Source organism: Sorex fumeus, unplaced genomic scaffold, assembly GCF_029834395.1.
Source record: "Sorex fumeus unplaced genomic scaffold, SorFum_2.1 ptg000098l, whole genome shotgun sequence".
In the NCBI taxonomy this organism is placed as follows: Eukaryota; Metazoa; Chordata; class Mammalia; order Eulipotyphla; family Soricidae; genus Sorex; species Sorex fumeus.
This window is the reverse complement of record NW_026606155.1, coordinates 46907179-46979267: the sequence shown is the minus strand read 5'-3', so window position 1 is coordinate 46979267 and position 72089 is coordinate 46907179.

Genomic DNA, 72089 nt, shown 5'->3' with positions numbered 1-72089 from the left:
CTGGCTATTGTAAAGAGTGCTGCAATGAACAAACAAGTGCAGATGTCACTTCAACTATACTTTTTTTGCCGCTCTGGGATATATTCCCAGGAGTGAAATTGCTGGGTCAAATGGGAGCTCAATTTCTAATTTTTTGAGAATTGTCCATACTGTTTTCCAAAAGGGCTGAACCACCAGCAGCGAAGGAAGAACCCTTTCTCGCCACATCTATGGCAGCACTGGTTGCTATTGTTCTTTTGAATGTGGGCCAGTCTCTGTGGTGTGAAATGATATCTCATTGTTTTTATCTGCATCTCCCTGATACTTAGTGATGTAGAGAATATCCTCTTGTGCCTTTTAGCCATTCGGATTTCTTCTTTGAGAAAGCTTCTGTTCATTTAATCGCCCCATTTTTGGATGGGGTTGGATGTTTTCTTCTTGTGGAGTTCAACCAGTACTTTGTATATCCTTAATACCAACCCATTGTCAGATGTGTATTCGGTGAATATCCTTTCCCATTCTGTAGACTGTTTTTGTATTTTGGTCACTGTTTCTTTGGAGGTCCAGAAACTTCTTAGTTTCTCCCAGGATGGGAGAAGCATGCTGAAAGTAGACTATAGACCAAACATGATTGCCACTCAATGCCTCTTTTGCAAACCACAACACCCAAAAGGAGAGAGAGAACAAAAGGGAATGCCTTGCCACAGAGGCAGGGTGAGATGGGGGGGGATGGAGGGTGGGAGGGATACTGGGACCCATGATGGTGGGAAATGGGCACTGGTGGAGGGATGGATATTTGATCATTGTATAATTGAAACCCAAGCACAAAAATTTGTAAATCTACAACTGTACCTCATGGTGTTTCACTAATAAAAATTAAAAAATAAAAAATAAATAAAAATAAAGACAATCCATACTATATTGTACTTTATTCCTTATGAGTGAGAATAAACTTCTACTGTAGTATATAAGACCTTAGTAATTCAATAAAATTCATCTTGTTTATGCTTCATTCTTTAGTTAAACACTTTGTTCCCTTGATCTCTGTTTCCCACCTCACTGAAGTTCAGGTTGCTATATGCAGTTGTGCGGTTTGCATGCAACACTAAAACCTGCCTGAGGAAACAAAAGAAGATGAAAATCCATCCAGAATTCCTCTTACCAAACAATGTTTCCACAAGGTATAGGATATACATTTTTTATCGAGTTGCACAATTAAATAAAATAGAAATAGTATATGAGACCTCCAAAATATCTTTATGCCTTTTGACAGGGTGCTGGAACAGAATGAGTAAGAAATATTTAATTAATTATTTCAAGATAGAAAACTTCTGAAGATAAAAAACTATAATTTGTTTGTATTTTTATATGCCCATTTGCCATTCTATACAATTATAAATCTTAATCTTTCACTCTTTTGTTCTCACTCTTTCTCTTTCCCTCTCTCTATATATGTATATACATATCACAAATAACACTTAGGGGCATATTTAAAAACTCTTATAAAACTTTTGTTTTATATAAAACCCAATTTGTTGGGTTCTCTGTAAAATGTTACTTCTTATGCAAGTTAGTGTTTGATGGACACTAACAGTTCTTTTGCAAAATTTCTTGTCAGACCTGTGCATATGTTATAATGAAAATAAAATATTTAAATATTTTACTGTATGGAGAGCTGTATTCTTTCATTAACTGGTAGGAATCTCATAAAGATATTTCACATATCCATAAACAGGTGAAAATTAGGCTTGAGCCATTTGATATTCTGAAATGTGGTATTTGGTTTGCAGATAACATCTTTCTAATTCAAGCCATGAAACCTCTGGCATAGAATCAAGGCCTAATATCTGAAATTTCTTATCTTTGACTACATCTTTATATATATTATTTGAGCAGCATGGGAAAGTATTTCATGACTAATAGCTCTAGCAAGCAGAATTCATAATTCTTCTCTTATTCCTTGGTATACAAGGCTCTTCCCTTTAGTGGCAAGTAGAAAAGGGAATTTTAACCATAAAATACTGAAAGTTAAACTCAATCTCTGAGGTTCCTGACAATTTAATGTTTCTCCCCATGTATTGTTACCACCTTCATGGTTCTAATGCAGTGACTTTAGAAGGACTGGGTTATACTGTTAAAGTAATATGCTGTTAATATAAAGGGACTTATTGAAGTCCTTTTACTTTCTATTTTTTAATCCCTGATTGTTTTGTAATGTGCCAAAAGCTGACATTAGCCTATAAATTCCAAGATATTTGTATATGCTTTATAATATAGTGTTAGAAAGGATTTATGGCATTAATATATACTATAAATGTGGCATTAAAGATATCATATACATTAAGACACTGATCACACTACAACACTAGATGCATATACCTCTGAAAAGTAAGCCAAATAGGTAGTGCATCAACATATTTTGTTTGAAACAAGTTATCTTCATATTCATCATCATCATCATCATCATTGTCACCATCATCACCATCATCATTACCATCATTTTGTACAGGGACTACTCCTTGAGATAACCAGTGTAGATCTGACAGTTGGATGATCAGACCAAGACTATGGTGTACAGGGGTGATCAGAGCTACCCAGGGCAATGCTCTGTGTAGGTAGTGTCACAGCTAGTGCAGTCAAGAAACACAGTCGGGCCTGGCATAAATTAGGCATGCATGCTATCACTGAATTATCTATCTTTGAAAGATAAAAGGAGAAACCTCTCAATTACCTACATCAAATTTATTATGTTACTGTGAAAAATATTAATTATATATTAACAACAATAATAAGCCTATACATCTATGTAGACATATTTTATAGATATAAAGAGGAATATTTTCACTTTTTGTAGTATATTATTGAAAGCTGAAAACTTAAACTTAAAGGTGAGGAATGTAGCTCAGTGGTACAGCACAGCTTCACATGTATGACACCCTTGATTTAAACTGAGCCCTGAGAAAGTAAAAAAAATTTTAAATACCTAGAATGACTTTTTTCATGTATATCCAAGTATAAGATAATGGATGTTTTCCAAAATTTACCTATCTAAAATATTGCTCCCTTCTTATTGGGATTGTCTATTTCTTTTTCTGTTTGGGGATTTCATCCAGCTGTGCCTAACATAGAGAGGCTGGGGGCGGGGGGGGGGGGTTGGTGGGAGGAAAACTGGGTTCATTGGTGGTGTCAAATGTACTGTCAAATGCTGGTGGACGGATGGGTGTTGGAACATTATATCACTGAAACCCAATCATGAACAATTTCATAACTGTGTATCTCATGGCTACTCAATTAAAAATAATTTTTAAAAATTAATATTGACATTGCAACTTTCATAGAAGCCATGCAGAAAATGATACTCTTCAGTTATGATTAGTATATATTTTAATAGGTGACTCATACCCAGAAATCTGCCCTGATCCTTTAAAAAACAACCCGTTATGAGCAAACTGAAACTATTAAGATATGATGCAGAAAAAAGGCAAATTAATAAAACCTCTCTGAGTAGCAAAAAATCTATAGCACTATTAAAAATATTGAACTTATCATTGCATTGCTATCCATTAAATGCAGTGCTCTTTTTAAGGATTTTATGTAAAACTTTCTCTCCTCTTCATAAATTGTACAAAGCTTGAGTTTATACTAAAATTTCCAAATTTATGGTAAATATTTTCTGACAGTTATTACATGAGTGAATTTCAAACATAGCTTCTGGAATGTGAGCAATTAAACTGTACAAAGAACATTGCCTAGTACGTCCTTACCAGACCTCAATAACAGATGGAATGTACAACTATGAACTTGCACCCAAAAAGACATATCAATGTCTATAATTAAATCAGGATATTCAGATTGCTATCTACTTTTGGGGTTTTGGTGGACATGTTAGTATCAAATGTTAAAATTTTCAATCAAGCTATTAAGAAGAGTAAACCAAAGTCTTAATATATATCTACCTTCTAGAAGACTTGGTTATATAAATTCAAATTCTTGGCAGGTCCAGAACCAAATACAAATTTAGTTAATCATAGATAGACTGAGTACTTTACTCTCATGCATGCATAGCATAAATTTGAAAAATGAATTATGTCATAGTAAATTCAGATAAATTTTGTGTCAATTAATTTTGGGTTTTGTTGAACAAATGTCTGATAAATATCTATAATGTTCTTAAAATATTGGAAGATTCAGAAGAATGACAAAAAATCTGGACTTTGAAGAAATCAGATATTTATTTATTTATTTGTACTTATTTCTGAATTACATGCAGACATATATTGGAATCAAACTGTTTGAATTTGTATTGATGCTCCCAGTAATCATGGTTTGTGTATATCAATTAAGGCATAGAATTTCAAAGATATTAGCACACTGAAATGCAGTGGGATCAATGCATTGTCTTCTTTCTAGTGAAAGGAATATACTATTTTACAAATGGGTTCAGATTCAGGTAATGTAGTCCATTGTTTGATCATTTTGTTTCAATTTGACAGGGCACTAGGTGTTGAATTAAATTTAAGAGATGATTTCTTGTGTATGTGAGCAGGAGGTTTCGGGATGGATGAAATTAGCATTTACACACTGATTAAACAGTAAAATAGATGCTCTCCCTCAATGTAAGAAGGTCTTATTTAATGAATTAAGGGCCTGAATAAAAAGTGAAGGGAGAAAAAAATTGCCACTGATTTCCTCCCTCTGTAATTGAGCTATGGTATGTCATTTCTCCTAGCTTTTTAATGGGAATTCACCATTTACTTTGATAACTCCCCAGGCTTTGGAATCAGACTTAATTATGACATCATTCCTTGGTATCCTGCTCATAATAAAGGAACTGTACAATCAATTACACCATAGATATGTATGTACCTCTAAAGGCATTTTAACTCTAAATTGTGTTGATAGATACCACTAGTTACATTTCCTGGACTATTTTGCAGCTTATATTAAATGCCTTTCCTAATGTATTTAGCTGGTTATTCTGGTAAAAACAAATTGGAGTACAACATGAACTTTTCCTAGAAGGTTTGTGAGAAAAGTTCTTTTAAAGTGAAGAACAGTAGCTTTAATAGGTCAATACTTTTGACTCTCTCCAAATTAAAGAATAATTTTGCTAATAAGATTTAAGAGTAAAAATTCCAGGGAACTAGTAATAATTATGTTAACTACAGCTTTGTTGCAACATAAACATTTCTTCAGTTTTACTGTACAATTTCGTCCCTCTCTTCCTTTCAGTTCCATTCTTCTCTATCATATATATATATTTACATATATATATAAAACACAATAGTTTTCAGCATAGAATAAAAATACATTTTTTATTTAAATGTGTCCAATGTCTTTCTATCACTTAGAATGCTTGCGTTAAAAAAGTTCATGTATGTATGTGGTTAAATAATTATCTTAACACCATCTGTTGAAAAGTTTTTCCTTTTCCCATATGATTCTTCTAGCACCTGTATCATAAATTGTAGCACTGTAGCATTGTTCTCCCATTGTTCATCGATTTGTTTGAGCGGGCACCAGTAACGTCTCCATTGTGAGACTTGTTACTGTTTTTGGCATATCAAATATGCCACAGAAAGTTTGCCAGTCTCTGCTGTATGGGCGGGATACTTAGTAGCTTGCCGGACTCTCTTAGAGAAATGGAGGAATCGAAGCCGAGTTGGCCACATGCAAGTCAAACTCCCTACACTTTGTGCTATTGCTCCAGCCTATATCATAAATTAATGGTCAAAAACTGTAAGGGTTTATTCATGGGTTCTCAATTATATTCTACTGGCCTAAGAGTCTGTTCTTATACCATATCCACACCCTTTATTATTTTTGTCACTTTATAATGTAGTTTAAAATGTAGGAATGTGATGTACCATATATTTTTAATCTGAATCATTTTAGCTTTTAGTGAATTTTAGGATACCATACAAGTTCTAAAAGCAATGATTCTATGTCCTTGAAGCATGTCATGGGAATTTTAATGGAGATTGTATTGTATCTTTATAGTACCATGGGAATGATAGACATTTTAATAATATTAATTTTTCCAATCAATAGAGGAAATTTATTTCAATTTCCTTATGCCTCCTTTTATTTCTTTAGTGATGATTCATAATTTTCAGTTAGTCTTTCACCACCCATGTTACTTTAATTCTGAGGTAGTTAATTTTGTTCATTTGGCTTTTCCTGCATCAAGTGGCCCTCAGGGCATACTACTAGTTCTGTGCTCAGGATCCCTCCTGGTGAAGCAAAGGTGGTGCTGGGCATCAAATTCAGGGTGGCAATATGCAAAGCAAATGTCCACTGTACTCTCTGACTTCAAAACTTAATTTTTTTTCACACAATTATAAAAAGTTAGGGATTTTAAATAGGATTTGAAATTTACTTTCTCATCAATGTAATTCTTTGCACATAGAAATGCAACAGGCTTTGTGCATTGATTTTGTACCCTGCCATTTTACTGTATAAGTTTGTTATTTCTTAAAGTTTTTTGGTTTTCTATAATAATACATACTATTGTAAACATAGTGATAGTTTGACTTATTCTTTAGAAACTTTAATCATTTTTAATATGCCTTTCTGTCTAACTGATGTGGTAAGGATTTTAAGTAATATGCTGAATATAAATGATGCTAGTAGACATCCAAACGTTATTGCTGATTATATAAGAACTCTAGTTTAAATATGGGTTTATAATATGTGCCCTTTACTGAGTTAATATCCCTATGTCCTCATATCTGAAAGGATTTTATAATGATTAGTTGTTGAATCTTTCTGTGCAACTATTGAATGTTTTCTTTGTATCATATAGTAATGTGAGCATGAAGATTTATATGAATTTTCTTTTTATATAGTGGGTCACAATTTATTTCCATATCTTGAACCCCTATATCACACTATACACAATTATTAACTGAAATTAATCCAAAGATAATTATAGGATGATCTTTTTTATTTGTGGGGCATAAAATTTGTGTAGTTTTAGACAAAAATACATCAATGCATCAGGAAAGCATAGGAGAATGCATAAGGAAAGTTGACCTCAAAAGAATCTTTGATGATTTGACTTTGTCAGCAAAGAAAAGCAAAATTAAACTATAAACTAAAAAATAGTAGAATAAAAAAAAGTAGTTAAAATGACACCCCATTAAATGCAAAAAATATTGTGTACCATCATATGATAAAGGATAATATCCATGACATATAAAGCACACACAAAATTCAACAAAAGTAAACAAACACAGTTTGAAGACAGGGACAGGAGCTAAACACACACTTTCTCAAAGATGACCAAAAGGTATGTGAAAAGCTTTTATCATTACTATGTTTAATGGAAATGCAAATTAAATTGAATTGAGATATCACCATGCAACAGTTAAATAGCCAATGTCAAAATAATAACAGTAATTTAGAGATACTAAATCTTTTAATCCACTGTTGGTAAAGTTGTCTATTAATTCAGCCTCTACATAAAATAGTATGGACACTTCTCCAAAAATTAAAAGAACTTTCTTATGATCCAGCAATGCCACTTCTTGGTGTTTATCCAACAACACAATAACATTAATTTATAAAGATGCATGTACATCCATAGGCAAGTTCTGAAAACAACCCAAGTGCCCAACAACAGGCAAGTGGTTAAAGAAAACAGGCTATATTTACTTAATTGAGCAGTACTTCAGCTATGAGAAAAGATAAAATTTGACAATTTAGTATGATTTGGATAGAACTGGAAAATACCATGCTAAGCGAAGAGAGTCAGGAGAAGAAAAATAACTATAGGATGATCTTTTTCATTTGTGGAGCATAAAAATCGCTAGGAAATAGGAAATGACTAATGAAAACAAACATGGAGATACTAATAGAACTTAGGAAAATATAGGGAAATCCAGTAAGAAGGGACCTAAGGACTCTGGTAGAGGGCTATTAGCTCTCTATGGTAGATGCCATGCACCAGTATTTTAAGTCTAGAATATTGTGATTGTACTAATACTACTGTAAAACATAATGCCTCTAAATAAATTCTTTTATGAAAAAATAAATAGAACTACCTATACATACACATACACACATAAACATACACACATTCAAATACACACACACACACACACACACACACTGGTTTGAAACCCATTATTTCCAGAAACTCTCTTCTTTAATTTTATATAATCACAACTTATATTTATAATTTATCACATCACTGCATCACTGTATCACTGTCATCCCATTGATTGTCAAATTGCTCAAGCAGGCTCCAATAATGTCTCTATTCCTCCCAGCCCTGAGACTTTAGCAGCCTCCTCTTACTCAACTTTTCCAAGTGAGTGGAAGCTCTTTCAGAGTCAGGAGAATGAGATCTCTTTTCATTACTGTATTTGACATGTTGAATACGCCACGGGGAGCTTAAAAGGCTATGCCCATGTGGGCAGGAAACCCTTGGTAGTTAGTAGGCTCTCCAAGAAGCATATATTTACATATTTTTCTTTATGATTTGTTGCCTACTATCTGAACCCCATCAGATATGGTGTAGTAATTGTGTAAAATAGTTAAGAATTGTCTTATAATGTGTCACATTTGCAGCGGCGTGGTCTAGAAAGAGGCCTGGAGCATCGCAGTGGTTGGGTAGTGGAGGTCGGCTGCTGTGACTGGGTCTCTTGGGGTGGGAAGGGCTCTCACCTGCCCCACAGCCTGGTGCAGAGATTATTATTACATAATTTTACATAATCACAATTTATATTTATACCGTAATATTCTTTACTTGGAGATGTTGTCCCTTCCGTATAGATCTTACAGTTATTAGTGACAAGGAAAATAAAACATTTAACGTACTGATGCTTAGAAATTATTCTATGTGCTTATCTGGTGTATGCTATTTTATTATGATTAAATTTATAAAATTAAATTTATAGATAAAGTTTATTAATTTCCTTTGTATGGTTTATAGTGCATAAACTCTCCCTCAACTAAGTATTCAAAACAATAGTGATTCATTATTCACTAGATACACTTAACATTCTCTTTTTTGAGTGATTATCATTAGTATCCTTGAACTTTAGCTTTTAACACTCACATTGTGGTTTGAAAAGAGTTTCTAGGGTTTGACCCAGAGTGTTGATTGACATATATCATAAAGCATATAGACACCTCTCTGTAAATCAAACAAATTTATGAAGTTGTTTCCAGTGTAAATATAAGTAACAAGTAATTGCTAAAGAGGATATGCAGATTATAAGGACTTTTTAACTGTATTTAGGATACCTGCCCTGTAGTTAAACAAATAGGAACACTTACCTTACTAAATAAAAATTTTGCTGGTGCTGGATTACTGAATATTATGTCTCTAAAATATCACGATTCTCTGAGAAAATAAAACATGTAAACAACACACTTCTTTGGCCTTTCTGTGAATTCACTATATGGGTTTATTAAATATTTTTTGCCACATTTTTCAACCTAAATAACAGTTATTTATTTAAGTTGCCGGGCAAGCTACCAAGAGTATCTCGCCTGCACAGCAAAGCCTGGCAAGCTACCTGTGACGTATTCAATATGCCAAACATAGTAACAAGTCTCACAAAGGAGATGTTACTGGGCTTGCTTGAGCAAATCAATGAATAACAGGAGGACAGTGACAGTGACAGTGACAACTAATAAGTTATTAAACAAAGGTATATTTTTGGATATTAGGGAATACAGTAGAGCAAATATTACTGTGAGAAATATACACATTTGCCCTCTCAGTGGTCAAACCCAAGGCCTTGCAAGTCAAATTCTCTACCACTGAGACAAATCTCCGGCCTATCAAACAATATTTTAAAATTTGTCACCTTTAAAAGCAGATTATTTTTATCACAGAAATTTATAGGAGTCACAAGTGTCAGTGATCTTTGAAAAGTGAATTGTGTATGCTTTCAACCTATTCTTGTTGTCAAGACATCACTAAATTTTCAGGAATTCTATGAACCAGAGGTAAAAGAGTTTGCAGCTTGAAATTTGTCATGAAAATATTATTTATACTACAGAAACTAATAAAGTAATCCAGAGAATTCTTTTCCTTCCCTAGTTTCTCCATTCTTTTATTCCTTCGTCTTTACATCCACTCATCTTTTATTTTTTAAACTGGGAAAAGGGTTTGTCTTGTTTTGCTTCTAGAAAACTGGTTAAACTAATTACCAACATGTTACTGGGCATAAATTATCTCCAGTAATAGTTTCTTTCTAAAATTAAAATAATTTTCTATTTACAATTAAAGATCACTGGGTGTCACCTAAGTGCTTGGTATTCCTAATAATTGTCTTGTATCTGTACTTCTATATCTATAATAATAATATTAAATAAAAGACAAAGGAGTAGAAAGATAGTATAGGAAAGAAAGCACAGAAATATAGCACAGATCACTGGATACAGCCCTGGAGGCCCCTAGGAGCTGCCTGCGTGGCCTCGTGGCCCTGGAGCACTGTAGGGCCTCATCAGTATACTCTATCCTTGGGCACTAAACCTTAGGGCTGGTCAGCCAAGAATTACCAGGAATAACCCTCAAATCCCTTGAGCTCTGCTTGGAGTTCCCTCCATTCCATCCCCAAGAAAAAGAAAGAACATGATGACTTGCTTTATAAAAAGTACTTGAATGAAAACAAAAGGTCAACACTCTTGAATGGGAAGACAGAAGAGACATTTGTAAGAAAAAGTTCCTGCTTTGAAGTCTGCATCCCTGTCACTCACTTAGAATAACATTCACTTACAAAAGTAACAGATGGCTCATAGTCTCCCTTTTTCTACTTTCAAGGACATCCATTGTTTGTACTTTCTATTATTACTGGTTTTCTAATTCAGTTTAGGTCTCTAGAAATGTATCTCGCTGAGAATATGATATAATCTAACCCCCCCACAGTTAACTCATAATCTTGTTGAGATAACAAGTGTGATCACAATTACAGTTGACCTTGGAATACCACAGGTTTGAATGAGTGGGTCCATCTACACATATTTTCTTTTCTACTAGCAGGCTCTGAATGCATAATTTAACCAACTATGAATGTTCACTGTTTAATATTCAGGACAGGAAATCCCTACGCTGGTGGGTCATCTATAAATAACATTTGCACTTTTCAACTGCTATGGGGAAAAGGTGTCCTTAACCCCCACTTTGTTCAAGGATAACTTGTATATGTGTGTGAATATATGCAAATACTTAGATGAATTTGTTATTATTCCATCAGGCTCTTAAGGCTAAGATTATTTAAAGGGGCTGTACATCACAGAAACAGTGTGACCCTGGATCAATAAAGATAGTAAAACATGTCTTACATAGAGAAGGCTGCCTTCCCAAACGTAACACACTAAGAACATCCTTTCAAAAGTCTTGGGGATGGAGTACAGAGGGTAAAGCTTTCGCCTTTAGATGGCTTACCTGAATTTGATCCCTGGTACCCTATATGGTTCCCCAAGCACCACAAGGGGTGACCTGAGTGCAGAGACAGGAATAAGCCCTGAGAACTGTAAGATGTGGCCCAAAAACAAAAGGGAAAACACACACTGAGAGAGAAAGGAGAGAGAGAGAGAGAGAGAGAGAGAGAGAGAGAGAGAGAGAGAGAGAGAGAGAGATTACTGTTGCTCTAATCCTGCTTCATGTGAACATAGGCTTTATAGGTAAATTAAAATCTCGGGCAGGTTGATGGAGGCTGCACATACAAAGGGGAGAAATGTAAGGGGAACAGTGGACTTGATTTGGTAAGTGAACCTGGAAATGTAAGTTGGTTTATCAAAGTAAGTATGACTTTGCTCAGGTATGATTTTACTCATACCTGCACTGCTGAAAAATTGGTCATCTGAATTGTAGTAGACTCCAAACTCCTAACTCTAACAAAGTTGTCTTTTATTTCTTGTATTTTTAATTTCCCCGCTTCTTTTGGTTTCTTTTACAAATGGAAAGTATTACTGACACCAAGGACACTAAGAAGTAGATAGTTCTCTATTTAAAACTAGTGAAAATATAAGAATTCTATATGGTATCATTTACCTTATCTTTAAATAAGATGTTAGCTATGGACTGTGAATACCTCTGGGTATGGCCCAGCACCCCTCACCCCCCGCCCCCAAAAAAGATGTTAACCAATTACTGTGGACTTCAGGAAAAGTATTTAATAATAAGAGTCTTGATTTTTTTCAAATAGAAAATTCCCTGCAAAAAAAAAAAAAGGCAGGGGGAGCATATTCTCGGTATAAAATCTGTCTTCCATATCCTTCAGCACAAATATTCAAAGTTCACTAAAATTTAAAATACAGTAAAATATAACATGATGTTTTATATATGTGATATTTTATAGTCTAGTAGATAGCATGAGAAAAGAGGCAAATTTGTTTCCAACTTTGACATTCAGCAACAGTGCGATTGAGGCAATTTGACTTGTTTTCTGTTTCTGTGTCTACAAAATGAGAATTATACTCTGGTAATTTTGTTATATGGATTGATTCCTCATTCATTCCAAACTATTTATTTAGATACTTCTATATTGAAGACACTTCTTGGTGTTAGAGACATTCTACCAAACAGAGAAGCAAACAATGCTAACAGTTGGCGATCTATGCATTTAATGCACTTACTATGTCTCCTGGAATATAGTAAGTATTCTCAAGAAAAAAAATTGATAGCATTATTTTTATAATTTGTAAAATAACTAGTTGCTCAGAATGCCCTTTCATTAGAGTCCTGTATTTATCATAATATTAGTTTTAGAACTGCTATTCTTGTAAAGCTAACCAATAATAATCCTTAATAAAACTGAGATATAATGAGTTTAATTCACTCAAAGTTCATCATTAATTGTTTCCTTATTTTTATTTTAGGTTAAATACAAAATAATGTGGACTGTTTAATTTTTTTAGGGAAAGAAAATATTGAAAGGCATGAGTGACTGGCACTTTTCCCATTAAAACATACTTGTACTGAATATTTAACTCAAGTGCCCTACTTTTATGATTTTGATTGAGGAGACACTTTTCATTAATGTTTCTATTAGCAGCATTATATACTTTATTACTTTTAGACAACTTCTATTTGCTCTCAGAATTAGACTGCAATTCATTAAATGAAGTAATTTCATGTGAACTTGATCTAAGTATATAGAGTATATTAAAAATTACTTCTAAAATACTTTATTTTTTAGATTGAAGTATGTCATATGAACTACCATTATTTTATTTTTAACCAATTGAAACAAGTATCAACATTTCTCTATTTTCATATTTAAGAAGTAATATTTATTTAACATGTACATGGTTCTTAATTTTTCTATGTTACATGTTAAAAATATAAATTTGTTGCAACACAATATAATGTTGCAACATAATAAATTTGTTGCAGTATATATAAAACTTTTAAAATATGGAACATTGACATAAGAATTATCATAGGTTCCTTTTTACTTGCTTCTTAGAGAAATGTTTCATCAGGAACTAATTGACAATATTTTTGTATAGTTATTAGACTAAATAGAATTATACTTGAGTTAGAAAATACAGATGAATCAGAGTGTATGGCTTAATACTTCTGTGATGTTCCTCATAATTATGATCAATCTTACTTTAGACTATATGAGTGTATTAATAATATTTTATATTAAAATTTTCAAGTATCTTATTAGAATAAATTGAAACTTTTTTTCCTCTTCATATAAAGGCTAGGTGAAGTTGAGCTGAACTGGCCAGCGACTGGCCTAAAGTTATTTCATAATTATTTGTTTGGTTGGTTTTGGGCCTCATTCAGAACTTGTTCTTGCCTCTGTGTTCAGAGATCACTCCTGACAGTCTCAGAGGACCATATAGAGTGAAGGGATTGAACCCAGGTCAGCCATGTGCAAGGCAATCACCCTACCTGCTCATTGTATTATGGCTTCCATCTTCTTGGCCTAAAATTATTAATACTAAAAAGAGCCACCATAGTTTCAGCATTTGTGGAGGTGTACTTTTATTTTGACTTTAAAACATAGAATTATCTGAGAACATTAAACTGAGCACAACACGAATAAAATTGAAATTAATCACATATCACATAAAGTATTAAATTTCAGTCTCATTTAACTACCATTATTTCTAACTACAGAAATGTTAATAGCTTATGAGCTATTAAATATCAATAGTGTATTAGAGAGTCTGTTTATTAGCACCTAAGCACTACTTGCTATTTTCACCTTAGGTGATTTTAAATTAACAACACCTGCATCGAATAATTTTAAGAGAAAATTAGTAACATAGGAATTAAATAGGAAAAATGAGTATAAAATGTATAGTACTTATTGATGTACTGATGTATTTAGTAGATGTAAAGCTAATTTTAATATTTTCAATTATGTGAAGCCTTTGTTTAATCACCTATCTCTATATGTATTTTAATTGGGGGACAGATTAGGAACATCAGTGAACAGAAAGAGAATTTAGGTTCTGGTTTTGGTCCAAAATATCAATTCTACTTTATAGTTTTCTAAGATATACATTTATCCTTACTCTTTCAACATCTTTACTAGATGGCCAAGTTTTCATGCTAGATTCAAGGATTTCCTTAGAGACTTGCTGGGTTTACTTAAGTAACTTAATGGTCTAAAATAATCTCTGAATATACTTCTTTAAAATTTTATTTCTGTTGCTCTCAGGCTTTTATGTCTCTGGCAATTTTTCCTCTGTGTCTGAGGCATTTATTCAAACTGTTTTTAGACATGATGATGGTAATGAACCACTGATCATCCAAGTATAGGAGGTTACATTTGAATTTATATTTTATTTTATAACTTTATAAACCATTTTCTCATTTTAAAAAGCATTAATAAAGTGAAAACTAACATTTATAGGAAGATCACTTATACCTGAGTGAAAGCACATTTTATCACATAATAAAAGTAAAAAAAAATACTAATACCCAAAGCAGATAGAGATATTACTAGAAAGACAACTTCAGACTAATTTTACTGATGAAGTTTGATGCAAAAATCCTCAACAAAAATAAACTGAATCCACTATATTATAAGGGCTATATACCATGATCAAAAGGTATTCAAACAAGAGTGATTCAACATATGTAAATTAATTTAGGTAAAATGTCATATATAAAGAAAAGAAAAAATCATATAGTTCTATCATTTTATTCAGGGGTAGCTTTTGACAAAATTTAACACCTGTTCATGATAAAAAAAAAAAGACTAATACATAGAGAAAAAAGGAAATTTCCTCAAGAAAACAACAAGCCTATTTAAAATATACACACAGATAGTATTATTCTCAATTGGGAAAAGCTAAGAACCTTTCACCTAAGAGTAGGCACAAGGTAATGATACCACTTTTTCAGCTTTCATTCAAATAGTCCTAGCAGCAGCAATTAGAGAAGAGAAATAAATAAATAAAAGGGAACCCACTGGCAAAAAAAAAATTAGCAGTCTATCACTATTTGCAGGCGACATGATAATATACGTAGAGGACCCCAAGCATTCCACTGATGATCTTCCTGAGTCCAGTTTCCAACTTGTCATGAGTTTGAAATCCCCACCATTTCTTACCAGATTCCAGGATGTCCTGGACATCAGAGGAAGCAATCAGAGAAACCGTGTATGCATTCAAACAATCAATCCTTTTATTTTAAAAAAAAAATGGCCTATATGCCCCTTTAATATCCTCAAATCGTCTTTAGGTAACTATTTGTATAAGAATCTTAAAAATATTGAAGATCTATTAAAACATTCCATCAAAAACAAGATCATAGTAAATGCAGCCTCTTCACATTGATAGTTTTGCCAAGTAGAAGGTAGGAAAGAACGAACACAACCAGGTTTGGGTTCTTACTGTGCAGGGTATGGTTAAATTATTGGGATTAACTTTTCAAACTTCTCACATTCCAGAGGAAAAAACTGACTCTTGACTAGCTTCTGGAAGATAATCTCTGGATCCTTGAAAAGCCCTGTCTAATAAAATGTATTTGCATATCTGGGCCATGAAATACTCTGGAGAATTCATATTAACTATGTGATTTATGATCAGGGACTTGGCTGTCCTATACCATATGTTAGCTTGATCTCTGGAGGAGTTAAAGATTGAGTAACTCATAGCAGTCAGGATGGTGTTTCATGCCCACAATACCCTTTCCATCTCTTTGAAAAATCTCTGGACATTACATCTCAGGTAAAATTTCTGTTGCTGGAAGTACTGCAAATTTATTGTGGGAGAATCAAGCACAATCACATTATTGAAACATGAAGTAGTTTCTCTTAGTCCAGCCTATTTACCATTTTCTTCTCTGATTTTCATTCTAAATTTCATCGTACTAAACTGTAACTATGATTTTCTGAGTGGTTTAGGAACTCCCAAGGAATCATTCAATCTGGGAGATGTTGGAGACTCTTGACGTAGTAGTACTCAAAGGATAATAATGATTTGGAAGCCATGAGTTCATTGTGCCTGGGGTAAAGAAGCTAACTCTATGGCAAAAAAACCTTGTGCTCCCTTACCTGTTATGTAATTGTTATTGTTTTATAATTAAAAAATTTAACCTAGGATAATTCTAAGTTCAACTTCATATCTGATATTTTGTGGTTCTAAATATGCAGTTCACACCTTGCATGTGTTCTGTCTAGGATTTCAAAGGCCTTTTTTTCTCAGCTAGATCTTTGAGAGAAAACATGTATTTGAGAATACTTTAGTACTAACAGGACTTCCAATATGATTTAATTTTATTGTTTGATTTTTTGATTTTTTATTAGTGAAACACCATAATGTACAGTTGCAGACTTTACAAATTTTTGTGCTCGAGTTTCAGTTATACAATGATCAAGTACCCATTCTTCCACCAGTGCCCATTCTCCACCAAAACTAATCCTAATATCCCTCCCACCCCCGATTCCCCCATCCCACCCTGCCTCTGAGGCAGGGCATTCGCTTTTGTTCTCTCTCTCCTTTGGGGTGCTGTGGTTTGCAAAAGAGGCATTGAGTGGCATCATGTTTGGTCTATAGTCTACTTTCAGCATGTATCTCCCATCCTGGGAGGATTCTCCCAACACCCTTTACTTGGTCTTCCCTTCACTATCTGAGCTGCCTTTTCCCCTATCATGTGCAGCTGGCCTTCAAGCCATGGCGTGAACATCCTGGTACTTACTCCGACTATTCTTGAATGTTGGTCTCCTATTCTGTTACTTTATGTACCCCAGATGAATTCAATCTTTCTATGTCTGTTCCTCTCATTCTGACTCATTTTCAACTAGCATGATACTTTCCATGTAGCATTACTTGTATGTAAATTTCATGACTTAATCTTTTCTAACAGCTGCATAACTCTACTTCAGGAAATAAAAGAGGACATGAGAAAATGGAAAGATATCCCCTCCTCATGGTTAGGAAGAATTGTCATTGTCAAAATGGCACTAATCCCCAAAGCATTGTACAAATTCAATGTAATCCCTAAAACGATACCCATGACATTTTTCAAAGAAATGGAGCAAACATTCCGGAAACCCATATGGAACAATAAGCCCCCACGAATAGCTAAAGCAATTCTTGGGAAAAAGAAAATGGGAGGAATCAACCTACCTAACATCAACCCTCCATGACATTGAAGCTAATGGTATCTTCAAAGATGTCACGCCACTGGCTAAGCAAGTGAAAAACAGAGATAGACAAATGGGACTATCTTAAACTAAGAAGTTTCTGCACCTCAAAAGAAACAGTGACCAAAATACAAAGACAGAATGGGAAAGGATATTCGCCGAATACACATCTGACAAGAGGTTGATATCAAGGATAAACAAAGTACTGGTTGAACTCCACAAGAGGAAAACATCCAACTGCATCAAAGAGTGGGGCGACAAAATGAACAGAAAATTTCTCAAAGAAGAAATCCGTATGGCAAAAAGGCACATGAGAAAATGCGCTACATCACTAATCATCAGGGAGATGCAGATAAAAACAACAAAGAGATATCGTCTCACAACCAGAGACTGGCCACATATAAAATAACAAAAGCAACCAGAGTTGGCAGGGATGTGGCAGGAAAGGGACCCTCCTTCATTTATGGTGGAAATGCTGACTGGTTCAGCCCTTTTGGAAAACAGTATGAATTATTCTCAGAAAATTAGAAATTGAGCTCCTATTTGACCCAGCAATACCATTCCTGGGAATATATCCTGGAGAGGCAAAATAGTACAGTTGAAATGACATCTGCACTTCTATGTTCATTGCTGCACTGTTCACAATAGCCAAAATCTGGAAAAAACCTGAGTGCGCGAGAACAAATGACTGGTTAAAGAAACTTTGGTACATCTACACAATGAAGTAATATGCAGCTGTTAGAAAAGATGAAGTCATGAAATTTAAACACAATTGGTACTACATGGAAAGTATCATGCTAAGCGAAATGAGTCAGAAAGAGAGGAACAGACATAGAAAGATTGCATTCATCTGTATTCACTAGTAAATTTTTCCAAATATTTAAAGAGTACCTATTGCCAGTTTCTCTCAAGCTTTTCCAGGAATTTGAAGAAACAGAAACTCTCCCAGTTTCTATGAAGCCCATATCTCTCTAATACCAAAAAAGAAACAAATGCACCACAAGAAAAGAAAACTACAGGCCGATATCCCTGATGAACATAGATGTGAAGATTCTCAACACATACTAGCAAATAAAATTCAACACCTCATCAAAAAGATCATACACCATGACCAAGTGGTATTCATCCCGGGGATGCAAGGATGGTTTAACATTCAGAAATCAATCAATATAATCCTTCATGTCAATAAAAGAAAAAGATAAAAACCGTATTATCATAACTATAGATTCATAGAAAGCATTTTACAAGATCCAGCTCCCGTTTATGATGAAAACCAGTGCCAAAATGGGTATAGAGGGGACTTTCCTCAACATAGTTAAAGCCATCTACCACACGCCTATGGCAAGCATCATCTTCAATGGGGAAAAATTAAGAGCCTTTCCCCTAAGATCAGGGACGAGCCAAGGATGCCCACTTTCTCCACTGTTGTTCAATATATTAATAGAAGTACTTGCAATAGTGGTTAGGCAAGAAAAAGATATTAAGGACGTTCAGGTAGGAAAGGAAGAAATCAAGCTGTCACTATTCACAGATGATATGTTACTATCCTTAGAGAACCCTAAGACCTTTATCAAAAAACTCCTATTAACAATAGACTTGTATAGTAAAGTTGCAGGCTATAAAATCAATACCCAAAAGTCCATGGTTGTTCTATACGCAAATAGAGATAAAAGAAAGTGACATAAAAAAAAAAAACAATCCTATTCACAATTGTGCCCCAGAAAATCAAATACCTAGGAATCAGCTAAACTAAGGAAGTAAAAACCATGTACAATGAAAATTATTGTTTGAATTATTTCCATTTGATCACACCCAGTACTGAGCTCTCTCCTCCTCTGCCCCAGTCCTTTAAAATTTTTTGATCTCCCTCCTCTCAGGTGTTATTTTCAGGTATTACTACTGAATTAAAAAAATAGCATAACTATATTTTATTGGCATTATTAAAAATGATAATTTAAAAAGTGTAATTATAATTCCCAAATATGAAGCTATAAAACTTGCAAAGAATTGGAAAATGTCTTCTAGTAATCTGTCAAAAATCTCAATATATATTTATTAGGTAGGCTCTATATTACTTGATCTCACAGGTAGCCACATACTTGTAGGGCAGATACTTGTTATAAAGTCATTATGGGTCATGCTGTTAAGTAATACCTTTTCAGTTATGGTGAATTTTTCATATTAGAAGAACCAGAAAGAATTTTAACTCTGAGGAAACAATATAATTAGTAGCATAGAAAATGTAAACAAACAATTATCTAAATCCTTAAACATAATGTTTTCTAAATTGTTCAGTTATATGAGAGATATTTAAGAATGAAAAGTTAATTCACAATATCTTAACATCAGAAGATAAAGTGAATTTTACTCACTGTTGTCAATGGTAGTAAGATTACAAATTAAAAAAATAAAATACAACCCCAAACTAGCATAACATGGAAATAACAATTTAACTATTTTCCCTTTGAATAATAAAAAGAGAGTATTTCTCAAAGTACTGGTTGAACTCCAAAAAAAAAAAAATCCAACCCCATCAAATAATGGGGCGATGAAATGAATAGAAACTTTCTCAAAGAAGAAATCCAAATGGCTAAAAGGCACATGAGAAAATGCTCCACATCATTAATCATCAGGGAGATGCAGATCAAAACCACAATGAGATATCATTTCACACCACAGAGACAGGCCCACATCCACAAGAACAAAAGCAACCGGTGCTGGCGCAAATGTGGCGAGAAAGGGACCCTCCTTCACTGCTGGTGGGAATGCTGATTGGTTCAGCCCTTGTGGAAAACAGTATGGACGATTCTCAAAAACTTAAAAATTGAGCTCCCATTTGACCCAGCAATACCACTTGTGGAAATATATCCCAGAGAGGCAAAAAGTATAGTCGAAGTGACATCTGCACTTGTTTGTTCATTGCAGCACTCTACAATAGCCAGAATCTGGAAAAACCCTGAGTGCCTGAGAACAGATGACTGGTTAAAGAAACTTTGTTCATTTTCACAATGGAATGCTATGCAGCTGTTAGAAAAGACAAAGTCATGAAATTTGCATACAAGTGGTACTACATGGAAAGTATCATGTTAACCAAAATAACTCAGAAAGAAAGGGATAGACATAGAAAGATTGCATTCATCTAGGGAACATAAAGTAACAAAGTAGGAGACTAACACCCAAGAATGGCCGAGATTAGTACCAGGAATTTTACTCCATGGCTTGGAGGCCAGCCACACATGCTAGGGGAAAAGGGAGCTCAGATAGAGAAGGAAGCACCAAATAAAGGATGTTGGGAGGATCCTCCCAGGATGGGAGAAGCATGCTGAAAGTAGACTATAGACCAAACATGATTGCCACTTAATACCTCTTTTGCAAACCACAACACCCAATAGGAGAGAAAGAACAAAAGGGAGTGCACTGCCACAGAGGCAGGGTGGAATGGGGGGGTGATGGGGGGTGGGAGTGATACTGGGATCCGTGGTGGTGGGAAATGGGCACTGGTGGAGGGATGGGCATTTGATCATTGAATAATTGAAACCCAAGCTCAAAAATGTGTAAGTCTACAACTGTACCTCATGGTGTCTCACTAATAAAAGTAAATAAATAAAAGATGAAATCATATAAGGTAAATAAATAAATAAATTAAAAAGAGAGTATTTCTGAGAATTTTCTAGTATTTTCATGTAGAAGTAATAACTGAAATAGATCTATGGGAATTAATCAGAATGCCAGACACAGTAACAATAAGGTCTCCAATGGAGATGTTACTGGGCCCGCTCGAGCAAATCGACGATCAACGGGAGGGCCTTTACCTTTACCTTTTAGTGAATTGATTTTAAGGTAAAGAATTTAGAATGAGTTCAATTTCATAGTACAAGCTATTGTGTTAGCTTGTGGTCTAGTGGTTAGGATTGGGCACTCTCATAATACAATCTATGATATCATTTAACTTTTAAATATATCTTATATGTTTGGGCTGGAACGATAGCACAGCAGGTAGGGCATTTGCCTTGCACACAGCCAACATGGCTGACCTGAGTTTGATTCCTCCACTGCTCTCAGAGAGCCCAGCAAGCTACAGAGAGTATCTTGCCTGCATGACAAAGCCTGGCAAGCTACCCATGATGTGTTCAATATGCCAAACCACAGTAACAAGTCTCACAATGGAGACATTACTGACCCGCTCGGGCAAATCAAAGAACAACAAGAGGACCATGATATCTTATGTGGGAGGAGGGAACATATGATAAAAATTAAAAATATATCCAAATACTCCTTTTTAAAAAATATGCAAATAATTGAGAGATAGTGCAGCAGAAAAGGTGTGTGCCTTGCATGCAGTAGAATGAGGGCCGATCCAGGCACTGTATCTGTTCCCCTGCACAGAGTGATTCTGAGCACTGAGCATAGCTTAGTGTGCTCTACAATCCCCCCAACCCCACCCCCAAGAAATTCAAATAAAGAAATTTACTTTTGTTTTGCAGATAGAATAAAGAATGCCATTATTCTTTATTCAGTATAGCAGATAGACTTGCCTTGCTTGTGGCCAAGCCTGGTTTGATCTCTAGAATTCCCTATTGTCCCTTGAAAACTGCCAGGAATTATCTCTGAGTATTGCTGGGTGTGGCCCCCAATTAAAAAAAGAACAAGAGATATGAACAAGAAATAGTATTTTATTTTTAAATTTAATTTAATATTTAGTGTTGTAAAGAATATATGACACACTCAAAAGCTTAAGAGTAAGATATAATTGTAAAATATAGATGCAATGTTTTACAGTAGGTCTTTAGAAATAATTCTTCTTGCCCAAACCTTTATGCTTCTAGGTTAGTAATTCCATATTTACCCCAATTCTTAGCAACTGGCCCACTATGACTTTCTTTAACTCTACAAATGTGACAGTTAGATTCCTCATAGAAGATAAAATAGTATTTGTCCTTCTGTGATTGTTTTTTTTCTTTTAATAAATCCCTCAAAGGTTAACTATTCAGTTGTATTTATTGAATTTCTCTTGTGGTAGACTAGATAATATTTCACTGTATTTTATGTTTCTGCCTTAATCAATTAATATTAGGATTGGACTGACCCATACAAATTCTTACTATGACTATAAAATACTTTATAACATTAATCATCAGGAACTTGGGAAATTGGTTATCTTCTATTTATAAGACAACTAAGTTACACAGTACACCTGGGCCACACTGATGTTGTAGTGTGCATGAGAGACTGCCACAAAGGCAGACACAGCAAGTTGGGGGTGGGGGAGTGCAGGAGGGAAACTGGGGACATTGGTGGTGGGAAATGCACACTGGTGAAGGGATACATGTTGGAACATCATATACGTAAAACCCAATCATGAACAATCTTTTAACTGTGTATCTCACTCTAATTCAATATTTTTTTTTAAAAAAGGAATGTTTCAAAGGGTGGGAATACACTCACATTAAAAAGGCAAGGGCAGGGAGGGATTTAGAGTCTTCAAAAAGACAAAGGACAAGGAAAGACTGAAGCCTAAATGTGTTATCTAAATCAACCTGAATCAATCTTTTGTGATAAAAAGAAGCCTGGCGTTAATCCAGGCCATCATGTCTGCCCAGAGCGGAAAGGGTGTTGGTCCCTTCCGCCCTCCTCCCTCTGGAAAGAAAGATGGCGGCCACATGGGAGCCTTGTGGACAGCAGGTATGAGCCTGGGATGTGGGGGCGACTAAAACCTCATGGGAAGGGGGGCGTTCCGGTCCGTCCTTCATGCCCTACCGAGGTCACCAGTTGCCCCCCGCGAGCTGCTCTCCAGCACGGCCACGGCCCCAGAAGCACAAGGACTTAATGTAGAACCCGGCAGCTTGGAGCAGAAAAGTGAATGGACTATGCGTTAATCCAGGCCATCAGGTCTGTCCAGAGGGGAAAGGGTGTTGCCCCAGTTGCCTTCTCCTCTCTGGAAAGAAAGATGGCGGCCGCATGGGAGCCTTGTGGACAGCAGGTATGAGCCGGGGGGTGTGGGGGCGACTAAAACCTCATGGGAAGGGGGGCGTTTCGGTCCGCCCTTCACGCCCTACCGAGGCTACCAGTTGCCCCCCACTAGCGGCTCTCCAGCACGGCCACGTCTCCAGTGCACAGAAACCAATTTCTTAACTATCTGACTTTCAGTAGAAATACTTCCAGGGTCAATAAGTAAAATAGCAGAAATCCAAAACTAACATTTAATTCTTGAACCCAGCTGTAGAAAGCAAATCACTTCACAATGCTTTTTCAGCATGTCTGATTTGGGGGGGGGGGGGTAAACTCTAAATAATAGTGGTGAATATTTTATTGAAACAATGAATCTAATCAAAGCAGATAGAGTGTTAACTAGAATTCATCTGCCCCACAGGGACTGGGAGGGGAGGGGGGTGGGGTTTTATTGGGGTTCTTCATGGTAAAAAATAAGTTTTGGTAAAGGGAAATGTGTTTGATATTTGCATGACTGAGACCTAAACCTGAAAGCTTTGTAACACGGTGATTCAATAAAGAAATAAAAAAAAAAAAAAGAAAAAAAAAAAAAAGAAGCCTGGGCATGGTAGGTGGCCTTGATCTTATCTAGTCTTATGAATACAATCCTTTATTTGGATGGTGCTTGAGTGCCCTTGCATGTTACGGCACTAAGCTTGGTTCAGGCAATTACACTGCAAAATGAAATGTCAACTTTTGAATCTTCAGATGCATGCTGAATTTATATACCAAGGTTCTATTCCCCTCTCACCTCCCCAATTTGTCTTGATTGAGGAATGACTTACAAATATAATTATATATATTTAAAGTGTACAAGGAATTGCTTTGCTATATATTTACATTATGGAATGATTGCAAAAATTAAGATCATAAACATATTCAAGGTCACTTTTACTTTTACCACTTTTGTATCCATGTTTTGTAAAGTACTACTCTATATTTCTACAGAAACGCATGTATAGGAAAAAAAGGAAACAAACTCTCCATATTAATTTAATTACCATCTGTGGAAGCAGAAGAAACTTATCATTAGATTATTAATGATGAAAGAAAGGAATTGGGAGAAAGAGAAAAAAGTGAAAGAGAGGTAGCAAGGTGAAAGGTCAGGGGCCTCAGGCACATCTGTGGTATAGAGATGAGGCATATGTATATACCTAAACCATAGAGTCAGCAACACTAGGAGACCCAAACTACAATAACCAAATTTAAACTGTGCCTGTCAAGGAGGCAGGCTGCAAAGCTGGGAGGAAAGGTGGACACAGTTGAGGGAAGGTCACACTGTTGAGGGAAGGTCATACATTGGGGTTGGAACATTGTAGACATGGAAGTCTGAAACTCAACTTCATAAATATTTTTGCCTTAATAAAAATTTTAAAGAAAAATAATGGGCTGGAGAGCATAGTTCAGGGTGATTATCTTGTCTGTGGTCTACCAGGGTTCAATCCCTGGCGGCCCAGATAGTCAACTGAGTCATTCTAGGAATGATTCCTGAACATTGGCAGGTGTGACCCCAAAACTAATTAATAATATAATATAATGATATGGTAATGGGAATCAGATAAAGTTATAAATTGATTAATTGGGAAATTGAATTTCTTCAGACTTCTGGCTCTGTTTCCTAATCCCCATAGAGTTCTGTGGCTTCCCTTTGCTTTCTCAGCAAAGCCACACTCTGGAAGTGGAAACACAGAGACATGGCAAGGCTAACTGAGTGGATGTTGTACTGTGGTTTCTTTATGCTTCAGTGAATAGTTCGATTTTTTTCCACAAAGCAATTATGAACAGTACTGTAACTGGCAAAATCTGGTTCTGTCATTGTTTAATTTCCACACATTTGTCAGTTTTCCAGTTTTGGTTTCTAGATTCTATTGTAATAAGAAAAAATCATTAGTATAATTGCGCCTTAAGTTTTTAGAATGTGCTTTGTGACCTAATATGTGATTATACTAAGGGTGCTTGTATGTGTGTCCTGGAATAAAATGTGTTATGTAGAAATGAAATGGAAAGTTCTGCCTTTTCATCTCAATGTTCTTCTTTATGTTTATTATCAATGTGCTTTGTTAATTTTATTTTGCAAGACTACTGTAGGTTTTTGTAGTGTTTACCTGTGGACTTTCATAGACTTTTTTTATGGGTATAGCTGGTTTTAAACTGATTCAGGGGACTGAAGTGATAGGCAACAGGCAGGTTATTTTCCTTGCATCCAGCCAACCCAGGTTGGATCCACAACACTCCATAGCATCCACCAGGAGAGATCCCTGAGCACAGTTGGGTATGGTCCAAAACCCCCTCCAAAATAACTGATAATAAATTCAATCACATACAAAATATCTATACTTTAATTTCTACTACTTTACTAAAACAGGGCTTCTTAATTTTTTCCACACACTTGAACACTTGACTCCCCGTTAATCATCAATTTTCTTGAGTGGGCGCCAGTAACGTCTCCATTCATCCCTGTCACGTGCTAGTGTAGCCCAATGGTGTCTTCTCGTTCTAGGAACGTGAAGAGCCTCAAACAGATCATTTAGAGTCTTGACGAAGAAGTCTGACCATCTCATAGGTGGGCAGCCACCTGATCTTTTGATGTCCCAAGTAATCCAGTCAGTAATGGCTCTAGTCTAGTGGTCATCTCCAAATCTCATTACATGTCCAGCCCATCTGATTTTTGATGCCTTAGCAAACAAGACAGCATCCCTGATTCTTGACCATCGATGGAAGTTGCAATTCCAAATTCTTTCTTTCATTTGAGTGAAGCGTGATACTCCAAGCATAGCTCTTTCGATTACTCTTTGGGAGACCCGAATAGAGTTCTCATCCTGTTATGTGCATAAATTAGATATACAAATAATATACTTACTAATAAGTAGCACTGTAGCACTGTCGTCCCTTTGTTCATTGATTTACTCGAGCGGGCACCAGTAACATCTCCACTGTGAGACTTGTTGTTACTGTTTTTGGCATATCAAATATGCCACGGGGAGCTTGCCAGGCTCTGTCGTGTGGGTGAGATACTCTCAGTAGCTTGCCAGGCTCTCCGAAAGGGATGGAGGAATCAAATCTGGGTCTGCCGCATGCAAGGCAAATGCCCTACGCACTGTGCTATGGTTCCAGCCCTAATGAGTATAAAAAATTTATTTTAAATATATTTTTTATGTTACAGGATATATTATGGAGTCATAAGCCACAGTGTAAGAACTTAGTCAATAGAACAGTTTCTAATAAAGCTTGTTCTCAATAATTTATTAACCTTGATGAGGATTGTATGTTTAACATATTATATATATGCATAAACATACATTTATTTGTTTTAGTAAGAATGATATAAGTATTCTACAGTGCTGAAACTAAGAGTTATCTATTGTGTTAATGTTAGAAATGTATTGCCTCATACTAAAGGACACATGATTTTAAGGTACAAAGAGAACTTGTCCCAAAGGTATTGAAGGTAATAGATACATCTGATCATCTCCGTACTTTACATAATGACTGATTCTTTATTAGAAACAGAAATGTGACACTCATTTTGGAAGGCCACTAGTCTGAAAATCAGATTTTTACTGATCATCTTATTCTCGTACATTATCTACATATGAAATACATTTATTAGTATATACCTTTACCTTTTATACCTGTGTAATTACAAAGTAAATAAATGAGCAAGGTGGCTGCAGTGGTAATCTCTCTCAACCCACCAAGTGTATTCGGTGGCCATGTGCTGCTTCCCAACCCTGGTCTGCAGCTGCCACCAATAGATGCATGATGGAGGGAAGAGGGCCACCAAGCTGGTTGGTGATCAACTGCCATTTATTACATTCTCACAACACTCCTGTTCCAGTTTCACTAAGGTCCCCATTCCAGTGTCACATTGCCCCTCATTCCTGTCTCCTTGTGTCACCCATGCTAGTCTCTCCATGCTCTGTCTCACAACCTTGGCCTTGCCCCCAACCTCCAAGTATTATAGGTACCCACTACTTCCAGATGAGGTTTCACAATCAACACATGAAAGCGCTTCCTTCTGAGAGAAGACAAAGATCTCCCGTAGCTAAGAGATCTGTTCAAGGAAGATATACCACCAAGGGGTGTGTTTCTCCTTTTCTTAGTCCAACAACCATTTAAATATTCATCTTAATCCTATTTCTTAATAATATTAATCATTTTGTATGGACACAGTAAGAAATATAGTAAACTTGTAGGGTGGTGACATCTCACTATGGATCCCAGATACAGTGCTCAGGCCAGATCAGTTTTTTTGGTTTTTGTTTTTTGTTTTGCTTTTTAGGTCACACCCAGCGATGAGCAGGTGTTACTCCTGGCTCTGCACTCAGGAATTACTCCTGGAAGTGTTCAGGGGACTGTATGGGGTGCTGGGAATCGAACCTGGGTCGGCCACGTGCAAGGCAAAATACCCTACCTGCTGTATTATCGCTCCAGCCCCAGATTAGTCTTCTCTAACCCTAGCAGGGTCCTAATCCAGTTGTTACTCTTTGGATCATAGCAGAATTTCTCCATGACTGTGCTCTTAACTTACAGTTAAATATTATGACACTTGCCCTGGCCTGTTTCGATGCCAGGGTAGTTCACAGCTTGCCCTAGGTCTATCCAGTACCTTATCAGGACCCTGCTTTTGAGGTGCTAGGAACTAAGGGCAACTGAGGCTTAAGTTGAGAGAATAGATGCCCAGGAGTAAATATTATTCAGAGTCAATTAACTCCCAAGTTACAAAAGCATAGCATTAACTGTCTTACTGTGTCTATAGAAAAAGACATTGCTCTAAATTAACTATGCAAAAGACATAAGGAGAAGAGAAAGCAATATTTCACTTACAAATGCAAATCCAGAGTCCTTAGAATGATCTGACCTTACTTATCAACAGAGTTCTATTTGGGGATAAAGAGATCGACTGGTTGGGGAAATGGAGTACAGGAAAGAGGTTAAAGATAAACACAGAGGAATGGGAGTGCTTCAGGAACACTGTGAATGGTGTAACCCAATAAACCTAAGCTCTCTGCGGCCAGAGAGAAATGACAAACCAATGTTACCCTACATATACCCTTATTAGAATTAAATTTTTATTTATTTCGATACAACACCAGGAGCGTTATTTGCCATTTGATTTTACAGTCTTCATTTCAAACCACCATCTACTCAGCAGCAGTGCTTCTGGATCTGAGAAAAAAAATAATAATGACAGCAACATAAAAAAACACAAAAATCTAGGAAGTAAACAAAAACTCACTCTTTATGCCCACCTTGTAATTATATTTCACTTGTCTTTTCTGAGAATATATAAGTACTGTTAGGGACATAATGGGAGAACAGAAAATCAGGGTCACATAGAAGTGCATTTTAACAGATTTATTCACAGTTGTACACTGATACTTAAACATAAGGTGATACATAAAAGAAGTTCAGCGAATACTTTTTTACTGACCAAACATATTCACTTAATTTTCTTGCCTGATCTGAATCAATTTTATGAGAAAGGATTAAGGAGAATCTATTTTATACCTTCTATCCAGTCATCTAATTTTTCATATTCATTTTATTAATCTTTTTTCATTTTAAGTGTAAATTAGGTATGTCTGTGGTTCAAAATAATTCTATGCTATCACTTTTCATATTTTTTTAAAAAAATTCAATTTTTTTATTTTATAAAGTAGTTCACAATATTTGATTACATTTAATATTCAGACACCAATCCCACCACCATTATACCTTCCCACCACCATATGTCGAATGTTTCCATCCTGAACATCAGTCAATGCCCCAAAGAAGAACCTATAATATATTTTAAAGCACACAAGGCTCAATCTTTAACAAGTTAGTCATCCCTTATAGAAGGGCTTAATCTCCCCTAGGTGAAATACAACAACCTTCACACTATTTCCTCTAAGGATACTTTTAAGTAGCATTTTTAGCAGTTTTTCATTTTCTTGACTGTCAATGAATCATGTATTTTTATTCTTATTCAAAATATAGAAAGCATTATTTTTTATCATATCCACTTTTTGCCTTATTGTAAATCTTAATTGCTTAAAAAAGTTTCTTAGTACAGTTTCTCCATTAGTGTCATTGATAGGTTTTGGAAAATGACTTTTAGCAAAATACTACATAACAAAAAGACTTTACTTAATATAAATTAGTCTTAAGTTCTTATACTAGATTTCTGGTAACAAAAAATGTTACTAAACTTCTATATAAATATATAAAACATTTATAGTTTTAAAAGTATTTAAAAATAAAAATATAATATCATACAGTAGGTTATAGTCATTCATTGACAACCTGATTATTTCAGTTCAAGTTGTGAGTGACTGGAGTCTATATCTCAAGTGTATGTTACAAAGTGAGAATCAATCTAATATACAGCTGTAGTTTTCGAATACTGGTTCACCAACTGGTGCTTATTTTGGGGAATTTCCCTGTTAGACTGAAAAAAATTGGTAATACCACTCACCACATTGAATTTTAGATCACTGTGGTAGACAGAATAGATAGATGGAGAGATAGATAGACAGATAGATAGATAGATAGATAGATAGATAGATAGATAGATAGATTAAATGCTGAAAACCTTTGCTACACAAGACACATTCTATGGCAAGACATACACAAAATAGAAGCCCCAGTGAATCCATTATTCTGCTGTGCACATCTTTGGAATGTAGGATAAAAACAAATTTCTCAAAAAAAAAAAAGTAGATGGTCGCTCAAGTCAGGAATCATTGCCTCTCTCATCAACACATGAAAAAAAATTGAAGTAAACTATATAAGAGTACCTACTAGTTGCATATCATTACATGACATATTCATCATACAGCTAGATTTCTCTTTTCCTTCTCTTTTTTTTGTTTTGGTTTTGTTTTGTTTTGGGGACATACATGGCAGGGTTTGGAAATGATTTTTTATAAAAACAATATATAATTATATAGTTATTATAATAATTATATATTAACTATTTTAAGAAACTTCCTACCCATTTACGTCTCTCAGAGAGCCAGGCAAGTTACCGAGAGTATCCTGCCCACACGGGCAGAGCCTGGCAGGCTCCCAGTGACGTAGTCAATATACCAAATACAGTAACAACTGTAGGTCTCATTTCTCCGACCCTAAAATAGCCTCCAATCTTTGGGAAAAGACAAGTAAGATGAGACTGCTAGAAGCTCTGAACTGGGAGGAATAGAGATGTTACTAGTGCCTGCTCGAGTAATTTGATGACCAAAAGGATGACAGTGACACAGTGATAATATAATATATTTACATGTAATACATTATAGTGTGATATTTTATTTTATAATTATTATGTAATTATATATAATTATTATATAATAATTCTCAAACTCCATGCTTGGATATAGTTTCTGGAAGTCCTCTGGTGATCACACAGTATTAGAGATTGAATCCAATCTCCAATATGCAATGCATGTGCAGTTCTAGCCATTTTAAGCTATCTCTCTGGCCTAGGTCTCTTACAAAATTTGTTAGCCAATATATATATAATAGTCTTTGATAACAAATATGAATACACTCTCTGGTCCATTATTATTTTTTATAATTAAATATTTTTGAAAGGTTATATTTACAAAAAATTTCTGTACATTTAGTCAATAATCTTCAATAGCAACATACATTACTAACACTGCAATTATTTTTACATATAATCTATAAGTTAAAATTTTTTAAAGGCTGCAGAAATCCTTGAAGTTCATAAAGCTTAAGGGTCAGAACATAACACAATATTATAATCCTACTATGAATTAGTATTTTCCTGGATACTTACTACATACCTTAATTCATAGTATAGTTATAATGATGTCTCCTTTGAAGGGAAGAAAACACACTCAGGCTGGTTTAAGTGGAAGAAGTTATATTAAATATAACTGAACATAAAACTTATATTAAGAATCCCACATAATATACGATTAATATTTTAGCTGTAATTCAAATAATATCACTAGGTAGGTTGGAATGCATAGGCATGTGATTCACTCTACTGATACCTAAACCTGGAAACTGAACATTGCTTGCCATCCTCAGTGACTCTAGAAAGTATCAAAATCTCCTTGATGGAAAAACAAGCCTCAGTGAATTTCTAAAAATTATCCAGCAGGGCCCAACTTCAAATTCAGATTTAGACTGTTTCAAAGTCTGAATTCCATGTGTTTTGCACTGATTTTTTTGTATATGGGACTTGGGACACAGGTAGAAATTAACTGATGTTCTGGCTGTTGGGAGAGGCTCCATTTAGCATTGCAAGCAAATAATACTATGGAAACGGTGGTAAATCATATTACTATAATACAATAAAATAAAAACATTTTAATCAAAATATTTTAAGAAGAAATAATCAACATAAAATATTTTATTAGGTTTAGGTGTATTGCACAATATGTTTGTACCTCATGAAATAGATACCTCAATAGATTTATTTAATCTCTAGAACAATGTATAATTATGAGTTATTTTTTCATAAAAACATTTTAGATAGTATCTTTTGAAAACCTTTACCTATTCCACCTAGCCACTATCCCCTCACCCTAACCAACTACACTGGTATCTGTTAACCACCATTATGTCTTCTTTATCATGAATTCAGTCATTATTTTAAAATTTTTCACATAGAAGTGAAAGCATACCTAAAGGTTTCTTCTCTAACTTATCTTACATAGTGAAATGTAGTCAAGATCTGACCAAGTTTTGCAAATATCACACTTGCATCTTTCTAAATGAATAAATATTATTACCTAGTGTTTATGTGTATGTGCACACATATTAAGATTTTCTTCATGACTTCCATCTGCTACTAATCTATTTTGTTTGGGAGAGTGGATTGTTTGTTTTGGGGCCACACCAGGTGGAGCTCAGCGTTAACACCTGGCTCTATGTGCTCAGGAAACACACCTGGCAGGACTTGGACAAGTCTCCAGTATATACTCCAGCCCATTGACCTATCTCTCTGGCACTAAAATGAGTTTCTTATAAACAGCACATTTGAATTACCACCAACCCTCACTCAGCCAGTCTCTAAGATCAAAATTATTTTTACAAAATATTGTTAATAAATTATAACTTCTTTTTATATTTTAGACTGATATTTTTATGCCATGTATTCAGTTTAGGGATATAATGATAAAAATATTGATTTTTTTCAGAGAGCTTATAAATCAACTAACTTTTATTTTGATGTGTGCAACAAACATAATTCTCTTGAGAAACAGAGTGGGGTGAATCTCTATGGAAAGAGAATCAAAGAATTGATTCACACAATTGTGAAGACTGGCAAGTTTAAAATCTGCAGGTACTGAAACACAGTAGAAGACTTGTGTAGCTCATTTTGAAATCTGTCCACTGGCAGAGTTCCCTCTGGCTCAGAGGGTATCAGTGTTAAGATCCTCAGATTGGATGAGGGCCATTCTTTTATCAAAGCCCAGATTTATAAGTATTGATCTTATCTAAAATAACCACACAGAAATATTCAGAATAATGTTTGAGCATATGTCTAGGTATCAAACAGTAGTGAAATTTATTAAAATTAGTTATTCCTTCACATTCCTTCACAATGTGTTACAGGTTTAAGTATAAAATTTATGCAATTTTAAGCAGAAATTTAAAGATAATTAATATTAGTTTGGTTAACTGTAGTATATCTACATTCATCTACTACATTCTGAACTTCATTTAATTTTTTGGAGGTGTGAAAAACAGACAAGAATGTAAATTTTATTGTCAGAATAAAATTGCCATATTTAGAAAGAGAATTGGATAGCACATCCTATATGATGTTTTTTCAGTTACGTTCTATTTTCTGAGATGCTTTCATAATATTGGACTAGAAATTTTAATATTATGCTATTTGTTATGAGGAAAGTTTTTAAAGTTTTCAAATATAGCAAAATAGCAGGTAATAATTGTAAATTTATTCAGTATCTATTAACTTTAATACATTATAATTGGTCTGATGCTATAGCACACCAGGTAGGGCATTTGCCTTGCACGTGGCCTACCCAGTCAGCCCAGGTTCGATTCCTCCACTACTCTTGGAGAGCCCGGCAAGCTACAGAGTATCTCGCCCACACTGCAAAGCCTGGCAAACTACCCGTGATGTATTCGATATGCCAAACACAGTAACAACAAGTCTCACAATGGAGACGTTACTGGGCCCGCTCAAGCAAATCAATGAACAACGGTAGGATAGTGCAACAGTGCTACATTATAATTAGATTTATGGTTATATATAATTTTAATTCTAATATATTTATGTATCTATACATATATGTATGTGGGCATATACATATATATATATATATATATATATACATACAAATGTACACTCACGAACATATATGCACTGTCCTCCCATTGTTTATTGATTTGCTCCAGCAGGCGTCTCCATTTTGAGACTTGCTGTTACTGTGTTTGGCATATTGAATAATTCACGGTTAGCTTGCCAGGCTTTGCAGTGCAGGGCTCTTCGAGAGGGGTGGAAGGAGGGGTTTTGGGGGTTACATTTTATTGTGCTCTTGGCTTACTCCTGACTCCGTGCTCAGAGATCACTCCAGTTTGTGCTTAGGTGACGACATGCAGTATTGGAGATCAAACCAGGTCCTCTGGGTGCAAGGAAAGCACCTTAACTACATTGTATTATCTCTCAGTCCCTGGTTATATATTTACGTTCAATGTTTTTCATTTTACGTGAAAATACATACATAGCTATTTAGACATAGTCATCCTTTCTCATTGAATTTTTAAATCACAAAGCCAAATTTAAAACTATCAAAGAATTTTTTTCTAATATTATTTGAAAATACCTTTGGAAACTTTTATGAGTTAATGCAAAAAGAAATTTAGTCAGTATACAGCTGAAAGTATTTTTTTTAGCAAGAACAATAGTACAGGGGATATGGAGTTTGTCTTGGATTCAGCCAATTTAGGTTTGAGCCTCTTCACTCTATTTGGTCTCCAAACCCCTCCCAGAAGTGATCCCTGAGCACAGTGTAAGGAGAAAGCCCTGAGCATCTCTGGGTGTGGCCCCAAAACTAAATCAAAGTGTTTTTCCTTGCAGTTTTATTATTTTATTATTTTTAAAGTTCTATAGATGCTGGAGAGATAATATCAGTTTATAGGGCACTTGCCTTACATAAACTTGCTTCTGCTGCCCCTGGTTTAATCAATAGCATCATATATGTTGCCCTCAAAAAGAGCCAGGAATAGCCCTTGAGCAAGGCAGGGTGTAACCCCCAACACTCTCAAAAACTTTTTGTTGTTGTTGGGTCAGAGAGAAAGTATAAGAAGATGTTTGCATGTGGCTGACCCAAGTTAGATTATTTGGCACTTTCTATCGTTCACTGAGCACAGTGCCAAGAGTAAGCACTGGGTAAAAGTATGTGCCCCCCCAATCAAGCTAACCTAAAATCACATTAAAAAAATAAGCATCTACAAAGTCAAACAGTTGCCAGATATGACTTGAGAATAAATAATAATTTTCCTAGCTCGCTTCATATCAATCAGAGTTGAACAGGAATGTGATAGCTATCAGATGTAAAATACTCTTGAAATAGGTGGACATTGTATGAAGCTAGTGTAATTTTTAAAATCAAATTTCTAGGGGCCAAAAAGATCATACAGAGGTGAAGGCATTTACTTTACATATGCCTACTTTGGCTTAAATCCAGCACTCCATTTAGGTCCCCTGAGCTTTATCAGGAATAATCTCTAAGCGCTACTAGATGCTCAGAAACCAAAATTATTAAAAATAGATAAAATTCATTTCCCAAATATAAAAATTATATTACAATGAATAAGTTCCTTTAAAAGTTAACGCTTGCTTCTTTTAATCTAACCATACATTAGCCTTTCAAATGGTAACTTCTGCTTTTTGATTTTCTTGAACTGTTTAGAAGGGCCTGCCTGAATTGAAAAGAAGCAATCATTATTGAATCCAAATATCAAAAAATAGGATGACTTTTTTGAAATTTTATGATATGAAAAACATTTAGAATTATTTTAAGTAACAAGGCTTATATTTTATGTAAGTCTCAGTGTTAAAGAGTGAGTACCTTAGTGTTTTTGTTTTCCTTTCATTTTATTTTTCAGTAAAAATTAGAGAGGAAAGAATTTTTTTCTAATTGGTATTACTCAATTGAAAAATAGAACCTTAGTCATTTAACGGAGAATGAAGAGAGGAAGTAATTATCCATTTGGTTTTTGACTTTCATTAAAATCTCTCTCAAATATGAAAAGCACAGAAGAGTCAATTTATGTCTATGATTATACATAGATGTAATTGACAGGCCTACATATAGAATAAATTATAAAACTTTAGAGTGAAATTAGCTTCAAAATATTCCTTCACCAAATGCATAATGTTTTATTATAAGCATATAATTATGAGATGAGGTAAATTTATAATGGTGGCATATGTATCAAAAGTCCTTCATTGAAGTGGAAAATTCTATATGTGCGAAAACTCAGGTTTTTAAAGTTGTTTTAAATGATTTTCTCTGATGCTTCACATTTATATTCTACTTTACCATTTCCTTTTCTTTATTATTTACTTTTATTTAAACAATTATAATAAACCATTTTCTCTCAGATCTTGGGATCTCTGCCGAGAGATTGTTATACAAGAAAGGTGTAAATTTTTTACCGGCATGGAATAGATAGATGTGGTTATATAATCAGTTAATCTTTGAGAAAGGAGAAAAAAATATGAAGTGTAATAGGGAAAGCCTCTTCAACAAGTGAGTTGTGAAAATTAGTCAGCTACATTTAAAAAAATGAAGTTGGACCTCTTTCAAATGCCATGTATAAAAGTTAAATCAAAACGTGTTAATCAAACACGTTGATATCAAACCTGAATCCATTAGGTAGATAAAAGAAAAAGTAGGCAGAACTCACCATGACATAGAAGGAAAAGACATATTTAAGGATAAAATACCACTGACCAAGCAAGTAAAAGTAAAAATAAATGGGACTACACTTAATTAAGAATCTTCTGCACCTCGCATGAAATGAAGATCATGATACAAGGACAGCCTATGGAATGGGAAAAAAATATTTCTCCAACACTTATCTGATAAAAGGTTAATATTAAATATGTAAAAGGCACTGGTAGAACTTTAAAATAAACACACACACACGCACACACACACACACACACACACACCTGATCTCCTAAAAAAGAAATGAGTTAGAGAGATGAAAAGAATCTTCCTCACAGCAGAAATATAAATGGCCAAAAGTCACATGAAATAATTTCTACATCATTAATCAGGGATATGCAAAACAACAATGAGGTGTCATCTCATGCTATAGAAACTGGCACAAATCAAAAAGAACAAGAACAAGAAGGGCTGGCATGGATGTCAGAAGACAAGGAATCTCATTCACTGCTGGTTAGAATGGTCCAGATTGCTCATTTCTAATAATCTAGTAATTAACCTTCTTTTTGATCCAATAACCCCACTTCACACAATATACCCCAAGTGCCCAAAACCAAAATGGAAAAAAGTCACTTGCACCGTATATTCCTTACAGCACTATCTCTAATAGCCAAAATCTGGAAACAACCCAAGTGTCTCAAAAAGAGATGAATGAATAAAGAAACTATGGTACCTATATACAATAGAATATTATTTGGCCACAAGAACAGATAAAGTCATGCAATTTGCTGCTACTGGAGGGATCTGGAGAGTATCATACTGAACGAAGTTAAAGGTAGAGAGACTGACATAGCATCATCTTTCCCACAGGAGGGGTACAAGTAAGCATAATGGTGGAATAACAAATTCATGAAAATAGTGGAAACAAAGAACCTGAGAACTTGTATGCCATCTGTGGAGGCTGGGGGATAGAACAGGTAGAAGACTGTGATATGATGGAGGGGGCGTTCAACCAGGAGTAGGAAGTGGTGCTGAGAGGTGTTATATATGAAACCCTATTAGCAGCAGTACTGTAAAACACAGCGCAAAAGCATATTTAAAAAGTTTCCCCTGTAGAAGCTGACTACTCGGTGCAAGTCAAAAGGTGGGGAGGGAGAAATTGATGGAGAGAAGTGGACACTGGTGAAGGGATTGGTGTTGAAACAATGTGTGTCTGACACCAAATCATAAATAACTCTGTAATCTCATAGTGATTAAATAAAAATAAAAAGATGCATATATACTCTTTTAGGCTATATCATTATATTTAATTGCATTTTATGTTAAACTTATGAAATTTAAACACCATATAAAATATGTCTATAAAAGCTAGTTGGGTATTTTGAGGGAAAATTTATAAAGGCAATCAGTTTTTTGTTTTTTGGGCCACATGCAGGTATGCTTAGGGCTTAATTCTATCTCTGCACTCAGAAATCACTTCTAAGGGTTCAGGGGCCACATGGGGTGCCAGTGATTACATTCATGTTGGCCTCATGCAAGGCAAAAACCCTATCCACTTTTTGCTCTAGACCCTATAGGTAATTGGCTTAGTTCGGGCTGTTTAATAAATTATTTTAGGCTGGGCTAAATTTCTAAGAGAAATTTCTTTTCTCTTTCTTTTTTTCTTTGTTTTTGGGTAATACCTGGCAATGCACAGGGGTTACTCTTAGCTCATAAACTCAGGAATTACTCCTGTTTGTGCTCAGTGGACCATATGGAATGCTGGGAATCAAACCCCAGGCAGCTGCGTGCAAGGCAAATGCCCTTGTACTGTAGTTTCAGGCCCCATCTAAGAGAAATGTCTAATAATGGGATATCTAAGTTCAGGATTCTGGAAGATTTCGTGAGTATATTCTTTGTGGTTTGCAGTGGACATCTACTCATTGAATCCCTACAGGAAAGAAAAGAAAAATATTGTCTTCTTATTAGGAAGAAACTCATGCCATATGTAATTGTTTCACTATTGGGAGCAATCACCACCTAAAGTCCTCACCATCTACTACAATCACATTGGAAATTTGGATTTTAAAATATGAGCTCTAGGAAATACAAACAGTCTATAGCAAATAATTATACTAATGGGTGCTGAGACACCTTATAACTCATCACATATACAGACTAACCTTTAATAGGATTATTCCTAGCTTTACAAATAGTTTAAGTTTTTATTTCATAATATACATTATTAAAAACTATAAATTAGTAGAAGCAGCTGTGAGTTCATGGGTGAGAGGCCTCCCCACTCCAAGGGACCCAGCCCCGGCAGCCAATATCCACTACCTAACCGCTGCCATGCTCCATGCCGCTTTCTGGACCATGAGGCTGTGTGACGCAGCATTATAAGACACTTCCTACTCATTTTCCATAATTACCACACCATATTTGATGGTGTTCAGACAGTAGGCAACAAATCATAGATATATATATAAGTATATATGTATGTATGTATATATATGTGTGTGTGTATATATATACATATATATATACATATATATATATATATATATATATATATATATATATACACCTCTTGGAGAGCATGGCAAGGTACCAAGAGTGTCCTGCCCGCACAGAACTGGCAGGCTCCCTGTGGCATATTCGATACACCAAAAACAGTAAGGATAACAGGTCTCATTCCCCTGACCCTCCAATTGTTGGGAAAGAGGAGTAAGGAGAGGCTGCTAAAATCTCAGGCTGGGAGGAATAGAAACATTACTAGCGCCCACTCAAGTAAATCGATGAACAACAGGATGAGAGTGATACAGTGATAAAGTGATAAATTAGATATTAGGTAAAAAATTTAAAGGGTTATGCTTTTATACACATTACTTTTTGATGATTCGTTATTTTTAAATGAATTGGTCCACATAATTTCTATTATCCGATTATGTTTTCATATCATGACTAAGTGTATAAACAATAAACTTTTATAAAAAGACAAATTAGTGATAGAAATATATGCTCAAGATGAATGTACTTGTGGACTTTTAGGAGTGAAACCCTATTAGCAGCAGTTTTGTAGACCATAATGCAAAAACATATTAAAAAAAGTGCCCCCTGTAGAAGCTGACGAGTGGACGGAAGGCAAATGAGGGGAAGGGAGAAATTGGTGGAGAGAAGTGGGCACAAGTGAAGGGATTGATGTTGAAACAATGCATGTACTAATAAACTAAAAACTCTAAAAATCTTATTTTTTAAACCCCTCATTAATGTTTTCTAGAATGATTTAGAAATAATCTACCACAAAAATATTTTCTGGCCTAATTAAATATATCTCATTTTCACTGTCAATTCAAATAACATTATCAGGATATGATCTTAATTATATACATATTTATAATTATTTGTATATTCCTAATTATTCATAATTATCTATAAATTCATAATTATTCATATACATTCATAATTATTCATATATTCATAATGATAACAAATCAATTCTTACATGTAAATGATTTTATCCTTTGTATGGATGAATTAGATACAAAACTTTTGTCCGGTAAAATAAAACTTTTACTTACATATTATCTGAATACAGCAATTGTAATATTTATGTATAAGAGGCAAACTTTAATACATGTGTCCTCCAAAGGAGATATGAGGATGAGTATTACAGAACCATGTTCCTGAGCTAAATATGCCCAAGCAAGCAATTTTTCTTTTTTCACATTCACGTTTTGAATTGATACCTCAGCAGCATCCTTGCAAGAAGCAATCATTCCATTATTTTGGATATTGGAAAATCATTTTCAATAATTATAGTATACCCATTGGTATTATTTATCAGTAAAATTAAAGTCCTTTGGGTTGCTGTTCGTTCATATGTCTAATACATCAGCCTGGATAACATTAATTTAGAAGTGTTTTTTACTATTATGAAATTCTAAAGAACTTCAGTAACTTATTCTTCATCACATTTATTTTCCTATGCTTTCCTATTGAAGTGCTCTTAATGGTCTGAAAGCAGAACAGCATCTGAGCATCTACCTTCATATCATATACATTGTCTACAGAGATCCTTATTAAATATGGCTACACTTAACTGAAAAATAGTTGCAAGATATAATTCTCATTTTTTCCTGAAATGGGAATAGGTGAGATAAGCAGACAACTTTTGTAATTTTTTTCTGAATTTTTTAAGATCTATAGTTTTTGCTTTCTAAGGTTACTATTTATTGTTTTCCTGTGCTCAAGTTTGATTTTTTACTTGAAACTTGCACTCCCAGTTGCCTACTTTTGAATATAGTTTAAAAAAATAGAAAAATAACAATCACACTAGAATTGGCAAAGTTTTTTAAATAGTCAGGTGACAAAATAAATTTCTGAAAAAAATCAATATTTAAGTGGAATATGTGTGCAGATAATGTTTTGTTTGATGATTTGTTCCACCAGATCCTGGTTTAAATTGTTTGTTCCTCAGAAAGACAACCCACTCTACTTACCTCTAATTTTTATTTTCACCTTCACCCTTAAAGTTTTTTAAATTTGCACTTTATGCCGCCTGGTATCTTGATGGACCCAACTAATAGGTCTAAGAGGGAAGATCAAAACCTATACTTATCAGGGCTGGACTGATAGTATAGTGGGTAAGGCACTTGCTTGCACACAGCCATCATGGGATCAATCCCTAGCATCCCATCTCCTGAGCACCAAACAAAACAAACAAACACTGTCCTCCCGTTGTTCATCGATTTGCTTGAGCGGGCCAAGTAACGTCTCCATTGTGAGACTTCTTGTTACTGTGTTTGGCATATTGAATACTCTCAGTAGCTTGCCAGGCTCTCTGAGAGGAGTGGAGGAATCAAACCTGGCTCGGCCAGGCTGGCTGCATGCAAGGCAAACGACGTACCGCTGTGCTATCACTCCAGCCACTCCTGAGCACCACCAGGTGTAAATCAGAACATCACCAGGTGTAATCTAACCCTCTACACCCCCCAAACAAAAACATCTATACCCACAAATGCATGTAGACCTGTAGGAAGATGCTACTTAAACATTGCTGCTAAATAATATTCTGAAATTCATTTATACTGCAAATGTTACTGAGTATTCACCAAATTATTTAATATGTAAACACTGAAAAGTTGAAAAAATTATGAATTGTCACTGATGGATTACAGCCTAGTGGAAGACTTAGATGTCAGTTAACACTTAAAATATTTGATCAGGGGTTTATGAAATAAATGATTTCTGTGGAGGTGAGAGTTCTAATAAATCTGGCCGTCAAGATTTGTGCTGAAGATCAAATGAGGTCAAGAAAGTGTTTAGAAAGGAATTAGGAAGAGATGGGTTTTTCAGTTAATGGGATGAGCCATTCTAGTACTAGCATCTGCAAAGGTTCTGATAAAAGAATGTAGCCCCTAAAAAAGTGAAAAAATAATATTAAATTTAAAAATTCACAAGAAATAACATTTTTATAAAGCCTATACCAACTGCTAAAGATTTCTCATGGTAAAAAGTTCATGAGAGGAAGAAATTTGTTAGATTTCCTGCTTTTATAATATCTGATTAGAGCCCTGCAAAGTCTGATTTAGTTTAAAGACTACATCAATATAATTTGATACTTTTTAAAAAATGTTCAACATGTTGCTTTGACTTTCCTAGTTGTTAAAGTGTATTTCAACATGCACACTTAGTAATCTGATATTATTCTTAAGAGCTTGTACGGTTCAACATATACCAATCTAAAAGCTAAATTAAATCATTCTTACTTGATCAAAAATTTACCTTGAATATAAGGTGAGAAACTGCCTCCAAATCCTCTTGTGGTTAAATTATCTTCTCTTTCATTATTCTATTAAATATCCTCATCTACTAATGTTACCTTCAGCTTTCACATATTTTAAATACTTGCTCTTTTCTTAGTTGCTACCTACAAAAAGCTAATGAGTAACATTATAATTACCATTTTCCAGGATAGGAATGCTTTTGTTATACTTGCTGCTTTAGTATAATGCCTCGTAAATGTTAAGTGTTCTATAGATGCACTCAATATTTTAATAGAAATATCAATATGAATTCTTTCAGTGCAGGAGAGATAGTTCATCAGGTCTGGAGCTTGCCTTATATACTCCCAATCTGGGTACAATGTCAAGTACCATATATGGTTCCTTCAGTGCACAGCCAGGAGTATAGCCTGAGCACAGTAAGGTGTAGTCCCAAAACCAAAATTAAAATGGATATTTCTTCTTATGGGCTGGAGCGATAGCACAGTGGTAGGGCGTTTGCCTTGCACGCAGCCAACATGGTCTATCCGAATTCGATTTCTCTGCCCCTCTCGGAGAGCCCGGCAGCTACCGAGAGTATCTCGCCCGCTCAGCAGAGCCTGGCAAGCTACCCGTGATGTATTCGATATGCCAAACACAGTAACAAAAGTCTCCAATGGAGATGTTACTGGGCCCGCTTGAGCAAATCGATGAACAGGAGACAGTGACAATTTCTTATTATTTTGTGGAGGATTATTTAAATAAGGTTTATTAAGGCAGGGAATTTTTTATGAAGTTTCTACATTATACTAATTTATTAGAATAGCACTGAACATATGGTAGGTATTAAATATCCATCAATTAATATTAATTTTAAATTAATTTAATTTTAAAGCAATGCTTAGGAATTTGTAAAAATTCAATATTGATAGTAGATACAATAAACTATATCATAAATGTCTAAGGAGAAAATCTAAAATGACATGTACTTTATTTTCAAATATTTTCTTGCTGTTAAGTAAACTGCATAAGTATCATTTCATTAATCATTACACATACTTTATTAATATGGGTTACTATCAATTAAAAGATATCCAAATAAACAGCATTTTAATCCACAATCAGACTCCCATGGGACCTCTAAATGACTACATTTTCTGATGATGTTGGCTATAGTCCAAATGCAAAATATTAGGGCTATTAAATGTACTTGTTGGCATTTAATTTCACAATTATCATTTAAAGAAAAAGTCCTTGACATTTAAAAGTTATTTTCAATCACTTCTGTTACAGTGTGCTATATTTTCCTTCCTGTTCCCTCTCCCCAATTACCTAAGGCTATGATAGCAGAAACTGAATAAATGTTATCATGTAAATAGAATAGCTTTCCATAGAATAACAAACAGTGCTATAAAAAAAAGTAACTCAAGAATGCTGACAGCACAATACTGTGACTTTAGGAAAAGGATTATACCATATTGAAATATTGAGATTAGGATGATCCCTACAATCCCTCTTGAGTAAGAAGTTCTAGACTGTCCAAAGTCTCATCTACAAACCAGGGAAGCAGGAATAATTCCTGGCAAAATTCATAAATCTGATATCTCAATTTTCTTCGTAGGATTATAGCTGATGCCAAATCTGTTGTTCATCAGCAAATTAGACAAAAATTTTAACTTGGAATACATTTCTAGCTTTAAAATTAAACGTAGTGATAAAAATATTTCTTTGAAAGTTTTCTGTTTTGTGATTCAATTAAAAATAAGTGAAAAAATGACCTGCATGATTAAGGTAATGAGTGGTTAAATTAGCCTACACACAGCTTTACTTATTCAACATATTTATGTTACATATTATAATAAAGCTAGCATATTGAAGGCGATATTTTTATAGTTCTCCCTTATTTTCTTATGACCACCAATATTTTTTAGAAGGATAACACATACTCTTGAAATGATTTTAATCTTTCCTATTCTATAACTGCAACAGAATATACCTAATGTAGAAAATGTGCTTTGTAATTTGTTAAAGCAAAATAAAAGGTTTTTGTCTTCAATAACTAGTAAAAGAATACATTAGATAGATGAAAATTCAAGAATTTTATTTTAGAAAACTATTTCAAATTATAAACAAACCAAAACAACAGAGCAGGATAGCTTGTTGAAGGGGAAAAATATAAACAAAATAAGAAAAAGATTAAGGACACCTGGAGATGAAAAAATAAGCAAAACAGAAAAGGAATATTTAATTCCTATTACATATAGAATTCTATTGTAAATAGGCCTGCATACAGCATTAAATCAAAAAAATTACTGGTTTTATGAAACATTTATTCAATTTTATCAAGATAAAACTGATTATTAATAATATACTTGAATAATATGACATGGACATTTGATTTTGAAAGATTCCGGTCCAAACTGTGTTAGCATATCTATTAGCTTATTTACTTATCATACCCCATCTTGATGAGAATAGTTGAATTTTACTCTAAGTTAAATTACACAATACATTTATCAAGTATACTCACAACACTATACATTAGGTCTTCAGGTCTTATTTACTATATAACTGAACATCTATAGTCTTTTACCAAACTATTTCTATTCCCTTCAGTCCCTGGCAACCGCTTTTACATACTCTGTTCTGTAAATTCAACTTTTAAAAAATGTATTCAACATATAAAAATGTCTTGAACATATAATTGATACCAGGCAGTCTTTGTCTCTCTTGTTTTATTTAATGCAATGTTCTGTAGGTTCATCTACAAGATAACCATTTTTAAAGGCGAAAAAGTATTCCTTAGCATATATATATATATATATATATATATATGTGTGTGTGTGTGTGTGTATATATATACATATATATATACTTCTTTTTTGATCTGGTAATTATTTTATGGACACTTTATATGTTTGCATCAATATTTTTTCTTTTATCATCATTTTTCATTTCATCATCCTGTTATTTGTCAATTGCCTCGAGCAGGCCCCAGTAACGTCTCTTTCATCCTAGCCGTGAGATTATATTCAAGGCTATTTAGGAGAATGAGACCCATCATTGTTACTGGTATTTAGCATATTTGGTACGCCCTGGGGAGTTTGCCAGACTCTGCCCTGTGGGCAGGCTACATTCGATAGCCTGCAAGTTTGTCCAAAATAGGAATGAGACAATAAGATGTCATAAAAAAAAGTTCTGATAAGATGTCCGGGATCTGGATTTTATAGTCTCTGAGACTTGGCCGCTGATGGGATTACACGGCGCCAGGGGGCCAGGTGGTGGGTGTGACCCCCGCCTACTGGAATTTGGAGGAGGATCTGGGTGGAAGATGCTCGACTCCAATTCGAGTAGGCTTGGAGGTCTCGGCCCCAGAACCCGCGTGGCTTTGTCCCTCTGCCAGTACCTTCATGTGTGCGGAGAGTGGTCTCAGCATGGTGGTGGCTGGTCCTGGAGGTCTTCTTTTATCACTACTGCTATAATAAACATATGGATACAGATATCTTTAATAGTTTTGTTTCCTTATATATATTCTCAGAATTTAGATGGCTGGTTAGATTTGACAGCTCTATTTTTAGTTTCTTGAGAAACTTCCATATTGTTTTCCATGCTGTCTATCCTAGTTTATAACTAAAAATGTAAAAAAGGTTCCACTTTAAATTTTGCTATCTCTTGTCTCATGTAAAACTCATCTGAATGGTTATCCTTTCTATGGTTTTTATTTGCATTTTCCTTATAAATATCATTACTGAGAATTTTTCCACATAGCTGTTGGCCAGTAGTATCTTTGGAAAAATATCTATTTGGTTCTTATTATTTTTCATTTGCTAATATTGTTTTACTACTAAGTTGTATGAGTTACCTATGTATATATATATATTAATTAGATATTTATCTCTTATTGGTTATGTAATTTAAATATTTTTTGTCATTTCATGTTTTCTTTTTATTTTGTTAATATTTTTTACTGAGCAGAAACATTTTAAATTGGATGTTATCACCCTTATGTAGTTCTTCTTGCCTTTGCCTTCCACATCAAATCCAAAACTATCATTGACAAAAACCAGCATCAGGGATCCTTTGTATTTTTCTAGTAATTTTATAGTTTGAGGTCTTATGTTGAAGTGTATGTCATTTTGAGTTGACTTTTGTGGCTAGTGAAATAAATCTTAATTTTATCCCATTGCAGCTTTCTGTCTGGTTTTCACAACACACTTTATTGAAAGGTCTACTGTTTCCCCACAGCCGAGTATTCGTTCTCTATTGAAAGCCAATTGACTGTTTAAGCATAGGTTTATTGGAGTTCCCTCTATTATATTCCATTGTTTAATGTGCTTTGCTTTTGCTAATATCTACGCTAATTTCATTAAGTTTATTGTTACTCAAAATTAGTAATTGGTAAGACATAACAATAATGTAATATTTCCTAAGTGTATGGGTTACAGATAAATATTGTACCCCTAGTAACCAGTGACATTCTTTAGGTTCATTTTTTGTTTTATTTTGTTTGGGGTCACACCAGGGCTTACTCTTGGCTCTGCACTCAGGGATCATTTCTGGCAGGGTTTGGGTGACCATATGGTATGCCAGGAATCCTACCCACGTCAGTTGCATGCAAGGCAAGGAACCTAAACATTGTACTATTGCTCCATCCCCCAAGTTCATTTTCTTTAAGGAAATTCCTTTGTCTGATGCATCCTAACATGGATTGCTACCTTCATTCTGTTTGATCACTGTCTGAGATAGGCAAGAAAAGTAAAACTGAAAATGTTGACCCAGCCACAGATTTATGCAAGCAAAAAATCTTTTTCAGTAGTGCTGGTTTTACATGATGCTTCATTACTCATGGCATCTTTGCTATTCAGCTATTACTGTACTTTATTCTCTTCTTTTTTTTAATTATTAATCTTTTCCTCCTTTGGTTTTTTTTTCATCACTGTACTTTTTAAGTATGCTTATTTGTAAGATGCTTGATCTAACTTCCAAGTTATAGTTTGAGGTCTTATGTTAAAGTGTATATCTGTTTTGAGATATACATTTATTTTTGAGATATATATTTATTTTCTTCAAAACCATACCAGGTATGCTCAAGTAATTTCAACATGTGTTGACATGTTTTCTTAAAAAAAAAAAAAGTACACAGAATCCTTCTCTGTTCCACTAAAGTTGTAATAGTGATAAATCCAGCCAATTAGTGATGTCCCTCTATACACCAAAATAATGAATTTCCCATTAGAGATAGGCCTCCGTGTGCAGGAAGTAGTTCTTTGTAGAAATAGCATATGGTTTATCATGTTTGTATGATTTAGAGAAAGGGCAAAATTAATGATCCAGCATGTTATATCTAAGATGTTGTCTGAGATCTTATTAATGCCTAGGGCATTTAGTTGATTTATTGTGGATATTGATGGCTTTGGGAATTATGTAGAATGACATTGAATTTTAAAGCTACCTGAGTAACTTTGAAAATATTTATGTGGAACCATATATAGCACTGTCCTCCTGTTGCTCATCGATTTGCTTGAGCAGGTCCAATAACGTCTCTATTGTGAGACTTGTTGTTACTGTGTTTGGCATATTGAATACGTCACGGGTAGCTTGCCAGGCTTTGCCGTGCGGGTGAGATACTCTCAGTAGCTTGCCAGGCTCTCCAAGAGGGGTGGAGGAATAGAACTCAGGTCGGTCAAGTCGGCCATGTGCAAGGCAAATGCCCTATCCACTGTGTTTTATATATATATATATATATATATATATATATTAAAATTTCTTAGAGTGGAATTCAGGAACCACATGCTCAAGTTTAAGGACATACAATAAACAATCACGTAATAGAGTTTATACTTTACAATTAGCTTTTATAGGTTAAGTATATCAAGTAAGGAACTATTCTTATTTTTCTCTTGTCACTACTTACAGTCTTATGCACTTGATCAATTTCTCTCTCTCTGATCTGAAAATCAGTTTCTCAATTCATAAGCTTAAGATATTAGGCTTTGAGCATTAAATGAGTTAAAATGATATGCATGATATGCACTCATGTACATTATCATTAATTAGGAGTCTCATGATTAGTCTAATACTAATCACAAGTGAAGAAAAAAATATAATGAACAAACTTTTCTATGCATCTAGAATTGCTTTAAGTCATACATTAGGGACATTGCAAATCATGCAAAAGTTCTTAAATTCAAATTGTTTTTATTCAGATGGTAAATCCAATTGCTGTGGATGTACAATCCAAATTTTTCAAACTTTGAAATCATACATTTAAATGTGTTCACCCATTTATTTTCTTTATGTCCTTGGAATTTTATATATTTTGAGCTAACTAAAGCTATTTTATTTGCAAACTAGAATTTTTTTAGTTAGAATAAGAAACATATGAATGATAAATGCATACATATGTACGGCAAGACCTTAGAACATGCACTGTAGCACTATAACACTCTCCTCCCATTGTTCATTGATTTGCTCGCGTGGGTACCAGTAACGTCTCCATTGTGAGACTTGTTGTTACTGTTTCTGACATATCGAATATGCCACGGGGAGCTTGCCAGGCTCTGCCACATCGGCGGGATGCTCTCAGTAGCTTGCTGGGAGGGACGGAAGAATTGAACCCAGGTCGGCCATGTGCAAGGTAAATGCCCTACCTGCTGTGCTATCACTCTAGCCCACCTTAGAACATAGCTATTATTTTAAAAAATTCTAATGTTCATACTTTTGGAATTTTTCTAAACAATGTAATTAATGACATTAGTGTTAGAGTCAAGAAATACTAGGCCAAAAATACTGAATAGGAAAGGAAATTAGAAGTTGTGCTTTGGTCACTGTCGCTGTCACTGTCCTCCCGTTGTTCATAGATTTGCTCGAGCAGGCCCAGTAATATCGTGAGACTTGTTACTGTGTTTGGCATATCAAATACATCACGGGTAGCTTGCCAGGCTTTACCATGTGGGCGAGATACTCTCGGTAGCTTGCCGGGCTCTCCGAGAGGGGCTGAGGAAGCGAACTCGGGTTGGCCATTTTGGCTGCGTGCAAGGCAAATGCCCTACCGCTGTGCTATAGCATTTGTAATGTAATTTGGTAATGTTTTCAAATATTCTCATAGTAAGCTAATTATAATTATGTATGAGATCAACTAAGTCAACAGAGTCTCCTGCCCCTGTGCCTGGCTGCCCTCACTGGGGCCCCTTGGAGGGGGGAGGGTTGAGTTTCTCTCCCCCCCCCCCCCCGGCTCCAACAGAGCCCCAGCAGCTGAGGACCTCCAGAGCCAGCCACGGCCATGCTGGGACCACTCTCCACACGTCTAGATGGGTCTCATGCATGAAAGAACTGGCAGAGGACCCAGGCATGCAGGTCCTGAGGCTGAGGTCTCCAAGCCTACTCGGATTGGGACTGGACCTTCTCCAACCAGAACCCCATCTTCCAGTAGATAGGCGTCACACCCACCAGCTGCCGCCAGCACCAGGTTGGTCCCATCAACAGCCAAGACACAGAGACTATAAAAAACAGCTCCTGGAAGTGAGTGGCCGCATTAGCAGCCTCGCAACATCTTATTATCTTATTTTTCCTTTGGAGAACCTGGCAAGCTATCAAAAGTATCCTGCCCGCAAACTTCCCGTGTCATACGCAATATGCCAAATACCAGTAACAATGATGGGTCTCATTCTCCTAATCCTGAAAGAGCATTGAAATGACTCTTTTAAAATCTCAGGGCTAGGAAGAAGGAGACGTTACTGGTGCCTGCTCGAGGAAATCAACGAACATCAGGATGATTGTGATTTTTGTGATTTGTGATGAGATCAACTGGCTAGACAAAGTAAAACATTAACCATTCAACACTAACAGTAGGGGGCATATAACTGACATGTATAAAGATATGAAAATAAGTGTTTCCAGTTAAGGCATGTAAAAAATAATTCTTAATTTTCTAAAAATTTTCTTTCCTAATAAAGTTTACAAGAACACAATCTTTTTGCTTCATTGAATCTAAATATATTTTGAGCACCTTTTGGTTATATACCTTTTGTCTTCTTTTATACACCCTTGGAGATACAGCAATACTACAGCAATCTTTCCTTGATTAGGCAGACCCAGGTATCCCATATGATCCTCAGAACTCCACCCAAGAGATACTCCTAAGTATAGAGCCAGGAATAAGTCCTGAGCACCTCTAAATGTGGCCCGAAAGAAACACTTTTGGGCTGATTATAAGCTGAGCTTCACTCAAATTTTAATTCATTGATAATTTTTACTTGCATACGTTAGCGCTCTTATTTATAAGTGACTTACAAATAGTTTTACCTTTAAAAAACAGATTTGCTGAATTTGCTAAATGTTCATTGCATAATTCATTACCTCTACATTTGCAAATCAAGTATGATAATTTATTAGTTATTTTTACAAATTTAATTTCATCTTGATTTATCATATTAGGTAAAAGGCTTCCTATTATAGTGCTGAGTTAAATAGCTCTGCAAAGTTTAATTAATTCCCCCTAACTTATTTAAACTGATAACTTGTTATAAATAATTTTTGATATCTCCTTAATAGGAACTAGTAGAATAAGACTGAAAAAAGTGCAAAGGGCCTAGATTTCTCAATTAAAACTAAGCTAAGACTTCTGATTTTCATGCTCAGTATTTCTTCTGTACCCTTTGTATTCACTGTATTCTCTCGCTTTCATCTTGATATATGTTCAGACTTAAGGAACAATGGTACAAAGAATTCTCTATACTTTTCTCTGAAGTCCCCAGTGTTAATGCTTTACCACATTTGCTTTTCTTTTCTCTTTTACCCTCTTTCTTTCCTCACAAACTCCTCTTTACTGTTCTTGAGTATCTGTAATTATGACATTTCACATTTCAGAAAATCTATCCAGAAAGGCAGAAGAGAAAGGGTGGCTTTTTTTTTTTTTTGCTTATTGGGTCACACCCGGCGATGCTCAGGGGTTACTCCTGGCTCATGCACTCAGGAATCACTCCTGGCGGCGCTCGGGGGACCATATGGGATGCTGCGAATCAAACCTGTGTCGGCCATGTTGGCTGCGTGCAAGGCAAACACCCTGCCCGCTGTGCTATCACTCCAGCCCCGAGAAAGGGAGTTTTAAACTTGCTTAAACATTAGTACAGAATTTATGTTCAGCTTAGGCAATCCACTAAATAATCACTAATAAATATTTCCTCTTTTATATAACCAAGTGTAATTAATCTATTTACAACCTGAATCCTGTGAGCCACCTATGTTAGGTTCCCATCCATCCACAGAAACTGGGAGATCATTCCCAGAATTTTAAGAAAGACATTCCTGGGTCTTGAAGCTGACATGAGACCTAATGAGTTCCTGAAAAGCTTTATAAATATTTCAAAAATTGAGAACTAGCTCACAATGACTATATAAGTTGTATACTCTAAGAAAAAGAAGGGAATTTCCCTTATTTTCAACAGAGAGAATTAAGCCTCTTACAATTAATTTATATTTGCACTTAAATAACATACATACACAATTACAATTTTTATCCTGAACCCTCTTGGAGAAAGTTGATAGACTATAACAATAAGTCACATTCAGAGAAATCAAAGGCTCAGTTCCAGATCAGTGCAATACAAAGTGAATCACACAAATATTTGGATTTCTTAGTGCTATACTATAGCTATTAAATGAGTAGCATTGATGAAGAAGTCTGACCATCTTGTAGGTGGGTGGCCATGCATCCTTTTGACGTCCTGTGGAATCTAGTTGGTAACAGCTCTAGTCCAGGGGTCATTTCTAAATCACATTATGTGTCCGGCCCATCCAATTTTCAACTCCTTGGCAAATGAAACTGCATCCCTGATTCTCCATCATAGACGGAGGTTGGAACTTTGGATTCCTTCTCTCACTTGAGTGAAATGTGATATTACAAGCATAGCTCTTTCTATTCCTCTTTGGGATACCAGAATAGAATTCACATCCTGTTTTCATAGGGCCCAGGTCTCTGTTAGTGCGGGAAGAAACAGGGGAGTTGAAAATATGTGCCCAAAGCCAGAGGTTCTTCGTCCTATTAACAACTTCTTTGACACTCTTGAAGGCATTCCACGCTGCTCTCTTCTTCCTGTGCAGTTCTGGCACCAAGTTGTTTATCATATTGAGTTCTCGACACAGGTACACATAGCTGCTGCATTCAGAGATGTTCATTCCCTTGAAAGCAAATGGAATTTTAGGTACTAGTTCGTTTTTCACGAATATTGTCTTGGTGAGATTCAGCTGTAGTCTGACCTTTCCACACTCACGGTCAAAGTCAGTCATCATTTGTGCTGCAGGTTTAATGTGTGGTGTTATTAGAATGATGGCATTAGTGAAGTGGAGGTGGTGTATTTGCCGACTGTCTATCTTCACTTCCATTTCTCCCCATTCTAGTCGATGCATGACATTCTCAAGGGTGGCACTGAAGAGTTTTGGTGAAAAAGTATCACCCTGCCGAACCCCTCTCTTGACGTCGATGATCACTTTCTTGTAGAATGGTGAGATCCTGGTGGTGAATCTGTAATACAGCTCGTGGAAGATCCTGATGTACAGAGTTTAAACACTCTGTTTGGCTAGGGCTTCAGTGACCACTTCAGTCTCAATAGAATCAAAGGCCTTCTTTAAATCAATAAATGTTAGACAGAGCAGCACCCTGAAGGCTCGTGAAACCTCAAATAGCTTGATCACCATGTGGATATGGTCAATTGTGCTGAATCTTTTTCGGAACCCAGCTTGCTCTCATGGTTGTCCTTCATCTAGTGTTCTGCCTATTCTATTCAGGATAACTCGAGTGAAAAGCTTGTAGACAACAGGCAGATAGGGTGATTGTTGCCGATGTCCTGGATGTCTTCCTTCTTGTACAGCAGGATGGTTCTGCTGATTTTCCATTGGGATAGAACCGTGCATTCAGACAGGTAGCATGTGAAGAACCGAGCCAGTGTATTGATGAGTACTGATGGTCGACTCTTCAGGTGTTCGGGTCTGACCTTGTCTAGACTGGATTTACCAACAAAATGGTGTGTCGGATTTTGGTAGGCAGAACGTTGGAAACAACATATCCATCCTGCGGAATTTGGTAGGTGGGCAGGTGGATGTGGCTATCAAAGAATCTGAGTAGAAGTCATGGATAATCTTCTTCATCGCTTTTCTGGAAGATGTGATAGATCCATCAGGACGTCAAAGGGCAGTCATCTTGGTCTTGTAGTTGGCAAAGGACAGGAGAGCATTGCAAATACTTTTCCCGGCTTCAGACACATTGGCAAACATTGCTGCTCTTATCATTTTGAGGTCTTCCTTTATCACTTCTCTGCACAGCTTTTTGAGTTTGGACATTAGCATGTGGTTACTTGAGGCTTGCCCAAAACCACAGTGGCAAATGAGCTCAAGAGTTTCCGAAGACAGGCATCTGTTTGTGGCTTTCCCACTATCGGCATTCTTCATGCAGTCATGGAGGTCCTGAATCAGTTGATCATATTCCTTTTGATGCTGTCAATGATGGCATCTTCCCACATTGCCAAGGAACTCCAGTTGGTGGTCATTCTGGGAGTTCTCTTCTTAAACTTTGAAGTCCTTTCTCCCCACTCCATGAAGTAGAATTTTTCACGAAGAAGACAGTGGTCCGATTCCATTTAGAATTTTGGGAAAACAGCAACATCGGTCAGGCAAATCCGTTGATTGAATATGATGTGGTAAATTTTGTTGTGGAACTTTCCACCAGGAGACTACCATGTCTAACATTTAGATTCGGCCTTCTGGAATTGTGAGCTCCCATGGATGGTCTTGGTTGACATGACGAACTCAGACAATCTCTCACCCTGTTTGTTTCATTCTAGGCCATGGGTCTCAATGTGGAGTTCTTAGGGTGACCTTCTCGGTCCTATCTTGGCATTAAAATTACTGACAATGATCTTGTAGCAGGTGTGGGCTTCTTTTCCAGCTTCATGTAGAACTTCTCAATTTCTTCTTCATCATAGTTGGATGTTGGTGCATAAACAAAAAAGATAGAAACTGCTGGCAGTGAGCCACATCCATTCAAGAGTAATCATCCAATTCGGGTTGTTAGGCATTCGAATGAATCAATGCTCATGGCCAAGTTCGTGTTGACAAGGACACCGACACCACCAATGCCTCTGTTGTTACATGTTCCGAGGAACAGTTCTTCTCCAGTGTTGAAAATGGCATGATGTTGTTGATGCCTTCTCGTCTTGGTCAGACCATGATGTCGTACTTGATCTTCTGTGCTTGCACCATCAGATCCTTGATGGATGCTTCCGATGCCAGTGTATGTGCATTGAAAGTACAAACAGTCATTTTAGTCCTTCTTCATTTTGGCAGCCTAGTTTGGCCCTGAAATTTTATCAGCCTCTCCTTGTTCATTCTTCTTAACACTGCCATATCGGGGACTCTTTCAGGGTCAGGGTAATGAGGCCTATTGTTTTTACTATTTTTGGCATATCAAATATGCCACGGGTGGCTTGCCAGGCTCTGTCGTGCAGGTGGGATAGTCTTGGTAGCTTGCCTGGCTCTCTGAGAGAGCCCTGCAAGAGGTAGAGCTGTACTCACTAATTTTGTGAATCATAAATTGAAAGAAAAATAGTTTGATAATTGCTAACTTATAAGAGTTCATTAATTATTCACAGATTGATTAATGTATTTAGTTTTTAAAAATGTCTTAAGAAATGAAATATTAATATGGTTTCTGAAGAGTCTATCCACTCCCAATATTTCTTCTTTTTTATGTATCTCAATCCTATTAGTAATCAGTATGATTCATCTTTAGTTTTTTTGTTCTAAGTATTTACTTTTATAAAAATTATCACATATTTTTGTAATTCCTTCTTGGTTCTTACAAAATGGTAGCAGGAATAACTTTAGCTCACTTTTTTACCTAAGACTTAGTTTATGCTCTTTGTCCTAGACATCATTTGTATTGGTTCGTAGAAACTCCCTCTACTGAGTTGCCTACAGTTAGCTGTCCACATTAGTTATTCTAGTAAAGTACAGGAAAATTTAAAAAATAAATCACAGGAAACTCTTCAAGGTAGGAAATCTTACATGTGTGAGTGATGTGCATCTAACTAAGAAGAAAATGAAAGAAATTATCCCACTATAAAGTTTTTAAAATTTGTTCTGGGTAGAACTCAATGTTCTACCTGTTCTCTGTTATGTTAACCTACAAATGTAATATGCATCTTAATGAGACTTTACATTTACAGATAAATTACCAAAAGCTAAGAATGAAAATATTAAAACATATAATAACATTATAAATTATTTTAATGGAAAATAAATGGAACTAGTGTGACAATAATATTGCAGTGAAATAAATCTACTCTGAATCATCCTCTATGACTGATTTTGCTACTCTTCAATGCAGCTAAAATCAGAATGGGCCATTTTAATCTTTCATATGGCTGCCTTCCCAGGCATGTCAAGTACTCTCGAGTTTTAAATTCATCAGTCCATATCTCTTTCCCAGTAGTTCATTTTGGGCCTTATAAACTAGCAAAGATGAGCCTGTCACAAAATGAATGATCCTTTTCTTTTTTATCTATCCTTTCCCCATCTCTCATTTTAGCTAGTTTTTTATTGAACCTTGAAGTATTCAATATACCTCTTGCACCAATTCTCTTCCTACATAAACTGCTTTAATGCTTGAAAAAACATGAAGATTTGTTGAAAATGTAAGTTGAGTAAGCAAAGCAAGTGCTAAATGTTTCCATTACACATTATATACACATTTTATATATATATGATTTTTAAAGAAAAATAATCATAAACTTTTGTTTTCTTTAAACAGTACAAATTGTTTATAAAAAATGACAGAAAGGATAAAATACAATTTAACGTTCACAAAATGAAGTTAAACCAAGAATATTTTTGTGATAGATTCTATACCTACATAGGTCACCACAAGTCACCTCATTGTGCGTTTTAAATTTTATTGTCATTTTTTAAGTCTTGTATATAGAAAAGGATAATATTATACATCCTTTACTTCTAACATTTATGCAAGAAAATTCAATGACTATTAATTCTAAAATATAAGAAAAACTCTGTAGTATCAGAGAACCCAGTGAATTTGATTTATATTTTTAAAAAATCAGTATGCATTGAGGATCCATTTAATATAAAGGAGAGGTGTAGCATAATTTGTGTGAATAAGCATATTATATATACATATATATATAAACTCTCCATAAAGAGATGATCCTTCTTGTGAATGATAAGAAATTCGATTTCTGATTTTTTCTTCACAATTTGAAAAATTGGTGGAAGAGTTTCCATGAAATGTAGTTACAGTGTTTGCCACCACCTCCTTTGCAAGGTATACTGAAACAATGTATTCACCATCTGAATAAATTTTCCTCTGACAAGGGGGCAGTAGGCTAATTTAGTTTGGGTAAGTAAAACACTGATATAATTAGTCATAAATTAACACTGTCCTCCTGTTGTTCATCGATTTGCTCGAGTGGGCCCAGTAACATCTCTATTGTGAGACTTCTTACTTTGTTTGGCATATCGAATACATCATGGGTAGCTTGCCAGGCTTTGCCATGCGGATGAGATACTATCTGTAGCTTGCCAGACTCTCCGAGAGGAGTGGAGCAATTGAACCCGGATTGGCCGGGTCGGCCATATGCAAGGCAAATGCCCTACCCACTGTTCTATCACTCAAGCCCATAAATTAACGAAATATAAATTAAATAAAAAGGTAATTTGGGGTTTTAAATGGGAACACAATACATTATTAGCTATTTTATCAATTCAAGTGTTTATTTCTCAAGATAACATCAGTTTGCAAGTTAAAAAAATGTAATTGTGCCTCAAAACAACAAGCACCAAAAATCAGCTTTAAAAAGAGGTGAAGAGTTATACAAAGAAAACTATAAATCACTAAAAAATGAAATAAAAGAGAAAATGAGGAAATGTACACAAGTAAATAAATGTTTTCTTTGGGAATACAATGTTACCACACTATCTCCATCCTTGTTAATTGGATGCTTTCATTCCAGTCCCTTGATAATCTCAGTTCTGTTTCCACTGGATGGTGTCTCTTCTATTGCTTATTTTAGAAACCACATATGAACAAGATCATTTGATAACTGTCTTTCACCATGTGACTTATTTTGCTCAGCATGATTTCTACCAGATCCATCCATTTCTTGAACTAGGCAATATCTCATCTATTCTAACAGGTGAGGTAGCATTCAGTTGTGTATTTATACCATATATTCTTTAGCCACTCATAAAATTATTGGGCACTTGAGTTGTTTACAAATTCAGCTATTGTAGACAGTGCTTCAGCAAACATATTTGTGTGTGTGTATGTGTGTGTATGTTGTGCTCTTTGCATATATCTGTATGGAATTCCTAGCTTGTGTGGTATTATATTTTTAAGCTTTTGAGAAATATAATTTTCCGTAGATGCTTAGCCAATTTACATAGCCACCAATCATGATAGAGGGTGGCTATGTAAATGAGCATATTGTTTATTTGTAAACAATAGATAGATAGAGGGTGGTTATGTAAAAGATAGAGGGTGACTATGTAAAAGAGCCATGTAAAAGAGCTATGTAAAAGGGTGGCTATGTAAAAGAGCTATGTAAAAAAAAAACAATAGATATAGGGTGGATATGTAAAAGAGCATATTGCATATTATTTGTCCATATTGTTGAAATGTTTACTGGGGAACAGAAACATAGTTCAGGAGGGAGAGTTCTCACGTTGCACATAGCCATGCTTGGTTAGATCACCAACACACTGGGTGTGACTCAAATTTTCATTCCCCCCTCTAAAAAAAAACACTCTAATTTATTGAAATCAATGATTATTTCTAATCACTTATAAGCCTTTTGACTACTATCAAGTGCAATAATTTTTATCAGATTAGTGAAAGACATATATCAAAAACTCTGAATTGCTACTAAAGGACATAAAAAATGGAAAGGTAGTCTATGTTAATGAACTCACGGTCACGATAATGGTCCTCCCGTTGTTCATCCATTTGCTCGAGCGGGCCCAGTAACGTCTCCTTCGTGAAACTTGTTACTGTGTTTGGCATATTGAATACGTCATGGGAAGCTTGTCAGGCTCTGCCATGAGGGAGAGATACTCTCAATAGCTTGCCGGGCTCTCCGAGAGGGGCAGAGGAATCAAACTTGGGTCGGCCATGTTGGCTGCATACAAGGCAAAAGCCCTACCGCTGTGCTATCACTCCAGCCCAATGTTAATGAACTAAGGTTATTAAACTTGCTACCCAAAATATTATACATATTTATCACTACCTTTCAAAAATCAAAAGCATTTTTCAAAGACACAGAACAAATACCACTAAAATTTATACGAAACTAAAATCCCAAAATAACCAAAACAATTTTGACTAAAAAAAGTATAAGGATGAAGGCATCATGGGACCTGATTTTATAGTAAAAAGCTATAATAATAAAAACAGCCATGTTGTTGGATTAAAGAAGGTATATCTCTATCTCTATGCTCTAAATTGAGAATATAGAAATGAATTCTCCCATGTATGGATAGATATGCTAAAGATTCCAAGAACATTAAGTAGAGAAATAAGAATCTCCAAAAAAAGTACAACTTAATGGATTAAAGACATATGTTAAAATATAAAGCCATGAAACACAATAAAAATAAGTAAAACACTCCAAGATATTCACTTCATGGATATATTTGTTGCTTAGGCCTATTGAAAATAAAACTAAACCAAAATTAAGTAGAATTATGAAAAACTAAAAACAAAAAGAAAATTGACAGGCTGCATATTTTCTTTTTCTTTATGTAAGAGTACTGCTGTTTATTCAGCCACTGATTATGCTGATTGAATTGAACATGAACTCCACCTTACTTTTTTTTCACTTTTATAATTTTTTTTATTGAATCACGTGAGAGCAGTTACAAAGCTTTCAGGTTTAAGTCTCAGTCATACAATGAAACACCCATTCCTTCACCAGTGTCCATTCTCCACCACGAAAAACCACAATATACTCCATCCCACACCCTCCCCCTACCTGTGGGGCAGATGATTTCCACATTACTCTCTCTTTACTTTGATTACATTCAATATTTTGACACCAGACTCACCATTATTATTTGGGATTTTACCCCAACACTCAGATCTGCCAAAAAGGCAACAATGGAAAATTTGTTTTCTATTGCTGGTTATGAATATAACATATAATGTCACGCAGCTGCAGTAGTGGCTGCACAGTTTTGAAATTCCAAAATTTTACCAATTAAATCTGGAGGGATTTCTGCCCAAACCTGACGGTTTCAAATATTTATTCCTGAGTTTCTTGGATCATGGCCATTAAGCAACTTGATCAGGAGCCAGAGAGGCTGTTTGTGGGTGGCAACTCAGGGTCTCGTTGGGGTGGGAAGGAAAGGGCCCGCTCCAGTCCCATCCTGTGAGGCTACATGTGTCTCCTTACTGAGGGCCCAAACCTGACTGTCCAATGGGCTCTGGAGGATAGCGGCCACCGAGCCGCCTAGGGGGATCAGGCAGAGTGACAGCACGCTTTCCCCCCTGGGGTGACACAGCGACAGTAACCTACTGCAGGGACTGGACACATTTCTGCCAGAGCCCCTGGGTTGCAAGATTTGTTTCTGAGTCTCTGGGATCATGGACATTTAGCGGCTTGATCAGAATCCAGAGAGACCGCTCATTGGCAGTGACTCAGGATCTCATTGGAGTGGGGGAGAAAGGGCCGGCTCTACCCCCATCCCATGAGGCCCGCATGTCTCTTCACTGCGGACTCAAACCTGACTATCCAGTGGCCTCTGGAGGATGGCGGCCACCGGGCCACCAGGGGGAGTAGGTCAAGGCATGAAACCTATTCCTACCTGGGGTGGCCTGGCGCTGGTAATCTACTGCAAGGACTGGACGCATTTCTGCCCAAAGCCATTGGTTTTCGAGATTTGTTTGTGAGTCTATGGGATGATGGCCGTTAAGCAGTTCAATCAGGAACCAGAGAGGCCAGGCCTCCAATTATATAGCTGAGCTCTTCAGTGCCACCCTTGAGAACATGATGCGATGACTGGAATGGGAAGGAATGGGAGTGAAGATAGCTGGTCGGCAACTATACCACCTCCGCTTTGCTGATGACATTGTTTTAATAACACCAATCATCAGCCAAGCGGCACAAATGCTGGCCAACTTTGACCGTGAGTGTGGAAAGGTAGGACTACAGCTGAATCTTACGAAGACAATGTTTATGAGAAACAGCCTCGTTCCTGACGCCCCACTCACTCTCAACGGAACGATCATCTCCGAATGCAACAGCTATGTGTACCTAGGTCGAGAAGTCAACATGACAAATGACCTGGCACCCGAGCTGTGCAGGAGGAAGAGAACGGCTTGGAACGCCTTCAAGAACGTCGAAGAAATAGCTAAGAGGACGAAGAACCTCCGGCTCCAGGCACATCTCTTTGATTCTACTGTTCTTCCTGCATTAACATATGCCTCAGAGACCTGGACCCTACACAAACAAGATGAGAACGCTATTCAGGTCTCCCAAAGAAGAATAGAAAGAGCTATGCTTGGAATATCACGTTTCACTCAAATGAGAGAAAGAATCCGGAGTTCTGACACCCATCGACGATCAAGAATCAGGGACGCTGTCTCATTTGCCAAAGTGTCGAAAATCAGATGGGCTGGTCACGTAATGAGATTTAAAGACGACCGCTGGACTAGAGCTGTTACTGACTGGATTCCACGGGATGTCAAAAGACCGCGTGGCCACCCACCTACCATTTGGTCAGACTTCTTCGTCAAGATCATGAACGATCGGTTTGAGGCCCTTCATGTTCCCGGAGCGAACAGATGCCATTGGGCTACACTAGCACGTGACAGGGAAAACAAATGGAGACGTTACTGGCGCCCACTCGAGCAAATCGACGACTAATGGGAAGTTAAGTGATTAAGAGGTGGTGTGTCTCCCGCATATCTTTTATTATTATTATTATTATTATTATTATTATTATTATTGTTTTATTTTACCACTTTTATTGAAGTTCCAGTATTTACAATATTTTCTTTCTTTATTTATTTATTTTTAATTTTATTAAAAAAATTTTAATAGTGAGACATTATGAGGTACAGTTGCAGACTTACACATTTTTGTGCTTGGGTTTCAATTATACAATAATCAAATACCCATCCCTCCACCAGTGCCCATTTCCCACCACCAGGGATCCCGGTATCCCTCCCACCCCTCCACCCCCCTCCCACCCTGTCTCTGTGGCAGGGCATTCCCCTCTGTTCTCTCTCTCTGTTTGGGTGTTGTGGTTTGCAAAAGAGACATTGAGTGGCAATCATGTTTGGTCTATAGTGTACTTTCAGCATGCTTCTCTCATCCTGGGAGGATCCTCCCAACACCTTTATTTGGTGTTCTCCTCTTTATCTGAGTTCCCTTTTCCCCTAATATGTGTGGTTGGCCTCCAGTTCATGGAGTAAAATTCCTGGTACTAATCTCAGTCATTCTTGGGTGTTAGTTTTCTATTTTGTTACTTTATGTTCCCCAGATGAATGCAATCTTTCTATGTCTATCCCTTTCTTTCTAAGTCATTTCGCTTAACATGATACTTTCCATGTAGTACCACTTGTATGTAAATTTTATGACTTCGTCTTTTCTAACAGCTACATAGTACTCCACTGTGTAAATGTACCAAAGTTTCTTTAACCAGTCATCTGTTCTCGGGCACTCAGGTTTTTTCCAGATTCTGGCTATTGTAAAGAGTGCTGCAATAAACAGACAATAGCAGATGTCACTTCGGCTATACTTTCTTGCCTCCCTGGGATATATTCCTAGGAGTGGTATTACAATATTTTCATACATCATTCCAGTTCCACACACTTCCTTCCACCAAACGAACTTTCTAGTTCCAGTGATTTGGGTCATTTGTAGTTCCCTTACTATGTTTCTTTATATCTCACATATGAGAGATAGGGATTTTTTTTTAATTTTGTTGAACCACCGTGAGATAGTTATAAGTTTTCATGTTTGGGTTATAATCACACAATGATCAAACACCCATCCCTCCTCCAGTGAACATTTCCGACTACCAATATCCCCAATATAACCCCCCTTTACATACTTAACTTTTGGCCATTTACTTTCTTGGTAAACTTTGACCCAAGTGTTTGGGGTCTAGTCAAAGGCACAACAGCAATTTTGGGGTATCTGGAAGTCTGAAGGCTCCATCAGGTTGCCAATGCACTTTCCTCACAGGTACAGACTGACCTGCTGGCGGCACCATACCCACAAGGCTTCATATTTTCTAGGTTATCTTGAAATCAAATTAGGAGCACAGCAATCAACAAAGTTTATTGAGTTTGCTCACTGTTCAACCCACCACACTAATTTAACACTAAAACATTGCTGAATTTTGTTTTGTTTTGTTTGAGGACTACATCCAGAGATACTGCAGGCCCCATGCATGCTGAGATCAAAGTCAGGCCTCCCCTACACAAAGTCTGCAGAGTAAGTCTTTTCAACTAGTTATGTGGCCCATACTGTTGAATTTTTAAGAAAATTGTGTCTATTTGATTTAGCTATGGTTAATTTTATATTTTATGTGTTAATATTTACTGGGTTCTGTGGAGCCAGTATAGATACCTTATTTTTAATTTAAGAATAATGATATTAATATGTAGCACTGTAGCACTGGTAGCTTGCCGGGCTCTCTGAGAGGGATGGAGGAATCGAACTCGGGTCAGCCAGATTGGCTGCATGCAAGGCAAACACCCTACACACTGTGCTATCGCTCCAGCCCATTAATATGTAAAAGATACAAAAATGTGGGAATAGAGCAATAGTACAGTGGGCAGGGCATTTGCCTTGCACACAGAGGACCAGGGTTTGATCCCTTGTACCCCATGATCCCTCAAGTCGCCAGGTGCGATCCTTGAGCACCGGGACCAAGAGCACCACCAGGTGTATTCCTGCTTCAAAAGAAAATGTTCAGAGAAAATATTAGTGTAGCATTGATATTTTTTATTTATGAGAACAAAAGTATTTCTCTGATATCATCTGTTACATAATATCACTGTCACTGTACTCCCATTGTTTACTGATTTTAAAATTAGTTTTATCTGCATTCATTGTGGACCAGATGGTGGCTATTAAGGATATAGCTCAGTGGATTAGTAAAATCCATCCACTGAGGATTGTTTTGGTTTGGGTGCCACATCTAGCTGGACTCAGGGGCCCATACAGGTTGCCAAGGATGGAATCCAGGTCCTCTGCATACAAGGGAAGTTGCTTTACCCGTTGTACTATCTTTGCAGCCCTGAGGATAGTTTTTTGTTCTCACACGTTGTTACAAATTGAAAATTGATTACCTAGAAATTGAGCATTGTTGGTGTAGCAATTATGTAAAGTTGTATTAGATTCTTCAGAACACTTAGAAATATACATTTCATAGATGTAGTTTTCTCCACTGTTAAGTATTTTTAGAAAAATACAAGAAATATTTCAAGAGATACAGTTGCCACCCCATCTTGGTAGCAGTATTATTTATTATGAAGGTTGGAAAGCAACCTAAGTACCCATAAACAGATGATAAGATAAAAGTGATGTAGGACTGGAGCAATTGCACAAAGGCTAGGGCATTTGTCTTGCACGTGGCCAACCTGGGTTCTATTCCCAACATCCCATATGTTTCCATGAGCACCGCCAGGGGTAATTCCTGAGTGCAGAGCCAGGAGTAATCCCTGTGTATCGCTGGGTGTGACCCAAAAAGAAAAGAAAAAGGAAAAAAAAGATAAAGGTGATGTGATTTATATGCATGATATAATGTTTCTCAATTATATAAACAAAATGAATGGACAAAGTATAATGTTTATAAACATAAGAGAAAAATAGTTACCACATGATTGTATTTCTATATCACACATAAAGATATAAAATGAACAACAACAACAAAATAAATAAATGCATTTGCATCATTTATTCAGTGACTACCAGAAGAATTGAAAGAATTTGGTTTAGTTAAGTCACTGTCACTATCCTTCCATTGTTCATCGATTTGCTCGAGTGGGCCCAGTAACATTGTGAGACTTGTTACTATGTTTGGCAAATCTAATACATCACGGGTAGCTTGCCAGGCTTTGCTATGCGGGTGAGATACTCTCGGTAGCTTGCCGAGCTCTCCGAGAGGGGTGGAGGAATTGAACTTGGGTCTGCCATGTTGGCTGTGTGCAAGGCAAACGCCCTTCCCACTGTGCATTGCTCCAGCCCAGGTTTAGTTAAGTAAAAATATTAAATCAAATAAATTGAACATTCTTTTGGAAAACAGGTATAATATATGATATATATACATATATATATATACACATGATGAATTTTTAGGTTGCACATTTGAAACCAATACTGTGTTCCAAAATGTTTTTTTATTTCAATGAAAATGTGCATATAATAGAAATGAAAAATATATATATAGTATGACCACAAGAAATTATATTTAAAACTAACAATAAATTGACAACAAATATCCATTCTGTGGCTGGGGTGGAAAACTGAGCTGAAGATAAAGCATTCTGTTAGATTTTTATCTTGATGGCGAACTACATAATCAAAAGTCTGCTTAGAAAGTGGTTTGTATTTTATATGAATATGATTTACTCAATTAAAAACTGGCTCCATGTTCATCATAGAAGTGAAACTAACTCTTTTTCAAAATTCCAATTTTAAGAGCAGTACTTATTCTAATAGGCTATATGGTTTGTAGAATTTTATTTCCTAATTTCCCTAATATTATGCTTGTATTTCAGATCAATATAATACTTAATTGAAAATTGATAGCATGTTTTTACAAGAGTGAAGTCCTTCATAAAGGCTATTTTCTCTGCTTTTTTAAATCCAACTGTATCTATGTCAATTCTCATAAATGATATGGTTTTCATTTCTTAGATACAAATTTGCTTTCCTTCATTGTACTACAGTAGGAAGAAAATAACAATCAATTTTCACTTCTAATGATGGAAATTATTTTAAAAAGTATATTTTGTGTATTAGTCATACTCTTGACAGGGGCCTGAGCGATAATACAGCAGGTAGGGCATTGTCTTGCATGGGGCCCACCTGGGTTTGCTCCCTGGCATCCTGTATGGTTTCCAGAGCAAATCCAGGGCTAATTTATGAGTGGAGAGTAACCCCTGAGCATCACCAGGTGTGACCTCAAAAGCTAAATAATAATAATAATAATCAACTTGCTTGAGCGGGCCCAGTAATGTCTCCATTGTGAGACTTGTTACTGTGTTTGGTGTATCGAATATGTCATGGGTAGCTTGCCAGGCTTTGTCGTGCGTGCGAGATACTTTCAGTAGCTTGCCGGGCTCTCCAAGAGGGGCAGAGGAATCGAACCTGGTAAGGCTCTGGATATCTTCCTGGAGGGGAACACAACTGGAGGTGATCAAAGACTATTCCTAGTTCTGAGGTATGAGTACTGGTGATAACAGGACTCTAACCACGATTGGCCGCATACAAGTCAAGTATCTTAACCTCTGTACTATCTCTTTTATCCCTTTACACTGAATTTTTATCATTATTCTTTATTTTACTTGTGGCCACATTTTCTCAGCTTTTATATGAATTTTTGTCATATAATTTTATATACAGTTTCAACTATATAGTTGGTAATTTTGAGTAAATTACCCTCCCTACCACAGGACAAAATGTATCAGTGAGTACAAGTCTTCATTACTTTATCATAGGACTGGATTCCTGGTGAGCAAAACTATATTAAAATAGCAACACAAGTTTCCCACATGATAGCATTCTTTCTTTCTCTATTTTATCTAGTTTTATCCATGAATTTATCAGTTTCCTACTGAAAAAAAAGTTTTCTTCTTTCCATCTTTCCCTGGTTTTAAATTGCTTGTCAGAATTACCAATTACAAAAAGTGACTCATTATAAGCAGTATACTCAGACAAGTTGTTACTGATTCAAGAGACTTCTGCCATGCTCTTATACGCCTAAATTATTTTGCCTATCTTTGTTCAGAAAACCAGTAAAAGAAATAAAATAATAACCCCAAGGTGAATGCTTTCAAACAATGAAAGAAATGTTATTTATTTTGAGGACATCCTTATTCATGTTAATGATATAAACAATATATCAGCCACTCTCCAAAACCCCTATTTTTTCACTCTACATTCAGTATTGTCATAATTGTGTTACCCTTTTAAGAGTCCAAGCCAACAATCCCTTTTATTGTTAACTTAAAATTTTGAATTGCCCTGCAAGTCTTCAAGTATATCAGGCAAAATCTTCATAACTAAACTAAGAATAGCTAAGCCATCAATAAATGTTACTTCAGTGGATTTCATCCTAGACCACCAATGAACTATGAGTTACTAAAAGAGTAGTATTTTTTAACACACTTAAATTAGCTCACCAAATTCACCAGAATATGCCAGTTCTTAGTTAAAATATGAAATAAACTTTGTTTAAAAATGATTAGCTATTTGGGGAGTAAGGTGCTTGTTTTTTGGGGGGCCACATGGCTGTGTTCAGGGGACTATCCTGGAAGTGCCAGATTAAAGCTGGGTTAGCTATATGGAAAGCATGTGTCCTATTGAATGTACATCTCTCTAGTCCCAAATTATTAAATCACAATTTGATACATAAATACTTAAGATAATCCACAAATATTTTCCATTAAAATTTTATACATTACAACTAGCAGTTAAATATCTAAATAACATCACGGTCAAGGTCAAGGTCCTCCCGTTGTTCATTGATTTGCTCGAGCGGGCCCAGTAACATTGTGAGACTTGTTACTGTGTTTGGCATATTGAATACGTCACAGGGAGCTTGCCAGGCTTTGCCGTGCAGGCGAGATACTCTCGGTAGCTTGCCGGGCTCTCCGAGAGGGGCGGAAGAATCGAACCTGGGTTGGCCGGGTCAGCCGCATGCAAGGCAAACGCCCTACCCACTGTGCTATCGCTCCAGCCCCTAAATAACATATATATATATATATATATATATATATATATATAGAGAGAGAGAGAGAGAGAGAGAGAGAGAGAGAAAACAGTGGTTATTTTATTAGCGATAACCAAATGGATTTTTTTTAATTTTAAAATATTTTTTGCTATTTTACTTTTTGAAATTTTCCCATTTTTTTAAAATTGAATCACAGTGGCATACACATTTATAAAACTGTTCATGATTTAATTTCAGTCATATAATGTTCCAACACCCATCCCTTCAGCAGTGTACAAGTACAAGTATACTTTCCCCACCACTATTGGTCTCAGTTTCCTTCCCCCACTTCCACCTTGCCTGCCTCTATGGCAAGCACTTTTCTTCTCTCTCTCTCTCTCTCTCTCTCTCTCTGTCTCTCTTCTCTCTCTCCACTTTCCTTTTGGGCCTTATAGATTGTAATATATATACTAAAAGGTTATCAAGTATATCCCTTTACCTGTGCCCTTCGCCCCCACACACTCTTGTGGCAAGCTTCCAATCATTGTATTATTTTTAAGAAACTCACTAACACAGTAAATGAATATATATTTTGTCTTTTTTTAAATTAAAACATCATGGTTTACAGTTATTCATAGTTGAGTTTTAGATATAGAATATTGTAGCACTGATCTCACCACCAGTGTCAATGTTTCCAGATTCCCTTCCATATTTTCTGCTCCCCTCACAGACTTCCTTTTTCAAAGGCACCTTTCTAAATTTAGGTCTTGATTTCAGGGCGTTTGAAAATATGGTTCGAATATTTTGTTCTATCATTCAATAGCACAACCATTGTACCTTTATCTCCTATCTTGGCCCCGGTTCCTTCTTATCTGTCTTTTCTCTCTCTCCCTCCCCTCTTTCTTTTCTTCTCCCTATACTCTAGGGCCAAGGCTAATCTGGGTATCCCCACTGAAAATACTACGTTCCCTAATCTAGTTATTCTAGATTCCATATATAAATGATATCACCCTGTCTTTAACCTTCCTCCGGATTACTTCATTTAACAGATGTCTTTCAGTTTTATCATTTTAAAGCATATTTTAATTCCAAATTAAAACATGCACATGGACCCAGATACCATAGAGGGAGCACCTTAAACACAAAAGTAAGAAGTAGCCTCTGGCACAGAGCTGAAAAGGCTCCAAATACCCCTACTGCACCCCCCCCCCCCCCAATAAAAAGGTTTCTTTACATAAAGCATATTTAACCTCACTACTGAGAACTGGGCCTTTAATATCAGTATATTAGAGCTCCTCTGAGGTAATTTAAAATACTTGAGATAGTGTTGTCCTTTCCTCATTCTAAAACTTGATCTTGTTCATTCTCACTGAATGTTATCAAATGCAGTTTCAAGTCACAGAAAGCAAAGGATGTCTTAGAGAAGGATGTGGCTGACATATACTTTTCCATTAAGGAACAAAGTTATATTGTTGTTTCCACTTATAAAGTTCCTTTGTTCTATATGATAACAAAATTTATTTTCTTTTTCCCCCTCACAGCACAAAGTGAATAAATATTACATCTGAAACTCAAAGAATAATTTGACTATATTATTTTTCCTTAAAGTCATTTACTATTGTATTTACACATGTACATTCAATTCTTTTAAAATTCTTAACCAAGTCTAAAAGGGCAAAAATTTTCCAGTCACACATCTAACCTCAAAATTTTAGGATAGATATTGTAGTCTGCAGAATTTTAGATGGTTTTTCTTTATAATTTTAGCATAGTTAGTCAGAGAGTTCTACTATTTATTATGTTGCATAACCTGATTTATAATTTGCTTATTTATGTTCTAAGAAAATTAAAATTTGTAGAAGTTGAAAATTTTTGGTTAACCTTTAATTTTTACATACAAGGCCTTGGTGAATAGTATATTTTAATGAAATTTAAAATCTTTTCTCACAACCCTCCTTTTAAGGAAGAAATAAGTATAGAATCACTGTGTGGGAGTGAAGTCACCAAGATAACAACATAGGTGGTTCATAATTTGTATTCCTCTTAAGAAGAACAACTATTTAAATTTGAGACACTGCTAAAAGAATACTAGAACACAGAGTTGAAATTAAAACTTAGTTGCCAAGTGCCTCACACATCAAGACAAACTACATTAGAAGAGTAAGAGAAGCTGCATTAATAGCATGGCCCTTCCCAACGGACAGTAAGACCTGCTGAGTGGTCTCCTCTGAGCTGCTGGTTTCTCCAACAGACCAGAGAACAAGTAACCTAAACATTGTTAGTAACTTCATGGGTGTAACAACATCAAGCTTACACTATGAGTATGGAAGGGAAATATGTGACAATTATCTAGGAATCTGGCTCTGATAAAGAAGAGATGCCTACAACAGACAGGCCTTTGCCAAATCCCCTGATAAATGGAGCTTTTACCTTTTACCTTTACCTGTATCTTTACTAGTCTGTAGAATCTTCCCCAGCACTTTTGTTGATCTGTCAAACTGAGTTGGTTTCTATTCAGGACACTTGATAGAATGTAGAGGTGTCTAGCTCAGATGTGCTAATGGGGAGTTTTGCTAACCATTTGGAGTTTTCCAAGCACATATAAGGTGCGGAGTCACAGTTCCATCCACTGAGGTACTCTGTCTTCCATTCTCATCTCCCCAGAAGGACTGTTCTGAGATGCTGCAAGTAATGCTGCCAAGAAATAGGCAAGTTTGATCACCTTTTGGGAGCATGGACAGGACTGGATGGAGGCTTCCTCTGCTATGTGCAAGCAGGGAAGTAATTTTTTTTGCCACAGCTGAAAGTAGATGTCAGTCCCTCCCAACCTGAGAGCCTGGTCTGGAAATTATGAATTGTCTGAAGTGAACCCCCCTCTTCCCTACTCCCTACCCTTTTTCCTCTCCAGGTAAAGGGAAGAGCTAAACTTAAGCTATATAAGTCCTGAGTTCCATTTTACCAGGCAAATAGGCCGTTATGCTCTCATAAACTATGGAATATCATACCCATTTCTGACACCTATAAAATTTTAAGACGATGCTGCAAACTACAAATCTCATCATCCAGCCTCACTTGGGTAGGAAACTAAGCCAGCACTTCTATTCAACTGTTCTCAGCAAGAAGCACATAATCCATTTCTTTACTTAGAGGTCAAACAATTGCCTTTTCCCAAAATAGACTGTAATGGTAGGGCAAAGATATTACCAGCAGACACACTGAAAAACACAAACTGAGCTGACTGATGCAAGTTTTCTGTCAAATCAAGGGTAGGGGAATTAGTCAAATGAACACATAACAGTTTAAGTAATCAGGAGCAAAAGAAAGTAAAAAAAATGATTTTAAGAAAGAAACAAAAAGTCTCAGGGGCTGAAGCACCACTGGGTTTACTTTTTCCACCCTATACCCCCCAAATTAAAGTTCTAATAGCTAATCCTAAAAACAAAAAGATCTAGACAAAGGAGCATGATCCCCAATCAGGAAGACTGAGAATGCTCTTATTTGGTTCAATGTGGGAGTGTATTGGGCAAAGTCACCTTTGGAACCTGCCAAGTTACGTAGCTGTCCTCCATCGAGTGCTTCCCTAACCAGTGAGAAGGGATTCCTAAGAAAATACACAAGAAACACATGACTAAATATTAATTCATGTCATTTAAATTAAAACACATACACTGCCATCAGCCAAGTTCTGCACATGCAGCACCCAATATGCTGATACAGCTGAAAGAGAAATCCCAAAACAGAAGATTACAGGCCAGGGCACTTTCTAATGGGGTGAGTCAGGGTAAGTTCTCACCACCTACACTGGTATACCTAATGCATCAAGCAGCCACTACCAAAGATTAATTTAAAAAAAAATAATCAAGGAATTCAACTACATCAACAGTTGGACAATTGGCAACAAAAGTCTTGCATGCGGCTGACCTAGGTTTGACTCCTCCATCCCTCTCTCAGAGAGCCCAGCAAGCTACAAAGCGTATCCTGCCCACAAAGCAGGGCCTGGCAAGCTCCCTGTGGCGTATTTGATATGCCAAACACAGTAACAACAAGACTCACAATGGAGACCTTACTGGTGCCCGCTTGAGCAAATCCTGAACAATGGCAAGACAGTGTTACAGTGCAGTGCTACCTCAAAGATAAGGTACAGAACATCAGAAAGATCAAAGCTAACAAAAAAGATAATGACAAAAAGTGAAGAAACGAGATATCTTAAGCAGTAATTTCAGCATCATAGGAATTCCAGAAAGAAAGGAAAGAAAGAAAGTCGATTACTAGGTGACAAAGAAAACTAGCTGAGAACATCCACAGCCTGAAGAGGAATAAATTCAAATAGATTACAACCAAGACAAAATGTCAATAATCTAAGAGATAGAATTAAATGAGCACTAGAGAAACACAACATCATATATACAAGCAAGTACATAAGATTCACATCTGATTTTTCAAATGAACCTTTACATTTGAGAATGTAAAGAATGCAAAAGAATTGAACGGCATATCCAAAGTACTGAATATAAATAACTTCCAATCTATAAACCTCTGGCCTGTAAGATTATCACCAAATTTTAGAGATAAAAGCATACTCAACACACAATGGCCAAGGTCATTCGTTATATATAAACCATCTCTTCAAGGAACAGTAAATGGTCTCCTACAGTAAAAAAACTCTCACAGAAAAAACTAGACAATCAATACTCCTTCATATCAGTGCTTTATACTAATATAAATGTACTAAATTCTATCAAAAGAAGCAGAGAGGTTGGATGGAAGATGAAACAAAACTAAACTCTATGCTGCTTATAAGATACAAGTTCGAACTCACATAATGAACGCAATTATAGAGTAAAAGATTGAAAAATAATTATATATACTAATGGTAGACTTAAACAGTAAAAGCATGCTTACATCCAGAAGCAGAAAAATGCCCAAACAAACATACATCTGTGGAAACTGTAAAAAGAAAATGT